Source organism: Pseudophryne corroboree, chromosome 8, assembly GCF_028390025.1.
Source record: "Pseudophryne corroboree isolate aPseCor3 chromosome 8, aPseCor3.hap2, whole genome shotgun sequence".
NCBI lineage: Eukaryota > Metazoa > Chordata > Amphibia > Anura > Myobatrachidae > Pseudophryne > Pseudophryne corroboree.
Window position 1 is genome coordinate 366,060,580 of NC_086451.1, and position 72,089 is coordinate 366,132,668.

The following is a 72,089-nucleotide window of genomic DNA, read 5'->3' on the forward strand; positions in this document are numbered from 1 at the left end:
TAACACCGTGGGTGTACCAGTCAGGGTATGTGTTCCCTCCTCTGCCTCTCATACCCAAGGTACTGAGATTGATAAGATGGAGAGGAGTAAGCACTATATTCGTGGTTCCGGATTGGCCAAGAAGGACTTGGTAACCGGAACTTCAAGAGATGCTCACGGAGGATCCGTGGCCTCTACCTCTAAGAAGGGACCTGCTCCAGCAAGGACCCTGTCTGTTCCAAGACTTACCGCGGCTGCGTTTGACGGCATGGCGGTTGAACGCCGGATCCTGAAGAAAAAAAAAGGCATTCCGGATGAAGTCATCCCTATCCTGATCAAAGCCAGGAAGGATGTAACTGCAAAAACATTATCACCGCAATTGGCGAAAATATGTTGCGTGGTGCGAGGCCAGTAAGGCCCGACGGAGGAAATTCAACTGGGTCGATTCCTACATTTCCTGCAAACAGGAGTGTCTATGGGCCTGAAATTGGGGTCCATTAAGGTTCAAATTTCGGCCCTGTCAATTTTCTTCCAAAAAGAACTAGCTTCAGTCCCTGAAGTTCAGACGTTTGTAAAAGGGGTACTGCATATACAGCCTCCTTTTGTGCCTCCAGTGGCACTTTGGGATCTCAATGTAGTTTTGGGTTCCAAAAGTCACATTGGTTTGAACCACTTAAATCTGTGGAGTTAAAATATCTCACATGGAAAGTGGTCATGCTGTTGGCCCTGGCCTGGGCCAGGCGCGTGTCAGAATTGGCGGCTTTATCCTGAAAAAGCCCTTATCTGATTTTCCATTCGGACAGGGCGGAATTGAGGACTCGTCCTCAGTTTCTCCCTAAGGTGGTTTCAGCGTCTCACCTGAACCAACCTATTGGTGGTGCCTGCGGCTACTAGGGACTTGGAGGCCTCCAAGTTGCTAGACGTTGTCAGTGCCCTGAAAATATGTTTCCAGGACGGCTGGAGTCAGGAAATCTGACTCGCTGTTTATCCTGTGTGCACCCAACAAGCTGGGTGCTCCTGCTTCTAAGCAGACTATTGCTCGTTGGATTGGTAGTACAATTCAGCTTGCACATTCTGTGGCAGGCCTGCCACAGCCAAAAATCTGTAAATGCCCACTCCACAAGGAAGGTGGGCTCATCTTGGGCGGCTGCCCGAGGGGTCTCGGCTTTACAACTTTGCCGAGCAGCTACTTGGTCAGGAGCAAATACGTTTGAAAATTCTACAAAATTGATATCCTTGCTGAGGAGGACCTGGAGTTCTCTCATTTGGTGCTGCAGAGTCATCCGCACTCTCCCGCCCGTTTGGGAGCTTTGGTATAATCCCCATGGTCCTTACGGAGTCCCCAGCATCCACTTAGGACGTTAGAGAAAATAAGAATTTACTTACCGATAATTCTATTTCTCATAGTCCGTAGTGGATGCTGGGCGCCCATCCCAAGTGCGGATTGTCTGCAATACTTGTACATAGTTATTGTTACAAAAATCGGGTTATTATTGTTGTGAGTCATCTTTCAGAGGCTCCTCTGTTATCATGCTGTTAACTGGGTTCAGATCACAGGTTGTACGGTGTGATTGGTGTGGCTGGTATGAGTCTTACCCGGGATTCAAAATCCTTCCTTATTGTGTACGCTCGTCCAGGCACGGTATCCTAACTGAGGCTTGGAGGAGGGTCATAGGGGGAGGAGCCAGTGCACACCAGATGGTCCTAAAGCTTTCTTTAGATGTGCCCAGTCTCCTGCGGAGCCGCTATTCCCCATGGTCCTTACGGAGTCCCCAGCATCCACTACGGACTATGAGAAATAGAATTATCGGTAAGTAAATTCTTATTATTTGTGATCATTATTATTTATTACCATGAATCTGATGAGACACAATTTTGTGACTCAGAAGACTTAAATAAGATAAATTCTAAAAAAGGGACTATGTCGTGTGGTTACACCCTCTAATATCATGTGACCACGCCCATTTTTCGGCATGGGCACCAAATGCCACTAAGAAAAAATCTACTTGCGGCACTGTGTCCAATTACTTTCTTCTACTAAATATAAAAAGTGCAATGTGTGTATATATTCGGGTTCAGTATGGATTACCGGCGGGTGGGATACCAGCTGTCAAAATCCCGACAGCGGCATTCCGCCCACCAAAATGCCAGCAGCGGGGCGAGCGCTAAGAGCCCTCATACGGGCTAATTCAGCTTGCCACGCTGCATGCTCGGTGGCTTGCAGCGCTCACCACAGGATCTGTTCCCACTCTATGGGTGTCGTGGACACCCACGAGTGGGAATAGCCCTGTTGCGCTGGGATTCCAGCTGGCGGCATTGCCGGCTGGCGAGATTCTGGCATCTGTATCCCCTTACTTTGTGTAAGATACATGTGCGGTGTTTTCTTACTGATGACTATGAGCACAACACTAGTAATAATGCTTTGGATATGACTGATAATCAGTTGAGAAATAAAGATTGATCGCCCAGAGGTTCAATATATCTTTTCTGCTTCTGTGTAACCAGCTCTATTTGATTTCATTTAGACACATAAACAAGAAAATTGAGTTTTTATCAGTCTGTTAACCTTTCCATCTTATACATGCTCTCTTGTGTTCCACTCACTGCTACAGTGATGGGGTCCGGTGACTGTGGTAGAGTATTAATAGGACCAGATATATTTCCTCCAATTCAGCTTTAGAAACTAAACATACTATACTGTATTGTACAAAACTAGTTGTGAACAAATAAAACATAAACAAAGTAGGGACTTTGGTCATACGGTATACCGTGAAAGGATATTTGTGAGCATTACAGTGTTTTTTTGTCATATTGAGCATATGTCACGTTTTATGTATAAAACCACCTACAGTACTATATATCTAAAATAAACACTTACTACTCCTTCCTTTTTTGGCTGAATAATTTGTTTCCAATGTAAGGCTTCTACATACAGTGCTATATAATAAAATACATAAAAGAAATCATTTAGGCATACCTGTATGCTCCCACAAACCATTTTTTATAATTTGCTATAAGGAAATAACTAATGTTTGTAAATTTAAACTTTATCTGCACTAATTAATTCAGCAACTGTAAATTGAATAAATCTACAGGGTGTAATTATTTTGGGTCATCCAGTACTTGTACACTTTTCTGGAGGCCATTTACCTTACTGGGAGATTTCCCTGTACACCAGTGACCTTATGACATTGCCTTATGTATTTTAGGTTTTTTCATAATATATTTTTCTTTTTCACCCAGAAAGGATGACTGTTGTATGTGACTACTCTTTAGGCCCGATTCTGGACTATTAGTGGGCAGCCCTGAAATTGTTCTAGTTCATTACTGGTGACTCCTCCCAGGAACTAGCCACTTACCTACATTTGCCGCAAATCAGTCCTTAGCTGATCCTTACCCCCACTCCCTGCAAATGGCAGTACATATGTACACCATTTGGTGTCAGGGACAGGTGGCTGCCTATTGCAACGATTGGGCCTCTAAAGTGCAGCTTGGGCAAGACATGCATTGCACCTACCTTGCACCAGGGGTTAAAGTAGCGGGGAACGAGGTGGAACTGAGTTCCACCTCCTGTAGTGGTAGGGGAAACTAGTTCCACCTTCTCCATTGCCCTGCACAGTAATTCCAACTGAAAAGCCCACCGCATAACCTATGTCAATCAATGATGCAGACGGTGCTAGTGTTACTGATGAGTTGCAGCTACCTCACCTTCCTAAGGTCCTGGTGAATACATGGTCTACCTCCATCTACAGCCCACCCCTCCTGGTACTCACACATGCTGTTTCTGTTGGACAGCATTCATCTCCTCCCCAGGTCCCAGTGGCTTCCTTTTCCGGCACAGCGTATGTGATGTCATGCTGTCACTGCTGCGGAAGTGAAGAAGAGCCACGAAGAGGAGCAGGCTCTGTGCATCTTGAAGACAAGGCGAGAGGGGGCTGAAAGGACAAGAGAGGTGGGGAAGCTGCTGAAGGGATACAGGACATGGAGCTGATGAAGGGACACAGGCGGTTAGCTGCTGGAGTGACAGGCAGAGATGTGTATAAGGGGCACTACTGTGGGAATTATGTGTATAAGCAGCACTACTGTGGGAATTATGTGTAAGGGTCACTACTATTGGGGACATTATGTCTAAGGGGCACTACTACGAGCAGCAAAAAAGTAATCGAGCAGCAAAAAAAGGAATAAAAATCATAAACCGATGTGGCTTAACAAAAAGATAAAGGAACTTATGGGCAAGAAAAGGCGAGCATTTAAAAAATACATATCTGACGGGGAAGCAGAGTCATTTCAGCACTATAAGGAATGTAACAAAATACGCAAAAAGGAAATAAGAGCAGCTAAAGTAGAAACTGAAAAACTAGTAGCAAAGGAAAGCAAAGCGAATCCCAAAAAATTCTTTAAATACATTAATAGCAAGAGATTAAAGAAGGAGAGTATAGGCCCTTTAAAAGACAAGTTGGGAGTCTTAAGCAAAAATGATAATGACATAGCGGACACACTAAATTAGTTTTTTTCAACAGTATTTACTAGAGAGGACCCAATTCAGGGACTAACACATAATCTCAATAATGAGAATATCCCACTGATAGGTACTTATTTAAGCGAGGAAGTAGTCTGTGACCGATTAAAACATTTAAAGATTAATAAGTCACCAGGTCCCGATGGTATTCACCCAAGGGTTCTAATGGAGCTTTACTCTGAACTTGCAAAACAGCTATTTTTGATCTTTAAGGATTCAGTAATATCAGGTATGGTTCCCAAAGACAGGCGTATAGCGGAAGTAGTGCCTATATTCAAAAAGGGAAGTAAAGCTGAACCAGGTAATTATAGACCAGTTAGTCTTACATCTATAGTGGGGAAAGTATTGGAAGGTATTCTAAGACATAGTATTCAGAAGTTCCTTGAAGTCAATAAGGTAATTAAAAGGAATCAACATGGGTTTATGAAGGACAGATCCTGTCAAACCAACTTACTTGGCTTTTATGAAACAGTAAGCGCAAACCTAGATCAGGGTAAAGAGGTGGATGTAATCTTTTTAGATTTTGCCAAAGCATTCGACACTGTACCACACATGAGACTTATCTACAAGCTACAAGAATCAGGGCTAGGAAGCACAATATGCACTTGGGTCAAAAACTGGTAAAATAATAGGGAGCAGCGCGTTGTGGTTAATGGATCTTTTTCAACTTGGACTGAAGTGCTAAGTGGTGTGCCGCAAGGCTCAGTATTAGAACCGCTATTGTTCAATATTTTCATTAACAACCTAACAGAAGGTCTAGAGAGCATGGTGTCAATTTTTGCAGATGATACCAAATTGTGTAAAGTTATAAATGCGGAGGGGGATGCTGAGTCGCTTCAGAACGACTTAGTTAAACTAGAAGCTTGGGCAGCGAAATGGAGAATGCGCTTCAATACAGACAAGTGTAAGGTAACTGTGGTAACAAGAACAAAAATAACACCTATCTACTAAATGGGGTAAAATCAGTGGATTCTGTACTGGAAAAGGACTTAGGTGTCCTCATAGATAGCAAACTAAGCAGTAGTACCCAAAGTAGGACTGCAGCAAAGAAGGCTAATAAGATATTAGCATGCATAAAACGAGGAATTGATGCTATGGACGAGAGTATTATACTCCCATTATATAAATCACTTGTGAGGCCACACCTTGAATACTGTGTACAATTCTGGGCACTTACTACAAAAAGGATATCCTGGAGCTAGAAAAGGTTCAAAGGCGGGCGACCAAACTAATTAAGGGTATGGAGACGCTGGAATACGAGGAAAGGCTTGCAAGACTAGGCATGTTTACACTGGAAAAGAGGAGATTAAGAGGGGACATGATCAACATTTACAAATATATAAGGGGACAATATACAGATCTTGCGCAGGACCTGTTTTTGGTTAGATCAACACAGAGAACTCGTGGACACTCGCTCAGGTTAGAGGAGAGGAGATTCCGCACAATACGGCATAAAGGCTTTTTTACGGTAAGGACGATACATGTTTGAAATTCCCGGCCTGAGGGAGTTGTAATGGCCGACTCAGTCAACACCTTTAAGAATGGGTTAGATAAATTCCTAATGGATAAGGATATCCAGGGTTACGGGGCATAGTCACGCACTATGGTTATTATAAAAAAGAGGGGTAAAACGTAACGGCAGTCATCAACTTCAGTCAAAATTTTATACAAAATAATCGTGCATAGGAGACCACAAATAGGTTGAACTCGATGGACAATTGTCTTTTTTCAACCTTAGATACTATGTTACTACAGAGAGCATTCTGTAGATAAGCACCACTACTACTATGGGCATTTTGTGTATGAGTGGCACTTCTCTTGTCATTATGTGTAAGGGGCACTACAACTGGACATTATGGGTAAGGGACATTACCACTGTGGGAATTGTGTATAAGGGGCACTACTGTGGGCATTGAATATAAGGCTCACTACTGTGTGGCATAACGTCTATAAAGAGTACCATTGTGTAGTGCAATGTGAATAAAGGGCATTGGTGAGTGATGTAAACATAATAAGGGGCATTACTATGTGGTGTAATATGAATCAGCGGCATTACATGCAGTGTAATGTGAATAAGATTGTGCTACTGTGTGGTGTAATTTGAACTGGAGGTACTATTGTGTGATCACGCTGCTTATTTGTGAGCTCAATGTCCCTTTCTAAAATATGGGAAGTAGGGAAAACACTAGCACTGACCCTGGCTCCGCTTAATGGGGGGGGGGGGGGGGTAGGTGGGGGGTAGGTGTGGGGGGGGGGGTAAATGAGTTCCACCACCTCTTCAGGACCACCTCAAGCCCTGCCCTGCACCACAGTAACTATGGGGTCCTTGCACTCATGGGCCCTACACATTGCGCGATCCGCCGCCGAGCTGCCCGATGGCGGATATGGCCGATGGGTGACCTGGCGGCGGGGAGGGGGGGGGGGCAGTGATGGGGGGAGTGAAGTTTCTTCACTCCCCCCGTCACCCGGCTCCATAGCAGTGCAGGCAAATATGAACAAGATCGTCCACGTTGGCCTGCATGCACAAGCGACGGGGCACGCATCGATGAACGAGTGGGGGGCCGAGCATCGTTCATCGCTGGTGCGTCCACACTGAAAGATATGAACGGTATCTCGTTCATTAATGAACGAGCTTGTTCATATCTTTCAGTATTATCGCCCAGTGTGTAGGGCCCATAAGACTCTGCTGAAGAAGGGTAATGAAAAGTCACCCCCTCCAAGGCTCCTGCACAGACACACACTAGTCACCTCTGCTCCGTGGCGAGTTCCATGCAGCACTGTGGGTTTGCTTGTTTTGTTATTTGAGGGGGGGTTGTAAATTCTTTATCAACATGCTGCCAAACTAACAAAGTCTGTCTTCCAGTATATAAAGGCAAATATCAGCACCTAGATGTGACAGTCCATACATCCTCATACACATGACTACTAAGAGTCATAAATCACGCTACCTGAGGAGTGTCTTCAACAAAAATGAGAAAGTTTACTTGATAGCATGAAAGGGGAAAGTGGGTACACATTGATGTGAGCTATACATTTTCCAGATAAACCCCCCCCCCCCCCACAAACACACACACACACATATTGGCGGTCATTCCGACCTGTTCGCACGCAGCGTTTTTTCGCTGCAGTGCGAACGGGTGCGGAATGCGCATGCACGGAGGGTGCAGTGCGCGTGCGTGACGTTGCCCGGTTATGTTGAGGCTACCGACGGAAGAGGTCGCAGCGGCGACCGATACGAAGATTGACAGGAAGGAGGCGTGGATGGGCGGATCCGGACCATTGGAGAGCATTTTCGGGGATTGGTGAGTAAAACGCAGGTGTGTCCAGGACAACGGAGGGCGGAGGTGTGACGTCAAAGCCAGGCCCATCATCGCTGGATCCATCGCACAGGGTAAGTATGTCCAGGGCTGCTCTACTTCTGCTTGAAATTTTTTTAGCTTAGCAGGACTGCACAAGCAATCGCAGCCCTGCTAAGCTAAAATACACTCCCCCATAGGCGTGGACTATTCATCGCAGAAGCAGCTAAAAGTTGCTGGCTGCGATCAACTCAGAATGACCACCTTTAACATTGTGTTTCCTATGGGAAGGGTAGAAGCAAATTTCCTATACAACAAATGTATTCATAGAAGCAGAAATTTCAGATTAATAAACAATGAACTTGTTACTTTTACTTACTATAATATTTAACTATAATGTAAGTGAAATGATAGCATAGCAACATTCTGGTGGAAAGTTTCTCTTGAAAGCATTTTTATTCTACTCTCTTTATTGCTTTAAAGAACAAAGCACTGGTATTGTAAACTTGACTTTCAGCTGGTAATAAATTATTCAAACAAGCTCAAAACTCTTATGGGACATATCTATTCACGCCAGTCAGCTCACACTGTCCAGTGTCCACTGGGTATGCTGGGTGCTCAGTGGTTCTTAAAGGGAACTTACAGTGAAACATGACTTTATTTATTATACTGTGCAAATAACATGTAGAGGAAAAATCATGTCAATAAAGACAAAATGCAAAGTGAGGGGGCTACACTGTGCAGTCTGTAGAACTTACAGATTGCTTTAAAATGGTCTTTCACCAGACAGAATCACTACTGTACGGTATGTGCTGATTCTTTCCTTGCTGATGCCAGAACAGCAGTGGCGTAAGTTTGTCCCAGTTGCCCGGATGTTACGTTCCTGATGCTCAGAACTGGAGAGATGTTTGTGTAGAGAGTCCAGAGCACCAGGACGTGACGCTGAAATAAGGGATGGTACGGGAATAGCCCCTAGCACCCTACCTCCGTTGTTTTACCCATGTGGTCAGTTCACGCCTGAGTGACTATGGTTTCTTGGGCCCACGGCAGCCGCGTTTGAAGGGCGGATTAGGTCTGCCCAACTCCGATGCCCCCAGGTCTTAGAGTGAGACAAGGCGTGAACCGAGACAGGATAATAACAAGGGGACCTCTAACTAAAGCAAACAGAAGCTAGGGGCTACTAACTACCCTAAAACTAAATATATGTGCGGCACGCCGCCAAAGGAAAAGAACAACAAAAGATACCACTGTGCACTCCCCCACACGGCACCGCCGAGTTCCGGGGAGGACAGTGAAAAGCGGAAACCTCCGCAAAAACCACCAATACAAAAGTAAAACAAGGACTAAGCGGCCTAGGCCGCAACATGCGGCAGAAGCCGCTACTCACGAAACCGGGAGAGAACCCCAACAAGCGAGAACCCCCAGATGACCGCAACAGGTTCACTTGGACAGGAAGGATTCCCAGGACCGGCTTCAGAACTCCAGAACTCAGGAGCACAGGGAGCAGGATCGACCAGATACAGCTGACCAGGAACAGACGTTGCAAGGCAGGAACAGCATACAGGAAGCTATCACCGGCGAGGCTGCAGTGTGCTGGCTCCCATAAAAAGACCCTGCTGGCCAATGACAGGAGGGCCAGCAAGACAAGCCCCACAGACCCTAATTACTAGTTGCCGTGCAGCTGCCCTGCTGCACGAGCAACTAATCAATCCTATCTGGCAACGGGGAACGCGGTCCGCCAATGGCGTCCCCGTTGCTATGGACCCAGCGGCTGAGGACGCCCGGCGTCCTAGCGTTGCCAGGGACCCGGCGGTTACAGTAGGCACGGCGTCCTGGCGTTGCTAGGCGCCGGGCGGGCAGGGAGGGAGGTGCGGCGGCCGTGAGCGTCGATCGGAAGCAGACCGAGCGGTGCCGCGGACCGCGGCACCTAACACCGGAGGCAAGAAAAATATCGGTGCCCCCCCTATATATATATATGTGTGTTGCAAAGGATGATACAGCGCCACTTGTGGGGTAAGATCTCAGTGGTAAATTAGTGTAAAAAAAATTGGTAAAAGGATATATAAACACAACCGCCTTGTTAGAGGTGTCTGCCACCCCTTAAGGGTGCAACACTAGTACAGTGCTGCCTAAGAGATATACAATGGGGGGATAAGGGTACCGGCGACTATCGTTGTGTAAACGTGCAAAAGGTTAATATTAAAAACGTATGATTCGTGAGCCAAAAAATATAAAATTGAACAGACAGTTTTAATAGCACATATAGATAAGATACATAAAAAGGTCATAAAATATCCAAAAACAAGTAAAAAGGTAAAAAGATAGAAAGGTAAGGACTTAGCTTTTAAAATAGGCAAGGGCCCTTTGAAGAAATCTGATGTGACGAAACACGTTGGGTTCCCTGCAGTGACCCCCTTGCCTATTTTAAAAGCTAAGTCCTTACCTTTCTATCTTTTTACCTTTTTACTTGTTTTTGGATATTTTATGACCTTTTTATGTATCTTATCTATATGTGCTATTAAAACTGTTCAATTTTATATTTTTTGGCTCACGAATCATACGTTTTTAATATTAACCTTTTGCACGTTTACACAACGATAGTCGCCGGTACCCTTATCCCCCCATTGTATATATATATATATATGTATATATATATATATATATATACTCCTCCAAAAATCACGGCACTGGAGACAATTTGTATAGAAGCAAAACTTGTATTAAGGAAGTTTTGCTTCTATACAAATTGTCTCCAGTGCCGTGATTTTTGGGGGAGTGCATGGGATTTCTCACTGTTGCACGGAGACTTGTTGTGGATATAGAGTTGGAGTGCCGGCTGTTATGGATTTTATATATATATATATATATATATATATATATATATAACAAGATATGGCGGCACTCACTCAGGACTTAACGAATGAAATTACGACTCCACAGACAAGCTGCTGATGTTAACGTTTCAGTTGTATTAACTTTCTTCAGAACAAGTGATACAATGAAAAAAGACATACCTTTATACCCTCACCTAAAACATGTGCACTCTGTTTCTGGCCACGGGGTCGGGTCGGGGATAGATGACGTCACTGCTTCACTCATGATGCTTGTGAACGCTCGCCCCGCTGGACACCCGGCTGCCATGGAAACACATAAACAAAACAAAAGTTGTACATATCCTGTACAACAAGAAGAAACCGACACCTGCATGTTCATGACATGTTACTGCTGTAGTTGCATTATTAAAAGCGCATATACGGGGTGTCATTTACAGCAAAGGACATAATACAGTAAATATTGCGTTCACAAGCATCACGAGTGAAGCAGTGACGTCATCTATCCCCGACCCGACCCCGTGGCCAGAAACAGAGTGCACATGTTTTAGGTGAGGGTATAAAGGTATGTCTTTTTGCATTGTATCACTTGTTCTGAAGAAAGTTAATACAACTGAAACGTTAACATCAGCAGCTTGTCTGTGGAGTCGTAATTTCATTCGTTAAGTCCTGAGTGAGTGCCGCCATATCTTGTTTGCTACATAGACCATTGGGTCACAGGAGGGCACCCGGGCATACTGGTGAGAGGGATTGAGTGCCGAGCCACAGTTCTTATATATATATATATATATATATATATATACACTGCTCAAAAAAATAAAGGGAACACTAAAATAACACATCCTAGATCTGAATGAATGAAATATTCTTATTAAATACTTTGTTCTTTACATAGTTGAATGTGCTGACAACAAAATCACACAAAAATTATCAATGGAAATCACTTTTATTAACCCATGGAGGTCTGGATTTGGAGTCACCCTCAAAATTAAAGTGGAAAAACACACTACAGGCTGATCCAACTTTGATGTAATGTCCTTAAAACAAGTCAAAATGAAGCTTAGTAGTGTGTGTGGCCTCCACGTGCCTGTATGACCTCCCTACAACCCACACAAGTGGCTCAGGTAGTGCAGCTCATCCAGGATGGCACATCAATGCGAGCTGTGGCAAGAAGGTTTGCTGTGTCTGTCAGCGTAGTGTCCAGAGCATGGAGGCGCTACCAGGAGACAGGCCAGTACATCAGGAGACATGGAGGAGGCCGTAGGAGGGCAACAACCCAGCAGCAGGACCGCTACCTCCACCTTTGTGCAAGGAGGAACAGGAGGAGCACTGCCAGAGCCCGGCAAAATGACCTCCAGCAAGCCACAAATGTGCATGTGTCTACTCAAACGATCAAAAACAGACTCCATGAGGGTGGTATGAGGGTCCGACGCCCACAGGTGGGGGTTGTGCTTACAGCCCAATACCGTGCAGGACGTTTGGCATTTGCCAGAGAACACCAAGATTGGCAAATTCGCCACTTGCGCCCTGTGCTCTTCACAGATGAAGGCAGGTTCTCACTGAGCACATGTGACAGACATGACAGAGTCTGGAGACGCCAAGGAGAACGTTCTGCTGCCTGCAACATCCTCCAGCATGACCGGTTTGGCAGTGGGTCAGTAATGGTGTGGGGTGGCATTTCTTTGGGGGGCCGCACAGCCCTCCATGTGCTCGCCAGAGGTAGCCTGACTGATATTAGGTACCGAGATGAGATCCTCAGACCCCTTGTGAGACCATATGCTGGAGCGGTTGGCCCTGGGTACCTCCTAATGCAAGACAATGCTAGACCTCATGTGGCTGGAGTGTGTCAGCAGTTCCTGCAAGACGAAGGCATTGATGCTATGGACTGGCCCGCCCATTCCCCAGACCTGAATCCAATTGAGCACATCTGGGACATCATGTCTCGCTCCATCCACCAACGCCACGTTGCACCACAGACTGTCCAGGAGTTGGTGGATGCTTTAGTCCAGGTCTGGGAGGAGATCCCTCAGGAGACCATCCGCCACCTCATCAGGAGCATGCCCAAACGTTGTAGGGAGGTCATACAGGCACGTGGAGGCCACACACACTACTGAGCCTCATTTTGACTTGTTTTAAGGACATTACATCAAAGTTGGATCAGCCTGTAGTGTGTTTTTCCACTTTAATTTTGAGTGTGACTCCAAATCCAGACCTCCATGGGTTAATAAATTTGATTTCCATTGATAATTTTTGTGTGATTTTGTTGTCAGCACATTCAACTATGTAAAGAACAAAGTATTTAATAAGAATATTTCATTCATTCAGATCTAAGATGTGTTATTTTAGTGTTCCCTTTATTTTTTTGAGCAGTGTATATATTTGCTCCTACATAACAAGCCTGCAGATTCTAACTACATGACGTTACTACAAAACCGTTGCAACTAGGCAGATCTATGTAGGGGTCCAGCCACACACTACATAGATCTGCTCAGTCACTCACAATGCTGATTATTTCTCTGACGATTAATTTGCAAGTGTCATACCCAGGATTAGAACCCACAACCTATGACACTGGAAGCATGCACCTTACTCATGGAGATATCTGCTACTGCATAGAAAGTATGAGAATTCTAACTATATGAAGTTACTTGTAATTGTCAGAGAAATAACTTCATATAGTTAGAATTCTCATGCTTCCTTTATAGGAGCAAATAGCTCCATCAGTAAGGTGTCTGCTTCGTGTGTATCTATAATAAAGAGGGTGTGATTTGTAAGGTGTAGTGACTAATGGGGAAGTCAGCTACGGAAGAGGTACCGGCTGCTGTCAATTAACTTAATTGATTAATGTAGCTGAACACATGGAACAGGAGGTGAGGTGCCCCCCTTCAAAGCAAGAGCCCGGTGGCAGCTGACTCCGTTGCCTCCCAGAGTTCTGCCTCTGCAGAACAGTCTTATCTATACCATCTGTCAGTGGGCAAAGGAAGTTAACACTTGTAAATCTTGACGCGAAGGGTCCGCTCACTACGTCCTTGATGGATGTTTACTGTAAGGGTTTACATTGTATGTCAGCACTTAGGGCCTTATTTAGATTGGAATGTAAAATTTGCGTATAGCAATCCGTCCGATTACCGAATGACTGCGCATGCACAGCATTCACATTTGCATTGCGCACGTGCGAGGAGAAATAGCGTCAGAAATTGCATACAGATCGTAATCGCAATGCAGCCGCTTTTTGACTGACAGGAAGCTGGCATTTCTCGGCAGAAACCTGACATTTTCTGTGTCTGAAAAAACACAGGCGTGCCCAGGCGTTTTTAAGGAGGGCCTCTAACGTCAGCGATGACCACTTCCAGCCTCTTGCATCGCTGAAATTGTGGACTACCTTGAATGGTGCAGATGGGAACAATCTTCGATCTTTTGGTAATTGCGTATGGTTTTACAATCAGAACACACATTGCGATGCATTAGCAATTTCTGTAATGGGCGTTTTTTATCTATTTCTGGGCGGTAACTATTTAAACGCAGCAACTGCTTTCTAGCAGAAACTGCAATCCATTCTGTATGAGGTCCTTAGTCTCTCCTTAGTCTCTCAGTAACCTACCACGTCACAGATTAGCTACATCACCCACATGGGTACATTCTCTCACATGGGTACAGTTCTCTCACATGGGTGCAGACCTATTAACTGCCACCACCTATTACGTGAGGGCAATAGGACACCAGAATGCAGTCACACAAATATACCCGCTGACACAATCTAGGCTGATAGTTAGCAATTTAAATACCAGCATTTAAAGGGTTAACACTCCTACCCTAGCATGTAAGGCCTTACTAGAGTCAATCTGTCAATGATTTAGTTTGGTCAAGCAATAAATCTCTTTCTAAAAGGTCTACAGACTCATTAGAGTAGCAAGGACAAAACTTATTACATTTTAGAAGTAATATAACAATGTCTCTGTTATTGTGCATGACTCATTAGCAATAATAACATCACATGTCTGAGTTACAAGGTTTAAAGGCCAGGCTGATTAGACTGCAGGTACATGTTGTTTACTTGGCTCTATAAGAGGGTCGGCATATGCCCAAGCCTGTCACTGTGTTATTGGAGAGTCACAGTGCTGTATGGCTGTACAGTACTTAGCCGAGGAGAGATTGATACCTTATCATATTGACTGCCATCTATCTTCCGTCACCTGTCCCCTGGTATCTTCAATAAAACCTACTCTAGTTTGAATTCAAATGTGGACTAATCTCCTTTCTCATATCCGCAATGCACCTACAAACATGTAAGCATCTGCGAATGCATACTGTGTCACAACAGCATTTTTCATTAACAAAAAAAACCCTTCTATGTAGTAATGTATCACTGTCCATGTGAGTTACATGTGGGTACATTGTAGGAGTCTTTCACATTTTAGAAAGGCCCCTCCAAAGAAGTTAACACTGTGCACGCAGTCCACGCACAGTGTCATATTCTGGAGCCGGACAAAGGCTGTGGGAGAGTTATCATAAGATCCCTCTGCCATGAGAATGCCTCCATAGTCATAAAGTGGTTAATGCAATCTGATGATGGTATAAACCAACAGGGCCAAACTCAGAAAAGCTCAGCTTTTCGATGTTTGGTACATAGGGGGTCAGATTCAGGGGCTGATTGGGATGGAAAATTAACCTAGGAAATTTATGGAAGCAGCATTAATGGGGGTGTGATCTGATGAGGGGGTGGGGTCTGTTGAGGGGGTGGGATCCCTCTTCATAGGGCCTGGTTGTACGCAATTGCGGCCTTCCTTATGTCTTCTGCTGCAGTTGTGTCTGAGTCCAGGTGTGTATTGGGAAGTAAAAGTGGCCCTGTCAAATTTTGTGGAAGTGGCCCGACATGGGCAGCACAAGAGGTATAACATACCATGTAGCCATGGCAGCATTACTGGGTGGCAGAGTTGCTGTACTGCAGAGATGGGATAACAGAATAAATGGGGACAATGCAGTGTACTGAGGGGGTAATTCAGACCTGATCGTTGGGCACCGATATTTGCAGCCCTGCAATAGATTGTCGCCGCCTACAGGGGCAGTATATTTTAGTTGTGCAAGTGTGCGTTCGCATGTGTAGCAGAGCTGCACAAACAGATTTTGTGCAGTCTCTGCGGAGCCCAGGACTTACTCAGCCGCTGCGATCACATCAGCCTGTCCAGGACCGGATTTGACATCAGGAACCCTCCCTGCAAACGCTTGGGCATGCTGCTCGGCCATCCCCAGTTCTGCGGTCCGACGCGCCTGCACATTGTGGTGCTTACGCATGCGCAGTTCAGATGTGATCACAGGCTGTGAGAAAATGCAGCCTAGTGATCAGGTATGAGTTAGGCCATGAGTGCGGTGGGCTGCCTGTCATATGGGTGGCGAAGCCACATGACAATACACAAAACAGGTCCCACAGACACATCAGGGATCTTCCTGGTGAGCCCTATGGCCATTCCACCCCTGGTCAGAATGTAGTAACGGGGACTGCAGATTTCTGTAAAACCTCCTACATTAGGCTGTTAGTACAGTATGCAGTAACAATTCATAAAATTAGGCCGAAACCGCTGTTATTACATCATGTTATGAAAAAAAAATGCTTGATAAATAAGCCCCATAGTCACACTAAATTAGTTTTGGCAGGGTGAAAGTTATTATTATGTATTATTATCCTTTATTTACATGGCTTCACAAGGGTTCCGCAGCACCCAATTACAGCGTACATATGCACATAATCAAAACAGGAAAACAGTGACTTACAGTTGAAGACAATTTAGGACAAGTACAGGGTAACTAAGCATAACTACATCAGCAGACAACACTAAGTATCAAGGTGGCCGAAAACTGCGTGATTTGAGCAGTTGTGGATTATTAAAGTAAGGAAAGGATAAGCATATGAGGGAAGTTAAATAAAAATCCAGCCTTGAAACTGATATTGTGGTTTTCAGATACAGGTTGAGTATCCCATATCCAAAAATATTCCGAAATACGTAATATTCCGAAATACGGACTTTTTTGAGTGAGAGTGAGATAGTAAAACCTTTGTTTTTTGATTACTCAATGTACACAAACTTTGTTTAATATACAAAGTTATTAAGAATATTGCATTAAATGACCTTCAGGCTGTCTGTATAAGGCATATATGAAACATAAATGAATTGTGTGAATGTAGACACACTTTGTTTAATGCACAAAGTTATAAAAAATATTGGCTAAAATTGCCTTCAGGCTGTGTGTATAAGGTGTATATGTAACATAAATGCATTCTGTGCTTAGATTTAGGTCCCATCACCATGATATCTCATTATAGTATGCAGTTATTCCAAAATACGGAAAAATCCCATATCCAAAATACATCTGGTCCCAAGCATTTTGGATAAGGGATACTCAACCTGTATTAATATGACATCCGCAGCATCTGAGTCAGTAGCGGTTCTTGCCACGGGCAAGCAGGCTTTTTGCCCAGGGGAACCACTATCTGAGGGCGCTGCTGCTGCCGTGGAAAGAGCCGCTACTGGTGCCGTGCGGTGCGCCTGACGTCATCGTGCACCGCACGCCATTGTGGGAGCGCAGTGGCGTAAGTTCGTCTCAGAGGCCCGGAGGCAAGAGAAATATTGGTGTGTGTGTCCCCCCCCCGAACCACTATAAATATATAGGGGTTTGGGGGCACCAATATTTTTCTTGTCGACTATATAGGACAGAAGGACTTTGCAAAGGGGGGGGGGAAGGGGGGGCAGATAGAGCAATGGAGGTCAGAACAGTGGGTGGGGGGAGGCAGAGTGGAGTGGGAGATGAGGCAGTATGGCGGTCATTCAGAGCCGGCCATAGGCATAGGCAAACTAGGCAATTGCCTAGGGCATTTGATATGCCTAGGGGCATCAGCAGCTTCTGCTGATTAAAATGATATGTGGCATGCCTATATTCTGTGTGTAGCATTTCATATGCAGATACAGCCACAGTCTCACACAGTATATAGGCATGCTGCATATCATTTTAATCAGTAGAAGCTGCTTGTGCATCCTAGCCACATAGCAATGCAAATAAGATGCATTTTCATTAGAAAAAGGTGCCAGACGTTAGCATTGAGGCAAGATTTATGAGGACACATCTGTATCCAAGCAGAGGCAGAGGTCACAGTGTTAGTGGCAGTGTGAGTGCTGTGTGCATGTGAGTGGGTTGGTTGTGCAGTAGTGTTCAGAATATGTGTAAGGAGCATTGTGTGTCATGTAAAAATGCATTAATAATGTGCAACATATGTGTAAGGGGCACTGGGGGTCATTCCGAGTTTTTCGTTCGTTATATTTTTCTCGCAACGGAGCAATTAGTCGCTAATGCGCATGCGCAATGTCCGCAGTGCGACTGCGCCAACTAAATTTGCTATGCAGTTAGGTTTTTTACTCACGGCATTACAAGGTTTTTTCTTCGTTCTGGTGATCGTAATGTGATTGACAGGAAGTGGGTGTTTCTGGGCGGAAACTGGCCGTTTTATGGGTGTGAGCGAAAAAAACGCTACCGTTTTTGGGAAAAACGCGGGAGTGGCTGGAGAAACGGAGGAGTGTCTGGCTGAACGCTGGGTGTGTTTGTGACGTCAAACCAGGAACGAAACTGACTGAACTGATCGCAGTTGCCGAGTAAGTGTGGAGCTACTCAGAAACTGCTAAGAAGTGTCTATTCGCAATTTTGCTAATCTTTCGTTCGCAATTTTGATAAGCTAAGATTCACTCCCAGTAGGCGGTGGCTTAGCGTGTGCAAAGCTGCTAAAAGCAGCTTGCGCGCGAACAACTCGGAATGAGGGCCCCTAAGCGTGTCCTTACGTGTATAAGGGCATTAATAATGTGCGGCATATGTGTAAAAGTGTACTACTGTATGTGTGTCATTATGTGTATAGGGACTCTAATAATGTGCAGCAAATGTGTAGGGGCACTATGTGTAAAAGGGCATTAATAAAGGTTGTCATAATGTGTAAGGCGCATTATGTTTATAAGGACATTAATAATGTGTCTCATATGTGTAAGGGGCATTACTGTGTGGAATTATGTGTATAAATGCAATACTAATGTGTGGCATTATGTGTATAAGGTGCTCTACTATGTGGCGTTGCGTATAGAAAGGGCACTACTGTCGTCTAATGTGAATAAAGAGCAATATGGTGTGGTGTAATGTGAATAAGGAGCAATTCAGTGTGATGTAATGTGAATAAGGGGCTCTACTGTGAGGAGTAACGTTTATAAGGTAAAATGATACTACTGTGGGATGTAATATGAATTATGGACACTATCACATGATCAAATGTGAATGAAGTTGCAGTACTGTGTGGCATAATTGGAATTGGGGTTACTATTGTGTGGCCATGCCCCTTGCCAGCAAAAACACACCCCTTTTTGGTCTGTGCGTCAAATGTGCAAACTGTTCCTATTTAAAATATAGGGGGTGCAAACACCAAAATAAGGACTGCTATGGGTGAGGGGTGATGGTGCTGGGAAAGAGGTGCAAGGTCAGAGGCAGAACCAGCGGTGGTGCTAGGGGGCACAAGCCAAAATCTTGCCTAGGGCATCATATTGGTTAGGGCCGGCTCTGCGGTCATTAGTGACTAGTGTGTATATATATATATGTGTATGTGTGTGTGTGTGTGTGTGTGTATGTGTGTGTGTGTGTGTGTGTGTGTGTATGTATGTATGTATATATATATATATATATATACACACACACACACACACACACACACACACACACATATACTGCAAAATACCTTTTTTATAGGCATGGTCTGTACTGAGGATTAGTGTCCAGAACAAAGTCACCTCGTTCCTAATCGTCGGCAGCAGAAGCAGTCCCAGATTAGTAGCAGTCATGGGCTGAGCAGACACACTCGGCACAGGGGAGAGCCTCAGCTCCGGGTGCCCGTTCAACATGTGGTACCAACTTTTGTAGTTATAACACGTGTGTGTCCAACAACCAGCAGCTCCTCTCTTAAATCCCACAGCCACTGCAGACACGCACATGTGCCGTGATTTCCCGGGGCTGAGCGCTGGAAGGGCTGAGCGCTGTAGGGGCCTCGTTACAGCCCGCTGCTGGCTGGTTTACAGGACTGAGTCAGTTTGAATCATTGCGGCCAGCACGGAAGTGGAGACGAGGTGCCCCCTTCAGGTCAGGAGCCCGGTGGGAGCAGACTCCGCTGCCTCCCAGATTTCTGCCTCTGTGGGAGCGGCCGCAGATGCTAGAGGTCATAATTGACCTCTAGTGACTGTGCAGTGTACGGTGCTATGGGAGAGACGTCATGACGTCTCTCCCATAGATCCGAGGAACATTGGCCGGAGACGGAGGACAGCAGCAGCGGTCGGGAAGCAGGAGCATGGCTGGTGAGTATTTTTTTTTTGTAAGCGCCGCTACTAGGGGCACATCTACAGGGGGGGCACATCTACTGTGGGCACAGCTACTGGGGGCACAACTACTGAGGGCACAGCTACTGGGGGCAAAACTACAGGGGGCACATCTACAGGGGGCACAACTACTGAGGGCACACCTACAGGGGGCAAATCTACTGGGGGCACAGCTACAGGGGGCAAAACTACAGGGGGTACATCTACAGGAGGCACAACTACAGGGGGCACAGCTACTGAGGGCAGAACTACAGGGGGACCAACTACTGAGGGCACAGCTACTGGGGGCACAACTACAGGGGGCACAACCGTGGCCACGCCCCTTCCCTATGACCTATGAAGCCACACCCTTATTTTTTGGCGCGCGTCTACGGCGCACACTAACCCACTTTTGTCTATGGGGGGGGGACGCGCCAGTGGAAACTTTTGCCCTCGGCGCCACAAGGTCTAGAACCGGCCCTGACCTGAGTCCTTTCTGCTTAGTTTGCTGGCAGACCTCTAAAAATATATTTATTACTAATGCATGTTTTAATATTGATTAATAGAACATCTTATAAGGAAAAACAGACAATAAGTTAATTTGAAAACTATGATGATGGTTGTTATTATTGTAATTGTTGGGTTCTAGTGCAACATTAAGAAGATACTGTATGAAATGTATTATTTATTTGTAGTCTGGAGATTTCAGTTGGCAACAAGAGATTTTATTTCAAATCAACCAAGTTTTAAAAAATAGTAGTGACTGTTCTCAGATCTTTTTCCCGTCTCTATGCTCTGTGCCGTGGCAGGGAGCCAGGACACTGTTAGGTTTTCTCTTAGTTCTTTTTTTTTTTTTTTATAACGTTGCAGCTCTGCAAAAGCCAAAACAGTTAAATCTTACGGCTGCAGAGAAGTTATATATTATACATTATTTTTCACATATTAGACATAAATTAAAGTTTGCAAAATATCTAATTATTAATATCAAAGTATTCATAAAAAATAATAAAACAAAATCAGTGTCGTTTAGTGCATTTCAGCACATCCAGTAAAGCACTATGGAAATAGAAAATATTGTGCATTTATTTACAGATGCCACCCTTCAAATCTAGGGATAAATAAGACATCATTTGCTAAACGAGACTCTATACTACTACACATCCCAGACTCACCTGATTTTTGGCATCTGGACCCAATAGTAATTTATTCACAGAAAACAGTTCATGCAAAGTTCAATTGTCTGCAGTTACAAGAGGCTTCGGGTTAAGGCTGGATCACAGCTGCTCACAAACCCATATCCCTGTGGACCTGTACGCTGAGCTGTCCAGATGCTGGTCTTCTGTGCTGCTAGAGATAGAGATTGCACTACCTTACAACACTGCCAGACACCAAAGGAAAACTACGTTTACAGATAAGGACAAATGTAAGACACAGACAGGCAATGTCATTCTAATCATGAGAGCTAATTAACACACATAAGCCTAAATGTAATAGATTCCGGTTTGCCGGTCTCGGTGTGATTCTGGCGATATAGCTGCTAGATTTAAAGCGGCAATTAGTTTTAAGGCAAAAACAATCTGTTTTTGACATTAAACTAATTATAGCTTTTAATCTAGTTGGTATATTACTGGAATCGTTACAGGACCATCCAATAGAAGACTATGGGTCTGATTCAGAGTTTGCATATTTTCACACATACATTCACAGCTGTGGTGGCAGTAGTATACATGTCTATGGGGTCTATTCAATGCATGTCGGATCCGACAATGCAGTATTCAATTTGCGGGCAAATCCTACTGGTTTTGCCCATTTTCAACTTTTTTTAAAGTCGGATTGACATTGTCAAAACCGTGACTAAAAACCTGTCAGATTTTGCCGCAAATCTGACAAAACATGTGGATCCGTGGCTAATCTGCCGATCCACATGTTTTCCGAAAAGTCAGAATAATGGCAGGACCATTGAATAGGTCAAATCATGATTCGACCTAAAAAAGTCGGAAACTGCAGTCTTTCCGACAAGACGGCAGTTACGACTTCAATTGAATAGACCCCTATGACATGAGGGCCATAATTGTCTCTATGGCACAGAAAGGGTTACTTTGACAGACGAGCGGGTTCGGTTTCTCTGAATCCGAACCCGCACGAACTTCATGTTTTTTTTCACGGGTCCGAGCGACTCGGATCTTCCCGCCTTGCTCGGTTAACCCGAGCGCGCCCGAACGTCATCATGACGCTGTCGGATTCTCGCGAGGCTCGGATTCTATCGCGAGACTCGGATTCTATATAAGGAGCCGCGCGTCGCCGCCATTTTCACACGTGCATTGAGATTGATAGGGAGAGGACGTGGCTGGCGTCCTCTCCGTTTAGAATAGATTAGAGAGACACTTGATTTACTAATTTTGGGTAGCATTAGGAGTACTCAGTACAGTGCAGAGTTTTGCTGATAGTGACCACCAGTTTTATTTATAATCCGTTCTCTGCCTGAAAAAAGCGATACACAGCACACAGTGACTCAGTCACATACCATATCTGTGTGCACTGCTCAGGCTCAGGCCAGTGTGCTGCATCATCTATTATCTATATATAATATTATATATATCTGATTATCTGTCTGACTGCTCAGCTCACACAGCTTATAATTGTGGGGGAGACTGGGGAGCACTACTGCAGTGCCAGTTATAGGTTATAGCAGGAGCCAGGAGTACATAATATATTATATAGTGAGTGACCACCAGACACACAGTGCAGTTTATTTAATATATCCGTTCTCTGCCTGAAAAAAGCGATACACACAGTGACTCAGTCAGTCACATACCATATCTGTGTGCACTGCTCAGGCTCAGGCCAGTGTGCTGCATCATCTATATATATTATATATCTGTCTGACTGCTCAGCTCACACAGCTTATAATTGTGGGGGAGACTGGGGAGCACTACTGCAGTGCCAGTTATAGGTTATAGCAGGAGCCAGGAGTACATAATATTATATTAAAACAGTGCACACTTTTGCTGCAGGAGTGCCACTGCCAGTGTGACTAGTGACCAGTGACCTGACCACCAGTATATATAATATTAGTAGTATACTATCTCTTTATCAACCAGTCTATATTAGCAGCAGACACAATACAGTGCGGTAGTTCACGGCTGTGGCTACCTCTGTGTCGGCACTCGGCAGCCCGTCCATAATTGTATATACCACCTAACCGTGGTTTTTTTTTCTTTCTTTATACATACATACTAGTTACGAGTATACTATCTCTTTATCAACCAGTCTATATTAGCAGCAGACACAGTACAGTGCGGTAGTTCACGGCTGTGGCTACCTCTGTGTCGGCACTCGGCAGCCCGTCCATAATTGTATATACCACCTAACCGTGGTTTTTTTTTCTTTCTTTATACATACATACTAGTTACGAGTATACTATCTCTTTATCAACCAGTCTATATATTAGCAGCAGACACAGTACAGTGCGGTAGTTCACGGCTGTGGCTACCTCTGTGTCGGCACTCGGCAGCCCGTCCATAATTGTATATACCACCTAACCGTGGTTTTTTTTTCTTTCTTTATACATACATACTAGTTACGAGTATACTATCTCTTTATCAACCAGTCTATATATTAGCAGCAGACACAGTACAGTGCGGTAGTTCACGGCTGTGGCTACCTCTGTGTCGGCACTCGGCAGCCCGTCCATAATTGTATATACCACCTAACCGTGGTTTTTTTTTCTTTCTTTATACATACATACTAGTTACGAGTATACTATCTCTTTATCAACCAGTCTATATATTAGCAGCAGACACAGTACAGTGCGGTAGTTCACGGCTGTGGCTACCTCTGTGTCGGCACTCGGCAGCCCGTCCATAATTGTATATACCACCTAACCGTGGTTTTTTTTTCTTTCTTTATACATACATACTAGTTACGAGTATACTATCTCTTTATCAACCAGTCTATATATTAGCAGCAGACACAGTACAGTGCGGTAGTTCACGGCTGTGGCTACCTCTGTGTCGGCACTCGGCAGCCCGTCCATAATTGTATATACCACCTAACCGTGGTTTTTTTTTCTTTCTTTATACATACATACTAGTTACGAGTATACTATCTCTTTATCAACCAGTCTATATATTAGCAGCAGACACAGTACAGTGCGGTAGTTCACGGCTGTGGCTACCTCTGTGTCGGCACTCGGCAGCCCGTCCATAATTGTATATACCACCTAACCGTGGTTTTTTTTTCTTTCTTTATACATACATACTAGTTACGAGTATACTATCTCTTTATCAACCAGTCTATATATTAGCAGCAGACACAGTACAGTGCGGTAGTTCACGGCTGTGGCTACCTCTGTGTCGGCACTCGGCAGCCCGTCCATAATTGTATATACCACCTAACCGTGGTTTTTTTTTCTTTCTTTATACATACATACTAGTTACGAGTATACTATCTCTTTATCAACCAGTCTATATATTAGCAGCAGACACAGTACAGTGCGGTAGTTCACGGCTGTGGCTACCTCTGTGTCGGCACTCGGCAGCCCGTCCATAATTGTATATACCACCTAACCGTAGTTTTTTTTTCTTTCTTTATACATACATACTAGTTACGAGTTTACTATCTCTTTATCAACCAGTCTATATTAGCAGCAGACACAGTACAGTGCGGTAGTTCACGGCTGTGGCTACCTCTGTGTCGGCACTCGGCAGCCCGTCCATAATTGTATATACCACCTAACCGTGGTTTTTTTTTCTTTCTTTATACATACATACTAGTTACGAGTATACTATCTCTTTATCAACCAGTCTATATATTAGCAGCAGACACAGTACAGTGCGGTAGTTCACGGCTGTGGCTACCTCTGTGTCGGCACTCGGCAGCCCGTCCATAATTGTATATACCACCTAACCGTGGTTTTTTTTTCTTTCTTTATACATACATACTAGTTACGAGTATACTATCTCTTTATCAACCAGTCTATATATTAGCAGCAGACACAGTACAGTGCGGTAGTTCACGGCTGTGGCTACCTCTGTGTCGGCACTCGGCAGCCCGTCCATAATTGTATATACCACCTAACCGTGGTTTTTTTTTCTTTCTTTATACATACATACTAGTTACGAGTATACTATCTCTTTATCAACCAGTCTATATATTAGCAGCAGACACAGTACAGTGCGGTAGTTCACGGCTGTGGCTACCTCTGTGTCGGCACTCGGCAGCCCGTCCATAATTGTATATACCACCTAACCGTGGTTTTTTTTTCTTTCTTTATACATACATACTAGTTACGAGTATACTATCTCTTTATCAACCAGTCTATATTAGCAGCAGACACAGTACAGTGCGGTAGTTCACGGCTGTGGCTACCTCTGTGTCGGCACTCGGCAGCCCGTCCATAATTGTATATACCACCTAACCGTGGTTTTTTTTTCTTTCTTTATACATACATACTAGTTACGAGTATACTATCTCTTTATCAACCAGTCTATATATTAGCAGCAGACACAGTACAGTGCGGTAGTTCACGGCTGTGGCTACCTCTGTGTCGGCACTCGGCAGCCCGTCCATAATTGTATACTAGTATCCAATCCATCCATCTCCATTGTTTACCTGAGGTGCCTTTTAGTTGTGCCTATTAAAATATGGAGAACAAAAATGTTGAGGTTCCAAAATTAGGGAAAGATCAAGATCCACTTCCACCTCGTGCTGAAGCTGCTGCCACTAGTCATGGCCGAGACGATGAAATGCCAGCAACGTCGTCTGCCAAGGCCGATGCCCAATGGCATAGTACAGAGCATGTCAAAACCAAAACACCAAATATCAGTAAAAAAAGGACTCCAAAACCTAAAATAAAATTGTCGGAGGAGAAGCGTAAACTTGCCAATATGCCATTTACCACACGGAGTGGCAAGGAACGGCTGAGGCCCTGGCCTATGTTCATGGCTAGTGGTTCAGCTTTACATGAGGATGGAAGCACTCAGCCTCTCGCTAGAAAACTGAAAAGACTCAAGCTGGCAAAAGCACCGCAAAGAACTGTGCGTTCTTTGAAATCCCAAATCCACAAGGAGAGTCCAATTGTGTCGGTTGCGATGCCTGACCTTCCCAACACTGGACGTGAAGAGCATGCGCCTTCCACCATTTGCACGCCCCCTGCAAGTGCTGGAAGGAGCACCCGCAGTCCAGTTCCTGATAGTCAGATTGAAGATGTCAGTGTTGAAGTACACCAGGATGAGGAGGATATGGGTGTTGCTGGCGCTGGGGAGGAAATTGACCAGGAGGATTCTGATGGTGAGGAGGTTTGTTTAAGTCAGGCACCCGGGGAGACACCTGTTGTCCGTGGGAGGAATATGGCCGTTGACATGCCAGGTGAAAATACCAAAAAAATCAGCTCTTCGGTGTGGAGGTATTTCACCAGAAATGCGGACAACAGGTGTCAAGCCGTGTGTTCCCTTTGTCAAGCTGTAATAAGTAGGGGTAAGGACGTTAACCACCTCGGAACATCCTCCCTTATACGTCACCTGCAGCGCATTCATAATAAGTCAGTGACAAGTTCAAAAACTTTGGGTGACAGCGGAAGCAGTCCACTGACCAGTAAATCCCTTCCTCTTGTAACCAAGCTCACGCAAACCACCCCACCAACTCCCTCAGTGTCAATTTCCTCCTTCCCCAGGAATGCCAATAGTCCTGCAGGCCATGTCACTGGCAATTCTGACGAGTCCTCTCCTGCCTGGGATTCCTCCGATGCATCCTTGCGTGTAACGCCTACTGCTGCTGGCGCTGCTGTTGTTGCCGCTGGGAGTCGATGGTCATCCCAGAGGGGAAGTCGTAAGCCCACTTGTACTACTTCCAGTAAGCAATTGACTGTTCAACAGTCCTTTGCGAGGAAGATGAAATATCACAGCAGTCATCCTACTGCAAAGCGGATAACTGAGTCCTTGACAACTATGTTGGTGTTAGACGTGCGTCCGGTATCCGCCGTTAGTTCACAGGGAACTAGACAATTTATTGAGGCAGTGTGCCCCCGTTACCAAATACCATCTAGGTTCCACTTCTCTAGGCAGGCGATACCGAGAATGTACACGGACGTCAGAAAAAGACTCACCAGTGTCCTAAAAAATGCAGTTGTACCCAATGTCCACTTAACCACGGACATGTGGACAAGTGGAGCAGGGCAGGGTCAGGACTATATGACTGTGACAGCCCACTGGGTAGATGTATGGACTCCCGCCGCAAGAACAGCAGCGGCGGCACCAGTAGCAGCATCTCGCAAACGCCAACTCTTTCCTAGGCAGGCTACGCTTTGTATCACCGCTTTCCAGAATACGCACACAGCTGAAAACCTCTTACGGCAACTGAGGAAGATCATCGCGGAATGGCTTACCCCAATTGGACTCTCCTGTGGATTTGTGGCATCGGACAACGCCAGCAATATTGTGTGTGCATTAAATATGGGCAAATTCCAGCACGTCCCATGTTTTGCACATACCTTGAATTTGGTGGTGCAGAATTTTTAAAAAAACGACAGGGGCGTGCAAGAGATGCTGTCGGTGGCCAGAAAAATTGCGGGACACTTTCGGCGTACAGGCACCACGTACAGAAGACTGGAGCACCACCAAAAACTACTGAACCTGCCCTGCCATCATCTGAAGCAAGAAGTGGTAACGAGGTGGAATTCAACCCTCTATATGCTTCAGAGGTTGGAGGAGCAGCAAAAGGCCATTCAAGCCTATACAATTGAGCACGATATAGTAGGTGGAATGCACCTGTCTCAAGTGCAGTGGAGAATGATTTCAACGTTGTGCAAGGTTCTGATGCCCTTTGAACTTGCCACACGTGAAGTCAGTTCAGACACTGCCAGCCTGAGTCAGGTCATTCCCCTCATCAGGCTTTTGCAGAAGAAGCTGGAGGCATTGAAGAAGGAGCTAAAAGGGAGCGATTCCGCTAGGCATGTGGGACTTGTGGATGCAGCCCTTAATTCGCTTAACAAGGATTCACGGGTGGTCAATCTGTTGAAATCAGAGCACTACATTTTGGCCACCGTGCTCGATCCTAGATTTAAAGCCTACCTTGGATCTCTCTTTCCGGCAGACACAGGTCTGCTGGGGTTGAAAGACCTGCTGGTGACAAAATTGTCAAGTCAAGCGGAACGCGACCTGTCAACATCTCCTCCTTCACATTCTCCCGCAACTGGGGGTGCGAGGAAAAGGCTCAGAATTCCGAGCCCACCCGCTGGCGGTGATGCAGGGCAGTCTGGAGCGACTGCTGATGCTGACATCTGGTCCGGACTGAAGGACCTGACAACGATTACGGACATGTCGTCTACTGTCACTGCATATGATTCTCTCAACATTGATAGAATGGTGGAGGATTATATGAGTGACCGCATCCAAGTAGGCACGTCACACAGTCCGTACTTATACTGGCAGGAAAAAGAGGCAATTTGGAGGCCCTTGCACAAACTGGCTTTATTCTACCTAAGTTGCCCTCCCACAAGTGTGTACTCCGAAAGAGTGTTTAGTGCCGCCGCTCACCTTGTCAGCAATCGGCGTACGAGGTTACATCCAGAAAATGTGGAGAAGATGATGTTCATTAAAATGAATTATAATCAATTCCTCCGCGGAGACATTGACCAGCAGCAATTGCCTCCACAAAGTACACAGGGAGCTGAGATGGTGGATTCCAGTGGGGACGAATTGATAATCTGTGAGGAGGGGGATGTACACGGTGATATATCGGAGGGTGAAGATGAGGTGGACATCTTGCCTCTGTAGAGCCAGTTTGTGCAAGGAGAGATTAATTGCTTCTTTTTTGGGGGGGGTCCAAACCAACCCGTCATATCAGTCACAGTCGTGTGGCAGACCCTGTCACTGAAATGATGGGTTGGTTAAAGTGTGCATGTCCTGTTTTGTTTATACAACATAAGGGTGGGTGGGAGGGCCCAAGGACAATTCCATCTTGCACCTCTTTTTTCTTTTCTTTTTCTTTGCATCATGTGCTGATTGGGGAGGGTTTTTTGGAAGGGACATCCTGCGTGACACTGCAGTGCCACTCCTAGATGGGCCCGGTGTTTGTGTCGGCCACTAGGGTCGCTAATCTTACTCACACAGTCAGCTACCTCATTGCGCCTCTTTTTTTCTTTGCGTCATGTGCTGTTTGGGGAGGGTTTTTTGGAAGGGACATCCTGCGTGACACTGCAGTGCCACTCCTAGATGGGCCCGGTGTTTGTGTCGGCCACTAGGGTCGCTAATCTTACTCACACAGCTACCTCATTGCGCCTCTTTTTTTCTTTGCGTCATGTGCTGTTTGGGGAGGGTTTTTTGGAAGGGACATCCTGCGTGACACTGCAGTGCCACTCCTAGATGGGCCCGGTGTTTGTGTCGGCCACTAGGGTCGCTAATCTTACTCACACAGCTACCTCATTGCGCCTCTTTTTTTCTTTGCGTCATGTGCTGTTTGGGGAGGGTTTTTTGGAAGGGACATCCTGCGTGACACTGCAGTGCCACTCCTAGATGGGCCCGGTGTTTGTGTCGGCCACTAGGGTCGCTAATCTTACTCACACAGCTACCTCATTGCGCCTCTTTTTTTCTTTGCGTCATGTGCTGTTTGGGGAGGGTTTTTTGGAAGGGACATCCTGCGTGACACTGCAGTGCCACTCCTAGATGGGCCCGGTGTTTGTGTCGGCCACTAGGGTCGCTAATCTTACTCACACAGCTACCTCATTGCGCCTCTTTTTTTCTTTGCGTCATGTGCTGTTTGGGGAGGGTTTTTTGGAAGGGACATCCTGCGTGACACTGCAGTGCCACTCCTAGATGGGCCCGGTGTTTGTGTCGGCCACTAGGGTCGCTAATCTTACTCACACAGCTACCTCATTGCGCCTCTTTTTTTCTTTGCGTCATGTGCTGTTTGGGGAGGGTTTTTTGGAAGGGACATCCTGCGTGACACTGCAGTGCCACTCCTAGATGGGCCCGGTGTTTGTGTCGGCCACTAGGGTCGCTTATCTTACTCACACAGCGACCTCGGTGCAAATTTTAGGACTAAAAATAATATTGTGAGGTGTGAGGTATTCAGAATAGACTGAAAATGAGTGTAAATTATGGTTTTTGAGGTTAATAATACTTTGGGATCAAAATGACCCCCAAATTCTATGATTTAAGCTGTTTTTTAGTGTTTTTTGAAAAAAACACCCGAATCCAAAACACACCCGAATCCGACAAAAAAAATTCGGTGAGGTTTTGCCAAAACGCGTTCGAACCCAAAACACGGCCGCGGAACCGAACCCAAAACCAAAACACAAAACCCGAAAAATTTCAGGCGCTCATCTCTAATATACAGTACTGCATTGGAAATACATCTTTCTCTTCTGTTCTTTTACATCACCTATAACCCTTATTTGAAGCTATTAAACAATAGTCTCACACGCCGTCCTGAAGGTACCCCAGGTGTCCAGGTTTTAAGTTTATCCATGCTTGGCCACAGGTGACTTCATCAGCACTTCAGTCAATTAGATTTAACCATCTGTGCTGAACCATGGATATCAACTAAGAAAACCCAACAATAGAAAGTTGGAAAGTAGACTCTTGTGTGGGAGCACTCTAATTCAGAGGATTGGGTGTGTATTAATCAATTCTGATAAAACATAACTTTATTAATTCATTATTAAAAGGTGATTGTAGGAGTGAATTGTACGTGAATAGTATAGCTACGCGAAAATATAACACTATGTTATGTATAATTCATGTGGTTTTCAATACCACAATAAGAACCGGAATTCAAATCTTTGGACTAGTGGATTTACTATGATCACAGTAACGCTATTGTGTAATATATAACCATCATTTGTTCTACAGCAATCCTATTCAGGATTATTTTGTCGTAGAGAATTAAATCATAAGTCATACAGAACCGAATGCCAAATGGTATTATTGGGGATCACTCTAGATCGGGCAGAAGAATTTTTTGCAGTACCAGGGTGTTCCAGGGTGGTCTCCCATCCGAGTACTGACCCGGCCCTCCACTGCTAGGCTTCCAAGATCAGACGAGATTGGGCATCTCCAGCAAGGTATGTCCGCAATTATTTAATCTGCCCGTTCAGTCAATCCAAATACCCGTATCGCCAAAATTATATATCCAAGGTGATCTGAATCAGTCGTATGTTCAGTATCTAGATTTATCTTATGCCCATGGAAATGAAATTATAGCAATATATTTATCATGGGCAATAATTATATGCATGGGCGTCCACTGTGCAATTTTAGCAAAATTACGATAAGGACAATTATCATATATAGATATTCCATGCAAGGGCGTCCCACTTGCATAGCCGGGATAAAGTCGTGATATATGATGAGGCGACAATTATAGCAATCCTGTTGCTGTCATAATTGTTGTATACTGGTTCGTGTATTCAACAAGAATTATAGTATATGTAGCCTCTAATAATTTATATCACACACACCGGTCCAAATTCTCACTATATGTGAGCCTCTAAAACCTGATCATACATTCGCAAAAAAATTCTTACAACGTGTCAGAGAGGCTATAGTGAGAGAGAGCAAATAAACAGCTAAGAATGTTCTTCGATACCCATAACAGATGGCAATGTACATGAAGATAATTAAATAGCAGTTTGCTGCAAAGTAGAAGCTAAACCACAGCTTGAAAATTCTTTGTACATTAATCTGCCATACTTAAAAGTATACCTAGTTCACTCCCAATACCTATTAGGTACCACACAACTCCAGCACCTCTTGGAGCAACCGGAATATATACATGCACTATAATATCCAGATAGCTATAGGACTTAACCTATCCGTAATAAGCACATAGAGACAGTGCGTGGAATTGCTCACATAATATCAATATCTTCAGCGGAAGTTTTTGTTAGATGTCTATGTATATACACATACACACAGGCAACATCTCAGTGTATTGATTTAAGGCAGATTAATAACCTAGTGTGGCTGCAATAAATATGCTGAAAAAAAGGGTTTTTAGGTATAAGGTACGAGTTCATACGATACCAATACCAATCCTGCTGTAGGAGCTGTCTGTGGCAAACTGCCGCTGGTAGGTCCTGTAAGTAAAAAAGGGCTCCGGAGGTGCAGTAGAAATGAAGCCGTGTACTGACTTCAGTATGGAGGGTGTGGAGAGGTTGTCAGCTGTTTCCTTAACGCTGCTCAGATCCACATGCAGCCGCTGCTCTCCAAGATCGTGCAGCGTGTAGTCGCAGTGAGTCTCCCGGCTCTCAACGGCTTGCCGCCGTTGCCCGGGTAACTGTCCTTGAGTTCCGGTTGTTGCGATCACGTGTGCGCACCACGTGACCGCAGAATAGAGTACTCTACTCTGTGTGTATGTGTATATACATAGACATCTAACAAAAACTTCCGCTGAAGATATTGATATTATGTGAGCAATTCCACGCACTGTCTCTATGTACTTATTACGGATAGGTTAAGTCCTATAGCTATCTGGATATTATAGTGCATGTATATATTCCGGTTGCTCCAAGAGGTGCTGGAGTTGTGTGGTACCCAATAGGTATTGGGAGTGAACTAGGTATACTTTTAAGTATGGCAGATTAATGTACAAAGAATTTTCAAGCTGTGGTTTAGCTTCAACTTTGCAGCAAACTGCTATTTAATTATCTTCATGTACATTGCCATCTGTTATGGGTATCGAAGAACATTCTTAGCTGTTTATTTGCTCTCTCTCACTATAGCCTCTCTGACACGTTGTAAGAATTTTTTTGCGAATGTATGATCAGGATTTAGAGGCTCACATATAGTGAGAATTTGGATCGGTGTGTGTGATATAAATTATTAGAGGCTACATATACTATAATTCTTGTTGAATACACGAACCAGTATACAACAATTATGACAGCAACAGGATTGCTATAATTGTCGCCTCATCATATATCACCACTTTATCCCAGCTATGCAAGTGGACGCCCTTGCATAGAATATCTATATATGATAATTGTCCTTATCGTAATTTTGCTAAAATTGCACAGTGGACGCCCATGCATATAATTATTGCACATGATAAATATATTGCTATAATTTCATTTCCATGGGCATAAGATAAATCTAGATACTGAACTTACGACTGATTCAGATCACCTTTGATATATAATTTTGGCGATACGGGTATTAGGATTGACTGAACGGACAGATTAAATAATTGCGGACATACCTTGCTGGAGATGCCCGATCTCGTCTGATCTTGGAAGCCAAGCAGTGGAGGGCCGGGTCAGTACTCGGATGGGAGACCACCCTGGAACACCCTGGTACTGCAAATAATTCTTCTGCCCGATCTAGAGTGATCCCCAATAATACCAATTGGCATTCGGTTCTGTATGACTTATGATTTAATTCTCTACGACAAAATAATCCTGAATAGGATTGCTGTAGAACAAATGATGGTCATATATTACACAATAGCGTTACTGTGATCATAGTAAATCCACTAGTCCAAAGATTTGAATTTCGGTTCTTATTGTGGTATTGAAAACCACATGAATTATACATAACATAGTGTTATATTTTCGCGTAGCTATACTATTCACGTACAATTCACTCCTACAATCACCTTTTAATAATGAATTAATAAAGTTATGTTTTATCAGAATTGATTAATACACACCCAATCCTCTGAATTAGAGTGCTCCCACACAAGAGTCTACTTTCCAACTTTCTATTGTTGGGTTTTCTTAGTTGATACTCCTATTGACTCTTGGGAGCACCACTGATAGCAACAAATATTTGCAAAAGGATTATCAATCCACATGCACAAGGTTGCTGTATCCATAACGCAATTTAGCGTCATAAATCAGTTTTTCAGAGGGCATTAGAAGTTTATTGTAGACTAGTGCGGTCCCAAAAAAAGCCTTTTTTCCTGATCCATGGATATACCTTAATCCTGGACTGCTGGGGTGCCGTGAGGACTGCGTTTGAGAACCTATTTATCAATCATTGGTATTGAGAACAGTAAGAGTCTGATGCAGAGTGGATTTACCTAGCATACTTTGCATGATATCGCTGTGCTCATGTACAGAAACCATAGGCCACATTGCGCTTCTGCAGAATTGCGTGATCATGCCACTTACACCTACCTGCACATTGTAAACGTAGGTTTACTTGGGTGGTCTTCAGTATGCCGAATGTCGGGATCCCGGCGCACAATATACCGGCGCCGGAATCCCGACACCCGGCATACCGACAGCTATTCTCCCTCGTGGGGGTCCACGACCCCCCTGGAGGGAGAATAAAATAGTGTGGCGCGCATAGCGCGCCACCGCGCCCGCAGTGCGGCAAGCGCAGTGAGCCCGCAAGGGGCTCCTTAGCGCTCGCCACGCTGTCGGTATGCCGGCAGACGGGCTCCCAGCGCCGGTATGCTGGTCGCCGGGAGCCCGAGCGCCAGCATACCGTACTACACCCGGTGTACTTACAGGACTAAAAGCACTACTTTAAAAAGACATTTAATACACTTTAAATGGAGCCGCTGCGGCCGCTGTACTAAATCCTTAGCCTACGTCCTTTTTACTCCATTAGCATACAGGCCCCGTACTGTGTACGTACTTTGCGTACAAACGCTGCGCCGGCCATACAAAGTACACTCAGTGCGTACACACCCAAAGATACACCATGAGCACTTAGCAGCTGCACGTGTGACTGTAATACACTTATAACCTTAGCAAGGAAAGGAGACACAACACCAGATTGTACTTAAAATGCCGGGTTCCGACACACCAACATGTAATTACCGAAAGGGGGTTACAATAACAATACAATACAATAGAATAATGGCTACAATCAATGGTACATATGTGTTTGGTTTCGCCTGCGCTTCCCAGTCTGGTCCTCAGTCATCAAGGTAGATGACCTTCAGAGTCTGTCTCTGACCGGGCATGCAGCTGGCTCTTTTATACAATAGTCCAAAACTTAACACAATGGATACTGTAATCTCTTTTTCCATTGGACACAGGGATGGTCATTTACAGTACAGGAGAGGTCATAGGTCGGTTTGAATAGGTGGGCGATGTCTGTTCCAGGTGCACTTGCAGGTGGTCTCCTCTGGGATCCCGCCGCATACCAAATGTACAGTAAATACAGTTTAGATTCTTATTCTGCTCTTGCACATAACTATTCGCAGGAACGTGCGATCTTCTGCAAACCAACACCGGAATATTGCCCTTAATATACCCTACAGCTGGATACCAAGCACCACCTTATAACCTAGTTCTGTCCCCTCCTATCCTGTAAAGGTGAATCCCTTTGTTCTGATACCATTTTAAACTATTGTAACTTGCTGGTGTGGTGCTGGGAGACTATGTGTACATTGTTCACTATTTGGATTAAATATATAATGTGTTTTTATGGCTTTCCCATGCGATCACAAACTCTACCGTAATTACCCATACCACGCGCTAATACGCAGTACCGCGGGAGTGACCATACGCAAATTGCGAATATGTGCATGCACGGCAGAATAAGTACGCGCACGGAGGCCATCTGTGTGTAGTTTGTACGTGATGTGTGTACTGCAATATTTTTCGACTTCGACAGTCCACCCTTTGGCAGTCACCCATAACTGCCACTAACTAATCAATAAACAGAAAAATATCTATACAATATATACAGAAGCTTGGATGATCGGAGGAGAGTTGTAGGTGGGAAAAGTATGACCTAGTGGGATAGTAAAAAGCATGTATGTATGAATCCATGTCTGAGGGGCATGTATCATCGTGCCGTATATGTTCTAAATAAGCTTCGAGGTATTGCGAAGTATACATTAAATCCTTCTCATCCCGTATTAAGGGTCTGTAAATGGGCCAACAAACACTACCGAGCTCTTTTCAGCTTCTTGTTCCAACAAATGGGGTGCACATTTAGTTGATGATACATGGAGGGGGAACATATGTGAGTGCTAGTATATGTGGATATCACCTGTCGACTATGTGTGCCATTAACTGGAGGTTGCAGAGATGAAGATAAGACACATATATAAAAATACATTCACATAAACATTTTGGGTAGGGCTGACGTCTTTTCCGGTTGGATGTATCTGGGCAGAGGGGGAGACAAGGAAAAATGGGTGAAACAGGCCATGAAATTCATTTGCAATCCTTATCATAACGCTTTCTCTATGGATGGATCAAAAATTAAATCTGCTGCTGTAACATTGCCCTCACTCCTTAGACTCATCAAATTTGTGCTGTGCTTGCGCCTCGTTAGAATTTGAACACACCTAAATATCAAACCAATAATTATGGTGACTCCCAGGATACAAAGGAGAAACTTCCCCACACTCATAATGACATTTTGAGCCCACTCTCCTAAACCTGAGAACCATTTGCGTGGGTTCAACCATGAGACCCAGCCGGTCAGTTCATTACCCAAAGTCGCTAAGGTAAGGTTGTGCTTCCTCCTGAACTCCCACTTCATCTGCAAGATCTCGTCCATCTTCTGATCGATGATCTCCGTGGGGTCGTCAGTGCTGTTTGTAATATACGTACAGCACTTCACACCATATTGAGTTGCCAGAGTAACACAGTAACCACCTGTCACGGCTGTGACGTAATTAAGGACCGTCCTGTGCTGAATCAGTTCCTTCTTGTAGGCTTGTAACTCCCTTCCCGTATACCTGAAGGTGTCATCATACATCTCAGTGATATTATCTATCAAGTTCGCTAGCACATGGATATACTTATAATTTATAGTTCCTCTGGCAGTACGGGTGATGTCTAATGCGAGAAGGAACTGAATCCCGGTGGATTCGTGGATCAAATCAGAGGCTGCGTGCTCTGCCCTATCTATGAGGTGTCTCTTGATGATGTGTTCATAGTGAGTATGAGTATAAGGAGCCTGAGCACTGCGGTGAACGTCTTTAATTTTATCATGGGTTATGGTCATGACCTCCGGTAGTACTCTCCCAATATAACACAATCCCTCAGAGCTTGGAGTAATCCACTTGTACGCTTTCCTCCCACATATGAAATAGGCATCATCTGGGAGAACATAGGGTACAAAATGTAACATCACCATATTGCAAACTTTCAAAGTAAAGAAACCAATCCCTAGTTCTCCCATCTGCTCAGTACAAGTATCAGGCTGGATGATATGGGCACAATACCCTGACGATACTTTTCTAACCCACATGGTCTTGTTTCCACGTCTATCCCTATACCGAAAATACCTCCCACTGTTGGCTATTTGGCGTACAAGTTCAGAGTCTATGGGTATCCTATCAGCTCTGTGTGAAAAGGTCATTGTCTGGTTATTCCACGTCACTTCCCAATTTCCTGGTTTTCTGTAATTGGAAATATTAAAACACAATAAGGACCTGTCTACATGATACTGGTGGGGCTTCAGGCTAGGGGGCCTAGATATATTGAATTTCTTGTCCACCGGTCTCCCACCCCAAAATTCAAGTACCTCATCTATTGCTAAAGGGTATGGTACTAAACCTGACTTACTCTGACCTTGAGGTACCTGTGAGCACACCCAGCATTCTGTCTTATTTAAGACCTTACCCACTAGTGAGTGGTAATCACTCAACGGATGGCGGTCCATGTCGATATTAAGGTTGGACTGGCATCTCTGGATGCACCCATCCTCTACTATATTCTCACAATTCCTACAAATACAATATTCATCAGACAATAACCCTTCACAATGCCTCCGAACTCCATGACTACCAGAGCGCTTACTGATACCAGCCTTTACTCGAGTGATGTGCTGCTCCTGAGATCCTACAACTTCGTAATCGCCATCAGAACCCATTCCAGATCCCCGCTCGACCTCTCTGGGACCCTCACCAAAACAAATTGCCCTGATCAAAAACAGAATACATTTCGTTTGGGGAAAGAAGGAAAATAAGGAGGAGAAAAGAAAGGAAAATGCAGGGGGGGGGGTGAAAAAAGAAAATGGTGCGACAACCGTCCTAGATCTTGTTGCTTCTCCGTGCTCAGGTGCCTTTCAACAGTCCTGCCTCTCAACTTTCCCGGAACAAACACTCTAGTGATACGAGGTTCTCTCCACCTTGCTCTTTGTCACGAGTCCTCTCCAGGTCAGCGACCTTCTTGCAGTGGAATGAGTGGACCCAAGTCTCTCTTTCGGCGACCTTTAGTGCTGTCGTGCTGGTTAACAAGACTTGGTATGGTCCTTCCCACCTGTCTATGAGGCAAGCTGAGCGTAAGAAATGTCTAATCATCACATAATCCCAATGCTCAATGTCATGACAATTACTATTCGGTAGGTCAGGAATCACCAGCTTTAAATTTCTTTGTTGATTTCTCAGCTGCTGGCTCATCCCAACCAAATTTCACAGTCACTTCATTATTGCATTTCTAATCATCCTGGGGGTCTATCATTACATGAGGTTGTCGACCAAAAAGAATTTCAAAGGGTGATAAGTTAAGTGGAGACCTGGGAGTGGTTCTGATGCTGTACAACACTAGTGGCAAAGCTTCTGGCCACAACAATCCAGTTTCAGCCATTAATTTGCTCAGCTTGTTCTTAATAGTGCTGTTCACTCTCTCTACCTTTGCACTCACCTGTGGCCGGTACGGAGTAGGCAGCTTGCTATTAATTCCCATCAGTTTGCACATGACCTGAAAGACTTCAACTGTAAAATGGGTACCCCTGTATCTTTCAATCATTCTAGGGATACCATATCTACACACAAATTCCTGCACAATTTTCTTTGCAGTGAACGTAGCAGTATTTGTGGCAGCAGGGAACGCTTCTACCCAGTTGGAAAATGCATCAATACAAACTAACACATATTTCAAATTCCTACAGGGTGGTAACTGTATGAAATCGATTTGTATTACCAGAAAAGGTCCGTCTGTAGGAGGGATATGGGATGGCTCTGCTGGTATTGTCTTGCCAATATTCTTCCTCAAGCAAGTAAAACATGTCATTGCTCTCTTACCTGCATGAGAAGAGAATCCTGGCGCACACCAGTAGGCTCTTACCAACTTGCACATACCCTCTTTGCCCAGATGAGTCAGATCGTGTGCCGCCTCAGCTAGACTTGGAAGATATGCTCTGGGGACCACTGGCTTACCGTGTCCACCTGTCCAAAGTCCTGAGGACTCCTGGCTATACCCCTTTGACCTCCAGACTGCCTTTTCCTGTAGGGAACACAAATTTTGCATTTCAATTAATTGTTGTGTGTTGATCGTGTTAAATGTCATCAGTGATGTGATGTTCGTCTGTATGGGGGTGCTTGCTGCTGATTTAGCAGCTTCGTCTGCCCGGCTGTTACCAAGTAAAATTGGGTCTTGGTTGTAAGTGTGTGCTTTGCACTTGATTACAGCCACTCTGTCTGGTTCCTGTATTGCTGTCAAAAGCCTTTTGATGTGGGACACATGCGCTACAGGTGTGCCAGCTGCCGTCATTAAATTTCTGAGGCGCCATAGGGCCCCAAAATCATGCACCACTCCAAAGGCATACCTAGAATCTGTGTATATATTAGCTGACTTACCCTTGGCCAATTCACACGCTCTGGTTAGGGCGACCAACTCAACAACTTGTGCGGAGTGTGGTGGGCCAAGGGGTTCAGCTTCTATGATACCTTCGTCATCTACAACTGCATATCCAGTGCAAAAGTCTCCCGATTCCGTCTGTCTGTGGCAACTACCGTCAGTGTAGGAGGTAAAGTCTACTCCTTCCAGTGGGTTGTCACTGATGTCAGGTCTCGCTGTAAATGTTTGAATCAGGTATTCCATACAATCATGCGTATCAGTATCTGCACTAAATCCTCCTTCACCATCATTCTCATCCTCCACCCTTTGTGCCTGTCCAGGCACACTTGGCAAGTAAGTAAGTTGCAGGATTTAGTGAGCTGCATCTCTTAATGGTGATGTTTACCGGGGCCATCAGTGATAATTCCCACTTTGCAAACCGAGCAGATGAGACATGTCTGGTTTGGGCGGAGTTTAGTAAGGCTGATACTGCATGAGGTGTATGAATAGTCAGGTCGTGTCCTAACACTACATCCTCGCTTTTACTTACCAGCAAAGCTATCGCTGCAACACTTCGCAAGCAAGTGGGGAGAGACCACGCTACGGTGTCCAACTGTGCACTGTAGTAGGCTTCCAGTCTGCTGGCATCACCATGTCTCTGTGTTAAGACACCTGCCGCGCACCCAGCACTTTCAGTACCGTACAATTCAAAGGGCTTCTCATAATCTGGCATACCTAATGCAGGTGCCTGTGATAGACACTGTTTGAGTCTCTCAAACGCCAGTTCGGACTCATCTGTGTGAGAGATTTGTTCTGGTTTGTTCGAAGAGACCATTTCTTGTAAAGGTAAAGCCAGTATAGAGAACCCTGGAATCCAGTTTTGACAGTACCCACACATTCCAAGGAAAGTGCGGATCTGTTGCTGAGTTTGTGGCAGAGTCATGTCGCGAATCGCCTGTATTCTATCAGCGGTGAGGTGTCTAAGTCCTTGAGTCAAGCAATGTCCCAAATATTTTACCCTGATCTGGCATAACTACAACTTATCCTTTGAAACCTTGTGTCCTGTATGGGAAAGATGAAACAGAAGCTGTTTCGTGTCTTTCAAGGACGATTCGAGTGAGTCAGAACACAACAATAAGTCATCAACATACTGTATTAGTACTGATCCATCCTCAGGTTGAAAGGATTGTAAACAGTCATGCAAGGCCTGAGAGAAAATACTCGGGCTGTCAATGAAACCTTGGGGAGACGAGTCCAGGTGTACTGTACTCCCCTGTATGTAAAAGTAAAAAGGTATTGGCTGACAGGGTGAAGAGGGACAGAAAAGAAATCAGAACAGAGGTCAATGACAGTGAAGAATTTTGCAGTAGAGGGAATTTGCATGAGGATGACAGCTGGATTGGGCACTACGGGGAATTGGCTTTCAACTATCTTGTTTATCCCCCTTAGATCCTGCACTAGCCTATAACCCCTCCACCCACTCTTTTTCACAGGGAAGATGGGACTATTGGCGGTGCTAGATGTCCTGACTAGGATGCCCTGCTGTAACAGCCACTCTATGACAGGGTACACTCCTAGCTCTACCTCTGGCTTCAGAGGATACTGAGGGATTTTTGGAGCTATCCTACCACTTTTACTTGTACTGTTACTGGAGCTACATTCGCCATCAATCCAGTGTCCTGACCATCTTTGGTACAAAGGGAACCCGGTATTTGCGAGATCATTTCCTCTACCTTTGATGGACACTTGTTTATAACAGTAGAATGCGACATTAGCCTTTGAGGGGTGTCTAGTATATCTTGTTCTTCTTGAGCATGGTTCTCAGGTATATCTAAAAAGACACCCTCAGGAGTACAGTATATGACACCGCATTTTACACAATAGATCTCTGCCGAGTAGATTAGTCGGAGCCGATGCAGCCAGCAGAAAAGAATATTTGGTTTGCAAGGGCCCTATCGTAATCTCTGCAGGTCTACTCAATGGGTATTGTTGCACCGTTCCTGTTACTCCCTTTGCCGAAATCATTTTTCCCATGGCCTTTACACCTGATGTGGAATTCAACACTGACCTGGCCGCCCCTGTATCTACAAGGAAAGGTAATGGTACACCAGCTACATCAACCGTGACCTCAGGTTCACTACCAAGGCTAGCAATCAACTTCACTGGCTGCAGACTACAGGTATGGCCCAACCCCTATTGTGTATTGGGACCCTCCCACAGCGCATTGGCAGCTACGATATGTGAGGGGGGTAGCTGTGAGTTTTCGGAGGCCTGCCAGTCTCTCCTTGGTGGGTACCTCCTTGTTTCCCCTCTATGTGGCTCGTAATTTCTCCCATGTTGTCCCTGATCCCAATTATGTGAATTGTATTGTGGTTCGTATTCTGGTCTAGGGGGTCTGTATACATTATGTGTCCTACTGCTCCTACAATCCTGGGCAAAATGTCCTTCCTTTTTACAAATGTAACATATTCTTGGTATTTTCCAAACAGCAGGGGTCTGGGGTTTTGGCTGATGGGGTTTTGTTGTAAGAGCCTGCATCCTTACTGTCATCAGCTTATCCCCCTGTGACTCCCTGTGCTTACTGATGTTCCTATCATGCTCGATAGCGGACTCTCTCAATGCAGCCACCGAGATACCTCTCCAGTTTGGTAGAGAAGTCTGCACTCTTATTTTCAGTGCTTCTTTTAACCTGTCCATTAATACTGAAACAGCTACCTCTCTATGATGTGCATTATCTTTAATATCCTCGATCACAGTGTATCTAGATATTTCCTGCAGTGCCCAATGGAAATATTCGGATGCCGTTTCACCTTCCTTTTGTCTTATGGAGAAGATTTTATTCCATTTGACAACAGTAGGGAAATATACTCCTAATTGCAGATTGATTTGCCGCACATTCTCCTGAGTGTACTCATCAGTGAGAGGTACCTCTGCGTCTAAGTTACAATCAGTTATGAACTTCGCGGGGTCAATATTGGAGGGTAAGCATACCTGTAGCACTGTTCACCAATCTTTATTTGTGGGCTCGCGTTACCTAACTCTTTAACAAACTTCTGGCATCCGACTAGATCTTTTCTGGGATCGGGAAATTCTGACATAATTGACCTTAACTCTGCTCGGGACCAAGAACAATGCATGGCAATGTTCCTGATGGGAGTTACTTCCTGAGCGTCAGTCTTCCCATTGGGGACTGCAATCACCCTGACAGGATTTAATTCAATTACGTCATTCTGGTTTGACTCTATAATGTGAGGAGCTATTGTTTCTGCATAGTGTATGGTACTGTACTTACCTGTGGACACGACCTCACTGATCCCTCCGCTAGGAGGCCTTGCTACAACTCTTGGTGGTTGGGCCGTGCCCACCTGGGTGTCCTGTATGGTGGCTGCTAGAGAGAGTGCCGATATCATGCTGGGCTCATCTTCCTACTCACAGTCCTGTGGAAAATTTAAAATGGGATACAGCTGGCAAGGGTTAGCGTTAGTACATTTATCAATCACTTTCCTATCCTGTACCAATGCACCATTGCTTGTAGCCACTTTCTCCCCATCAATATATGGTGGTGGTGGTGCGGTCGCCATTGTTTTCCCGCTAGGTTTGGAACCTGCTGTGCGAGCTAATTCCCTTTGCACATCCCCCTCTTGCTGCCATAGATTTAAGCAATCTGTATGTCTGATCCTTTGTTTTCTGGAATTTATCAGATATATCCTGATCCTTAAGTTCTGTAATACCTCTGGCTCAAAGCTGCCCACCCTAGGGAATGATACCCTATCGTTGTCAGTCATACGTATCTATTTGTCACAATAAACTTCAGCGTATGGACCATATTTTTCACACATGATAAACCTTGCTGACCCTTTTGGTCTTTCTTCTTCAGCCTGAACCCTGCACAAACGTCTCTCACTTGAGCAACTGGCTCCCATATTTGTGGGTCTTTTTAATAACTAAAAAAAATTCCCACGAACACCAAAATACTCAATGCAAGTAGACTGTGAAAGTTCTTTGAGCGCTTTCACCCACTCTCGCCCACGCTGGCCACTACTACGATACACTGTTGATAGTGGATCACGATGTACCCAACTTAGGGCTCCTATCAGACCCTACAGCACCGTGATTTCTCTCGTTGAAGGTTCTGTTGGAATATTTTCCTGAGAGAGGCAGCGAAAAATTCCTTTTCGGTATCTTTCAACTGGAATTTTTGTAGGGTGAAAAACAGAGAAATTAGATAACTATTGTTCACCCTTTACAGTGGACGCCCACCAGGGAGATTTCCCAACGTTATCAAAGAAAAACCCCTTTGTCTATACAATCACAACTGTATGCTTTTTCACAGCGCCTATGACACAATGGTATCATGTTGTGCCGTGTAGAACATACGGACATGCGATGCAATCTCACAGCCTATAGATACTAGTTATCTATATGCCCTAGGATTGCTGTAGACCACCCGAAACACCTAGAGATCACCTAGTTGTATGGGACACCTAGACCACTTCAGATCAACTAGACCACCTAGTTCTAATCACGCAAGGTAATGAACCCTATGCCACCTGGCCTCTACTAACCCAGTGTTACCACTCCAGAATATCACCTAGACCACCTAGTTCCCGGGTTCAGCTCCACTCACTCCACTTTCACTCACTCAAATACACCTTGTTTTTCTGTACAGAAATTTTTTTCACTCGTTCTGGTCGGCAGCTTTTCACCAGAGGCAATGCAGTTTAAACAAAATTCTTATACTAATCTGCTTTTGAAACCGGATAGTTATGTGCTATTGTAGCATGGCTACTATCCCACCTTTTAACTGAAACAAAATTATCATGTAATTTGTACTAAGCGTCCGCACTCTTACGCACTTTGCGTAAACACGCGACCGTGCGTGTCTGTTACGCTGCGTGCGCGGTCCTGTACTTTGTCCGATCCACGTGTACAAAACCGTGCGTCCGCAATAAAACAAATCCCACAACCTCTATAAATGTGAGCAATGCTAACTATAATCGCTCACAAGCACAACCGCTTGTTCTGTATAACCTTTAACAACTGGGCCAGACCTGCGTGTTGTGCTTTATATTTACTTCCTTAAACAGTTTTATTTCAAATTTAACTATATAGCAACAAATGTATCCGATTTCACACAGATCTAAACAAATCTAGCAATCTAAATCTTGCGGCAACAATGTGAGAGGGTATGCAAAGTATCGATGCCCTTCGTGTACGCTTTTGGTGCCAAAAAAAATTCACAGATTTTTAAATAGCTTTTTTCCTGTTTTACGGGTTCTATCAGCACCTCTGCAGACCAGACAGAGCAGACGCGATGTAACAGCACACAAATAAGGTTTGTAGAACATCCACCGACCAGGAAAAGGTTACGTAGGATAACTTTCCACTCTTTGCTGCTAGATTAAGTCTGCTATGACCTGTTAGGCTGTGAGCATGTGAAAACCAGATCTGAGCCCTCAATTGTAAACATCGGTTTACTTACAGGACTAAAAGCACTACTTTAAAAAGACATTTAATACACTTTAAATGGAGCCGCTGCGGCCGCTGTACTAAATCCTTAGCCTACGTACTTTTTACACCATTAGCGTACAGGCCCCGTACTGTGTACGTACTTTGCGTACAAACGCCGCGCTGGCCGTACAAAGTACACTCAGTGCGTACACACCCAAAGATACACCATGAGCACTTAGCAGCTGCACGTGTGACTGTAATACACTTATAACCTTAGCAAGGAAAGGAGACACAACACCAGATTGTACTTAAAATGCCGGGTTCCGACACACCAACATGTAATTACTGAAATGGGGTTACAATAACAATACAATACAATACAATACAATAATGGCTACAATCAATGGTACATACGTGTTTGGTTTCGCCTGCGCTTCCCAGTCTGGTCCTCAGTCATCAAGGTAGATGACCTTCAGAATCTGTCTCTGACCGGGCATGCAGCTGGCTCTTTTATACAATAGTCCAAAACTTAACATAATGGATACTGTATTCTCTTTGTCCATTGGACACAGGGATGGTCATTTACAGTACAGGAGAGGTCATAGGTCGGTTTGATTAGGTGGGCGATGTCTGTTCCAGGTGCACTTGCAGGTGGTCTCCTCTGGGTTCCCGCTGCATACCAAATGTACAGTAAATACAGTTTAGATTCTTATTCTGTTCTTGCACATAACTATTCGCAGGAACGTGTGACCTTCTGCAAACCAACACCGGAATATTGCCCTTAATGTATTCTACAGCTGGATATCAAATACCACCTTTTAACCTAGTTCTGTCCCCTCCTATCCTGTAAAGGTGAATCCCTTTGTTCTGATACCATTTTAAACTATTGTAACTTGCTGGTGTGGTGCAGGGAGACTATGTGTACATTGTGCACTATTTGGATTAAATATGTAATGTGTTTTTATGGCTTTCCCATGCGATCACAAACTCTACCGTAATTACCCATACCACATGCTAATACGCAGGACCGCGGGAGCGACCATACGCAAATTGCGAATATGTGCATGCACGGCAGAATAAGTACGCGCACGGAGGCCATCTGTGTGTAGTTTGTACGTAATGTGTGTACTGCAATATTTTTTTACTTCGACAACATAGAGAGGAGGGAAGGAACACTGCACAGAGTACAGAAAGGTGGCACACAATAATAAATGAAAATATACAGTAACACTTATTATATTATATAGTACTGTACATTATAGAGGGAAATTTATAACCTCCTTTGAGTATTAGGCTCTAATCACATAGGATAACTGTTTAGAGAATCCAATTTCACGGTAGTAATAACAAAGTTAAATTAATAGCTACACTGTAAACATTGTAGATGATAATAAGAACATTAGCATTAGGATCACATAGGGTAAATAAATAAGGCACTTTCATAATAAATATTCCAAAACCATAGGCCAACAGTGAAATTTAAAGCAAAGATTTATTGAAGTGATTCAAAATCTATATTCTCATTTAAGACCTCTGGATGGAGCTTGTGAAGGCGGAACATCCACAAGGCTTCATTTGCACACAATGTTCTGAAATGTTATGACACTTTCTCCCCCCTTTTTCTACTAGCAATTTGCTGTACTGCAAGTGAAGAAAGATCATGTTGGACCCCGTTATAACCAAAGCAAAATGTTTGGAGACATTATGCTGTTCAGAGTTTGTGATCTGATGCTCCAGAATCGGGTTTTTGAGTGGGCAATAGATGTTGAGAATTCAGTGCACGACTCCATATTTCTGTTCCTCCAGGGAGGCTTCAGCTACTGTTCTAAGATGGCATCCGACCTTACTGCCCATGTGTGGCGCCATCTGGTCACTGTGTGCGAGTGACACAGTGGTACACTGCTCTGTACCGCTTAGGTCTAGTGAGACCTGTCATATACCTGCTCTAAACATGTTTCTATTGACCCTGTTGGAGAAACTTCCCATGTGATGCATGAACATGATGTACAGTATAGCGCACTTTCATCATGATTGAAAAGTTAGGATGTACAGTATGCTATGTATGCATAAAGAATGCTGACATCTGGAGCACCAGCAAAAAAGATGGGCACCGCTAGTCTTGACAATTGTCAATTACACAATTAAATGAACTGCTTATGATGAGAACTTCTGAACATAGGAAAAAGCACCCCATGCTATAGATGTAGCCATGCTCATCCAGCCTGAGCCATGGCCGCATGGGCACACGTGCCGCACCTAGGAATGGTCGCCACTTATTACCTCGAGCCCCGTCTTAGTGCACTGCCCATGCATTCCTATGAGCACGCGTAATTAGACGCACACTTACATCCTAGTTGCGGGCACACTTGCCATGCCTGGCTTGCCGTGAATATGCCAAGCAGCAGGCTAGATAATCCTGGCTACATCTGTATGTCAGCCTTATCTCATTCCAATAAATCTGATACATTTTTTGATGGTTTAGGGTTTTTTTGTTCCTTGATGCACATTAATATACTGTACTCTGTGTATTTATGTGAGCTTTAGAGCTAAGATTCGCTCTCTTACAGAATATGCTGTCACTGCTGCCAAATACAGTAGATCTCAATCTGAGTAAAATGCTGTGAAATTACTGCTTGCTGACATGGGGATCTCTAATGCATGTCTGGTAATCCTTGGGTTAATCTGAAATGGCATACATGATTTTCTGACATATTTCTTTAACCTTTGGGTTAAACAGCTGTTTGTAGGAACAGTGCCCGAATCAATGATCCTGATGCCTGCAGTAAATCCAGAGTTGTTTACTCATCGGAGATTCCACTTTGAATGTACAGTACAGTTAGTAAATTATTTCAGCTCACTAGTCTGAATGCCCTCAGCGGTCTGTAGTGCTCACCGGTGTATGTTATATAGTAGAGAAAACAAGCAAACCTGAGTCTGTTTGTATTGTGGAAGTACAACCAAAAACTGAACACACTGAGGTTGATGTAGAGCCAGGGGCATAACAAGAAGTTTGTGGGCCCCATAGCAAAATCCTGAAAGGCACCCCTACCCCCCCTAGGGTTACCGCCTCATCCCTTTAATACTGGACACATATTAATTACACAGGTTCTGTGGCTGGCTGACTTCAAGACTACATTTCACCTGGTTTTAATCTGCCACAGAACCTGTGTAATTAATATGTGTTCACCACCACTACCTCCCATGCCGTTGGGATCCGGTCTGAAGATCGACAGTGTCTAGGTCGACAATGTTTAGGTCGACAACTATAGGTCGACAGTCACTAGGTCGACATGGATGGAAGGTCGACAGGGTTTCTAGGTCGACATGTGCTAGGTCGACAGGTCTAAGGTCGACATGAGTTTTTCATTTTTTATTATTTTTTAAATTCTTTCATACTTAACGATCCACGTGGACTACGATTTGAACGGTAAAGTGTGCCGAGCGAAGCGGTAGCGGAGCGAAGGCACCATGCCCGAAGCATGGCAAGTGAAGCGAGCCATGCGAGGGGACGCGGTGCACTAATTTGGGATCCCGGTCACTCTACGAAGAAAACGACACAAAAAAAAAATCCTCATGTCGACCTTTAGACCTGTCGACCTAGCACATGTCGAAACGACACAAAAAAAAATCATCATGTCAACCTGTCGACCTGTCGACCTAGCACATGTCGACCTAGAAACCCTGTCGACCTTCCATCCATGTCGACCTAGTGACTGTCGACCTATAGTGGTCGACCTAAACCTTGTCGACCTAGACACTGTCGATTTGATGAACCACACCCGTTGTCACTACAATGCACCTTAGGGGTGCAGGAGAGAGAGAGAGAGAAAAAAAGTGTAAGGAAGAGTAAGAGAGGTGCAAGTAGAGACAGAGAGGGGGTCAGTAGAGAGAGAAGGGGAGGAGCAAGAGAGGGAGGGAAGCACAATGGAGTGAGAGAAATAGAGATGGGAGCAAACGAGAGAGTAAGAGAGAGTGTCAGGGAGAGAGACAGTGTCAGGTAAAGAGAGAAACCATGTCAGGGAGAGAGACAGTGTCAGTGAAAGAGAAAAATGTTGCAGCATTCAACAGTAGTCCGTAATCATGTTAACGTTCCACTAGCAGTCACAAACTGGGGGTCCACACACAGGGTCAGTCTTACCCTGCAATTGGAGAGAATAGGGGCCATTCTGCATGCACATACTGCATACAGTGCAGAGCGGCTCCTTAGTCCCCTCATCAGAATCACCTGACACATCACCTCTGTGCCATTAATAAGGGAACTTGGGGGCCACAGCTCTGCCTGTACATGCATAGTGCAGAGCCAGAAGCACGCTGCCATGGGAGCCAGCTCAGGGCACATGGGTGAGGGGGGGGGGGGGGGGGAGGCAGGAAGGGTAGGTGCACTGTGCAGCATACAGGGGTGGTGCTGTCGCTGTGGCCATATTGGGGGGGAATGCAATGGGCCATTTTAATGGAGTGGGCCCCCACAACCTAGTTGCCCAGGGGCCCACACAAACCTTAATGGCCCTGCTAGTATCTGTGCTCCATCTACTTGATATCTTGATGAAATCTTTCCCCCTACTGTTAACTTAGAGCTCCAAGATTTTATGGAATTCTCTTCACTTCATGATGACTCATGGCACCAGGGGTTGAAGTGGACCAGAAGGGGGGCGTCAGTTGTAATTGGAGGTGGAACGCGTTCCGCCTCCGCCCGCCCATCTTATCCAGCCAAAGCACACAGCATCCCTTCAACAGAAGCGCAGGAGGCAGCAGCTGCAATTATGAAGGAGAAGGCAGCCTGCAAGGAGGGCTGGCTTCTCTCTGCTATGCGCCTCCTTGCAGGGCAGCGGCTGCCACCCATATTAACATGCCGGTGGTAATACAGTAACAAGCAGGATTGTGGGATTCTCTTACGCTGCTTGGCCTACCTCCTCCAGTATCTGGCCGCTCTGCTACAGTCTCCCTCCACTGGCAGCACTGTTGGGAATAAGCAGGTGCACTGGGTGCACAGTGATGTCACCATGCTGCCATGGACACATGTAGAGGAGATTGCTGACACCCTGAGAGGAGAAAACCCCATGCGGACACCAAATTGAGAAGAAGCTCTGCTGAGTCACTTAGAAGCTCTCCTAAGTCACTGAGTCACAGTGCCACAATGAGTGAGTAGTGTAGTACTGTATAACTATGAGTAGTGCACTGAGTAACTTTTGAGTTAGTAGTGGACTCAGACTCTAGAGTCCAGTCACTAAAGCAGCCAGCTGCCAGAGAGTGCAGTATGTATAAGCGGCACTGATACTGTGGGCATTTTTATGTGTAGTTTGCAGAGGGGCACAAATTGCAGCTGAACATAGGGAGAAACACACTACAAAGTGATCAAGCCGGTCTGGTTATTGCCAGTTGGAATTTTTTATGACATTTATATATGGTTAGTATTCTAAGAAGATAAAGCTGGCTTATTAAAGCACACTTGTGGATTCGACCACTTCTAAGATAACAAATCCTCGTTGAGAATATACCTAACTGATCAATTTGAACTATACCCCTGAGGAAGTCCCGTGAGGATAAACGTGTAGGGTCGTTCTCGGATCATTTTTGTAATTACCTGTACCTTCAAAAGTGATTTTCACCTAAAGAGCTCACTCCCGCAAGGGTGAGGTGATAGCTCGACATTGCATCCTTTTGAAATTGGACAGGTTAAAATGTTACTGTGTGAATTAATATTTATTATTTGTATTATGTTTTATAAAAATATATTTTAGCAACCTCTGTTTTTATACCAGGAATAAACTTTTGGGTATCTAATATGGTATCAGTTTCCTCATCATTTTATTATATTGTGTAACATTGAGTGATCATTTGCAAAATGGTATTCCACCAATGTGCGATACTGTAATATTAACATATTGGTGCACCTGAGGTACCTTTTCTTACCGATTATCTATTTGGCCTTTACTAGCAGGGGATCACCTGAAAGGTGCAGCTTAGATTTGACGCTAGTGCTGCCGAAATTTAATTTCCTTTTGTGATAGATATATATATATATATATATATATATATGTATATTAGAGATGAGCGGGTTCGGTTTCTCTGAAACCGAACCCGCACGAACTTCATGTTTTTTTTACGGGTCCGAGCAGACTCGGATCCTCCCGCCTTGCTCGGTTAACCCGAGCGCGCCCGAACGTCATCATGACGCTGTCGGATTCTCGCGAGACTCGGATTCTATATAAGGAGCCGCGCGTCGCCGCCATTTTCACACGTGCATTGAGATTGATAGGGAGAGGACGTGGCTGGCGTCCTCTCCATTAGAAATTAGATTAGAAGAGAGAGAGAGATTGTGCAGAGTCAGACAGAGTTTACCACAGTGACCAGTGCAGTTGTTGTTAGTTAACTTTTATTTATTTTAATATAATATATCCGTTCTCTGCTATATCCGTTCTCTGCCTGAAAAAAAACGATACACAGCAGCAGCCAGTCACACAGTGTGACTCAGTCTGTGTGCACTCAGCTCAGCCCAGTGTGCTGCACATCAATGTATAAAAGGCAAAGCTTATAATAATTGTGGGGGAGACTGGGGAGCACTGCAGGTTGTTATAGCAGGAGCCCCCAGGAGTACATAATATTATATTAATTTAAAATTAAACAGTGCACACTTTTGCTGCAGGAGTGCCACTGCCAGTGTGACTAGTGGTGACCAGTGCCTGACCACCAGTATAGTAGTATATTGTTGTATGTATTGTATACTATCTCTTTATCAACCAGTCTATATTAGCAGCAGACACAGTACAGTGCGGTAGTTCACGGCTGTGGCTACCTCTGTGTCGGCAGTCGGAACTCGGCAGGCAGTCCGTCCATCCATAATTGTATTACAATATATACCACCTAACCGTGGTATTTTTTTTTCTTTCTTTATACCGTCGTCATAGTGTCATACTAGTTGTTACGAGTATACTACTATCTCTTTATCAACCAGTGTACAGTGCGGTAGTTCACGGCTGTGGCTACCTCTGTGTCGGCAGTCGGCAGGCAGTCCGTCCATCCATAATTGTATTATTATTATAATATATACCACCTAACCGTGGTTTTTTTTTCATTCTTTATACCGTCATAGTGTCATACTAGTTGTTACGAGTATACTACTATCTCTTTATCAACCAGTGTACAGTGCGGTAGTTCACGGCTGTGGCTACCTCTGTGTCGGCAGTCGGCAGGCAGTCCGTCCATCCATAATTGTATTATTATTATAATATATACCACCTAACCGTGGTTTTTTTTTCATTCTTTATACCGTCGTCATAGTGTCATACTAGTTGTTACGAGTATACTACTATCTCTTTATCAACCAGTGTACAGTGCGGTAGTTCACGGCTGTGGCTACCTCTGTGTCGGCAGTCGGCAGGCAGTCCGTCCATCCATAATTGTATTATTATTATAATATATACCACCTAACTGTGGTATTTTTTTTTCTTTCTTTATACCGTCGTCATAGTGTCATACTAGTTGTTACGAGTATACTACTATCTCTTTATCAACCAGTGTACAGTGCGGTAGTTCACGGCTGTGGCTACCTCTGTGTCGGCAGTCGGCAGGCAGTCCGTCCATCCATAATTGTATTATTATTATAATATATACAACCTAACTGTGGTATTTTTTTTTCTTTCTTTATACCGTCGTCATAGTGTCATACTAGTTGTTACGAGTATACTACTATCTCTTTATCAACCAGTGTACAGTGCGGTAGTTCACGGCTGTGGCTACCTCTGTGTCGGCAGTCGGCAGGCAGTCCGTCCATCCATAATTGTATTATTATTATAATATATACCACCTAACCGTGTTTTTTTTTTTCATTCTTTATACCGTCGTCATAGTGTCATACTAGTTGTTACGAGTATACTACTATCTCTTTATCAACCAGTGTACAGTGCGGTAGTTCACGGCTGTGGCTACCTCTGTGTCGGCAGTCGGCAGGCAGTCCGTCCATCCATAATTGTATTATTATTATAATATATACCACCTAACTGTGGTATTTTTTTTTTCTTTCTTTATACCGTCGTCATAGTGTCATACTAGTTGTTACGAGTATACTACTATCTCTTTATCAACCAGTGTACAGTGCGGTAGTTCACGGCTGTGGCTACCTCTGTGTCGGCAGTCGGCAGGCAGTCCGTCCATCCATAATTGTATTATTATTATAATATATACCACCTAACCGTGGTTTTTTTTTCATTCTTTATACCGTCATAGTGTCATACTAGTTGTTACGAGTATACTACTATCTCTTTATCAACCAGTGTACAGTGCGGTAGTTCACGGCTGTGGCTACCTCTGTGTCGGCAGTCGGCAGGCAGTCCGTCCATCCATAATTGTATTATTATTATAATATATACCACCTAACCGTGGTTTTTTTTTCATTCTTTATACCGTCGTCATAGTGTCATACTAGTTGTTACGAGTATACTACTATCTCTTTATCAACCAGTGTACAGTGCGGTAGTTCACGGCTGTGGCTACCTCTGTGTCGGCAGTCGGCAGGCAGTCCGTCCATCCATAATTGTATTATTATTATAATATATACCACCTAACTGTGGTATTTTTTTTTCTTTCTTTATACCGTCGTCATAGTGTCATACTAGTTGTTACGAGTATACTACTATCTCTTTATCAACCAGTGTACAGTGCGGTAGTTCACGGCTGTGGCTACCTCTGTGTCGGCAGTCGGCAGGCAGTCCGTCCATCCATAATTGTATTATTATTATAATATATACCACCTAACTGTGGTATTTTTTTTTCTTTCTTTATACCGTCGTCATAGTGTCATACTAGTTGTTACGAGTATACTACTATCTCTTTATCAACCAGTGTACAGTGCGGTAGTTCACGGCTGTGGCTACCTCTGTGTCGGCAGTCGGCAGGCAGTCCGTCCATCCATAATTGTATTATTATTATAATATATACCACCTAACTGTGGTATTTTTTTTTCTTTCTTTATACCGTCGTCATAGTGTCATACTAGTTGTTACGAGTATACTACTATCTCTTTATCAACCAGTGTACAGTGCGGTAGTTCACGGCTGTGGCTACCTCTGTGTCGGCAGTCGGCAGGCAGTCCGTCCATCCATAATTGTATTATTATTATAATATATACCACCTAACCGTGGTTTTTTTATACCACCTAACCGTGGCAGTCCGTCCATAATTGTATACTAGTATCCAATCCATCCATCTCCATTGTTTACCTGAGGTGCCTTTTAGTTCTGCCTATAAAATATGGAGAACAAAAAAGTTGAGGTTCCAAAATTAGGGAAAGATCAAGATCCACTTCCACCTCGTGCTGAAGCTGCTGCCACTAGTCATGGCCGAGACGATGAAATGCCAGCAACGTCGTCTGCCAAGGCCGATGCCCAATGTCATAGTACAGAGCATGTCAAATCCAAAACACCAAATATCAGAAAAAAAAGGACTCCAAAACCTAAAATAAAATTGTCGGAGGAGAAGCGTAAACTTGCCAATATGCCATTTACCACACGGAGTGGCAAGGAACGGCTGAGGCCCTGGCCTATGTTCATGGCTAGTGGTTCAGCTTCACATGAGGATGGAAGCACTCAGCCTCTCGCTAGAAAACTGAAAAGACTCAAGCTGGCAAAAGCACCGCAAAGAACTGTGCGTTCTTTGAAATCCCAAATCCACAAGGAGAGTCCAATTGTGTCGTTTGCGATGCCTGACCTTCCCAACACTGGACGTGAAGAGCATGCGCCTTCCACTATTTGCATGCCCCCTGCAAGTGCTGGAAGGAGCACCCGCAGTCCAGTTCCTGATAGTCAGATTGAAGATGTCAGTGTTGAAGTACACCAGGATGAGGAGGATATGGGTGTTGCTGGCGCTGGGGAGGAAATTGACCAGGAGGATTCTGATGGTGAGGTGGTTTGTTTAAGTCAGGCACCCGGGGAGACACCTGTTGTCCGTGGGAGGAATATGGCCGTTGACATGCCAGGTGAAAATACCAAAAAAATCAGCTCTTCGGTGTGGAGGTATTTCACCAGAAATGCGGACAACAGGTGTCAAGCCGTGTGTTCCCTTTGTCAAGCTGTAATAAGTAGGGGTAAGGACGTTAACCACCTCGGAACATCCTCCCTTATACGTCACCTGCAGCGCATTCATAATAAGTCAGTGACAAGTTCAAAAACTTTGGGTGACAGCGGAAGCAGTCCACTGACCAGTAAATCCCTTCCTCTTGTAACCAAGCTCACGCAAACCACCCCACCAACTCCCTCAGTGTCAATTTCCTCCTTCCCCAGGAATGCCAATAGTCCTGCAGGCCATGTCACTGGCAAGTCTGACGAGTCCTCTCCTGCCTGGGATTCCTCCGATGCATCCTTGCGTGTAACGCCTACTGCTGCTGGCGCTGCTGTTGTTGCCGCTGGGAGTCGATGGTCATCCCAGAGGGGAAGTCGTAAGCCCACTTGTACTACTTCCAGTAAGCAATTGACTGTTCAACAGTCCTTTGCGAGGAAGATGAAATATCACAGCAGTCATCCTACTGCAAAGCGGATAACTGAGTCCTTGACAACTATGTTGGTGTTAGACGTGCGTCCGGTATCCGCCGTTAGTTCACAGGGAACTAGACAATTTATTGAGGCAGTGTGCCCCCGTTACCAAATACCATCTAGGTTCCACTTCTCTAGGCAGGCGATACCGAGAATGTACACGGACGTCAGAAAAAGACTCACCAGTGTCCTAAAAAATGCAGTTGTACCCAATGTCCACTTAACCACGGACATGTGGACAAGTGGAGCAGGGCAGGGTCAGGACTATATGACTGTGACAGCCCACTGGGTAGATGTATGGACTCCCGCCGCAAGAACAGCAGCGGCGGCACCAGTAGCAGCATCTCGCAAACGCCAACTCTTTCCTAGGCAGGCTACGCTTTGTATCACCGCTTTCCAGAATACGCACACAGCTGAAAACCTCTTACGGCAACTGAGGAAGATCATCGCGGAATGGCTTACCCCAATTGGACTCTCCTGTGGATTTGTGGCATCGGACAACGCCAGCAATATTGTGTGTGCATTAAATATGGGCAAATTCCAGCACGTCCCATGTTTTGCACATACCTTGAATTTGGTGGTGCAGAATTTTTTAAAAAACGACAGGGGCGTGCAAGAGATGCTGTCGGTGGCCAGAAAAATTGCGGGACACTTTCGGCGTACAGGCACCACGTACAGAAGACTGGAGCACCACCAAAAACTACTGAACCTGCCCTGCCATCATCTGAAGCAAGAAGTGGTAACGAGGTGGAATTCAACCCTCTATATGCTTCAGAGGTTGGAGGAGCAGCAAAAGGCCATTCAAGCCTATACAATTGAGCACGATATAGGAGATGGAATGCACCTGTCTCAAGTGCAGTGGAGAATGATTTCAACGTTGTGCAAGGTTCTGATGCCCTTTGAACTTGCCACACGTGAAGTCAGTTCAGACACTGCCAGCCTGAGTCAGGTCATTCCCCTCATCAGGCTTTTGCAGAAGAAGCTGGAGGCATTGAAGAAGGAGCTAACACGGAGCGATTCCGCTAGGCATGTGGGACTTGTGGATGCAGCCCTTAATTCGCTTAACAAGGATTCACGGGTGGTCAATCTGTTGAAATCAGAGCACTACATTTTGGCCACCGTGCTCGATCCTAGATTTAAAGCCTACCTTGGATCTCTCTTTCCGGCAGACACAGGTCTGCTGGGGTTGAAAGACCTGCTGGTGACAAAATTGTCAAGTCAAGCGGAACGCGACCTGTCAACATCTCCTCCTTCACATTCTCCCGCAACTGGGGGTGCGAGGAAAAGGCTCAGAATTCCGAGCCCACCCGCTGGCGGTGATGCAGGGCAGTCTGGAGCGACTGCTGATGCTGACATCTGGTCCGGACTGAAGGACCTGACAACGATTACGGACATGTCGTCTACTGTCACTGCATATGATTCTCTCAACATTGATAGAATGGTGGAGGATTATATGAGTGACCGCATCCAAGTAGGCACGTCACACAGTCCGTACTTATACTGGCAGGAAAAAGAGGCAATTTGGAGGCCCTTGCACAAACTGGCTTTATTCTACCTAAGTTGCCCTCCCACAAGTGTGTACTCCGAAAGAGTGTTTAGTGCCGCCGCTCACCTTGTCAGCAATCGGCGTACGAGGTTACATCCAGAAAATGTGGAGAAGATGATGTTCATTAAAATGAATTATAATCAATTCCTCCGCGGAGACATTGACCAGCAGCAATTGCCTCCACAAAGTACACAGGGAGCTGAGATGGTGGATTCCAGTGGGGACGAATTGATAATCTGTGAGGAGGGGGATGTACACGGTGATATATCGGAGGGTGAAGATGAGGTGGACATCTTGCCTCTGTAGAGCCAGTTTGTGCAAGGAGAGATTAATTGCTTCTTTTTTGGGGGGGGTCCAAACCAACCCGTCATATCAGTCACAGTCGTGTGGCAGACCCTGTCACTGAAATGATGGGTTGGTTAAAGTGTGCATGTCCTGTTTTGTTTATACAACATAAGGGTGGGTGGGAGGGCCCAAGGATAATTCCATCTTGCACCTCTTTTTTCTTTTCTTTTTCTTTGCATCATGTGCTGATTGGGGAGGGTTTTTTGGAAGGGACATCCTGCGTGACACTGCAGTGCCACTCCTAGATGGGCCCGGTGTTTGTGTCGGCCACTAGGGTCGCTTATCTTTCTCACACAGTCAGCTACCTCATTGCGCCTCTTTTTTTCTTTGCGTCATGTGCTGTTTGGGGAGGGTTTTTTGGAAGGGACATCCTGCGTGACACTGCAGTGCCACTCCTAGATGTGCCCGGTGTTTGTGTCGGCCACTAGGGTCGCTAATCTTACTCACACAGTCAGCTACCTCATTGCGCCTCTTTTTTTCTTTGCGTCATGTGCTGTTTGGGGAGGGTTTTTTGGAAGGGCCATCCTGCGTGACACTGCAGTGCCACTCCTAGATGGGCCCGGTGTTTGTGTCGGCCACTAGGGTCGCTAATCTTACTCACACAGCTACCTCATTGCGCCTCTTTTTTTCTTTGCGTCATGTGCTGTTTGGGGAGGGTTTTTTGGAAGGGACATCCTGCGTGACACTGCAGTGCCACTCCTAGATGGGCCCGGTGTTTGTGTCGGCCACTAGGGTCGCTTATCTTTCTCACACAGCTACCTCATTGCGCCTCTTTTTTTCTTTGCGTCATGTGCTGTTTGGGGAGGGTTTTTTGGAAGGGACATCCTGCGTGACACTGCAGTGCCACTCCTAGATGGGCCCGGTGTTTGTGTCGGCCACTAGGGTCGCTTATCTTACTCACACAGCGACCTCGGTGCAAATTTTAGGACTAAAAATAATATTGTGAGGTGTGATGTGTTCAGAATAGGCTGAAAATGAGTGTAAATTATGTTTTTTGAGGTTAATAATACTTTGGGATCAAAATTACCCCCAAATTCTATGATTTAAGCTGTTTTTTAGGGTTTTTTGAAAAAAACACCCGAATCCAAAACACACCCGAATCCGACAAAAAAAATTCGGTGAGGTTTTGCCAAAACGCGTTCGAACCCAAAACACGGCCGCGGAACCGAACCCAAAACCAAAACACAAAACCCGAAAAATTTCAGGCGCTCATCTCTAATGTATATATATATATTAGAGATGAGCGGGTTCGGTTCGTTGAGATCCGAACCCCCCCGAACTTCACCTATTTTACACGGTTCCGAGGCAGCCTCGAATCTTCCCGCCTTGCTCGGTTAACCTGAACGCGCCCGAACGTCATCATCCCGCTATCGGATTCTCGCGAGATTTGTATTCTATAAAAAGAGCCGCGCGTCGCCGCTATTTTCACTCGTGCATTGGAGATTGAACAGAGAGGACGTGGCTACGTTGTCTGTCTGAAAAACTCCATATCTGTGCTCAGTGTGCTGCAAATATCTGTGCTCAGTGTGCTGCAAATATCTGTGCTCAGTGTGCTGAAAATATCTACGTTCTCTGCCTGAAAACGCTCCATATCTGTGCTCAGTGTGCTGCAAATATCTGTGCTCAGTGTGCTGCAAATATCTGTGCTCAGTGTGCTGAAAATATCTACGTTCTCTGCCTGAAAACGCTCCATATCTGTGCTCAGTGTGCTGCAAATATCTGTGCTCAGTGTGCTGCAAATATCTGTGCTCAGTGTGCTTCATTTTGGTGACCAACAGTATATAGTTGTACAGTACAGTAGGCCATTGCTGTATCTTGCAGCTCTGTGTAACTGCAAGTATTCATTCCATATCTGTGCTGCATTATTGTGAGCAGTATATAGTAGGACAGTGCAGCATTTTGGTGACCAGCAGTATACATATATAGTACAGTACAGTAGGTCATTGTTGTATCTTGCAGCTCTGTGTCACTTCTGGTATCCTGATCAGTGTTCAATATCTGCTGCATTGTTGTGACCAGTATGTATACTGTACTGTGCGACGTGTGTTATACACCTGGTGATTAGTGATTATACATCCTGTAATCTGTACTGAACGATGTGTGAGATACACCTGCGGATTATACACCCTATATACTGTACTGTGCGACATGTGTTATACACCTAGTGATTACTGATTATACATCCTGTAATCTGTACTGAGCGATGTGTGAGATACACCTGGGGATTAAACACCCTATATACTGTACTGTGCGACGTGTGTTATACACCTGGTGATTACTGATTATACATCCTGTAATCTGTACTGAGCGATGTGTGAGATACACCTGGGGATTATACACCCTGTATACTGTACTGAGCGATGTGTGAGATACACCTGGTGATTATACACCCTATATTATTATTATTATTATTATTATTATTATTATTATCCTTTTTTTATATGGTGCCACAAGGGTTCCGCAGCACCAAATAACAGAGTACATAAATAATCAAACAGGAAAACAGCAAGTTACAGTTGATGACAGTATAGGACAAGTACAGGGTAAATAAACATAGTTGCATCAGCAGATGACACTGGAATAAGTATCAGGTGGCAGAAGACTGCTGGATGTGGTACAGTTGAAGATTATTAAAGTAAGACAAAGGATAAGCACATGAGGGAAGAGGGCCCTGCTCGTGAGAGTTTACAATCTAAAGGGGAGGGGTAGACAGACAGGGGTGACACAGATGGGGTACATAGAGAACGTGGAACAGAGGGTTAGGATGAGATTTGGCTGGGTTTGGTGAAGAAGTGGACCCCCAGAAGGCACAAGTCAGTACTTAGCATTGCAACATTTTACTGGGCTATGCAGGAGAAAATTAAAAATAGGGCAAAATAAAAATAAATTAAAAGAATCGATAACTTCTACCGCTTTCAAAAAGGTCAATGGAAGCTGAAATAATGGACAACTACCTCATGGAAGCCAGATACAGTATACCAAACAGTACTTAGCAGAGTTAGGAATGAGTGCTTATGAAATACAGTAACATTTTGTCATAATATTTCAGAAACTGCATGGCTGGTCTCTTGCACTCTTTTGTTCTAATACACCACCTGCTTTAGGATTTATATTCAAAAACATTATGTCTCCATAATCCCAAAAACGTCAGTCTTCTTGGAAAGTGGTTTGTTCCCTTGTAAGGGAAAGAGAACAAACGTTCTCAAAAAAACGGTTTCTCAATTTCTTTTCCTCTGGGAAGGGATTGTGGATTCCTCTTGGGTCGCTTTGCTAAGTCATCCAGTGACCTCGGTGCAAATTTTAGGACTAAAAATAGTATTGTGAGGTGTGAGGTGTTCAGAATAGACTGGAAATGAGTGGAAATTGTGGTTATTGAGGTTAATAATACTATAGGATCAAAATTACCCCCAAATTCTATGATTTAAGCTGTTTTTGAGGGGTTTTTGAAAAAAAACACCTGAATCCAAAACACACCCGAATCCGACAAAAAATTTTCAGGGAGGTTTTGCCAAAAACGCATCCGAATCCAAAACACGGCCGCGGACCCGAATCCAAAACCAAAACACAAAATCCAAAAAATTTCCGGTGCACATCTCTGATAGATATATATATATACTATATATATACTATATATATATATATATATATATAGTATATATATATATATATATATATATATATATTGTGGCAGGAGAGGTACTTTGCAACCTGTAAGCTACACAAAGGGTCCTGGGGGTAGGTCTGAAGTGTGGATGGATCAGGTTCCCATCCATTTGGCCCTGACCAGGTCTTATAGGCTTCTTAGCCCAAGAAGCTGTTTCATCAGCCAGCACCTGGGTGCTGGGTTTAAAGCAGAGTCTCTCCCATTAGTCAGGGCTCCTGAAGGCAGTTAGTGTCCAGGTGATAGGCCTGCTAGAGACAGTGGAATCCAGAGGGCTGGGCCACTAATGTCAGGATGCCGGGACCTGAACGGTTCCTTATTAAGTAAGAGGGAGTGAGGCAGGGCCTAACCTCCCTGGTAGTTTATACTAAAGACAGTGATCTTTGTTTTATGTATATCTTTGTTTATGAGCTACCTGATTAAAAGGAATTTGTTGTTTTTGCACAAGCCTGGAGTCAGTCGTTGGTGGAATTTTTGTAGCAGAGCACATTCTAGCAAGACTCATGTTACAAATGGCATTCAACGTGGGGCCCTTCTGAGAGTCGTGTAATCCGTGGCAGAGGACCCAACAGTGGCAAGGTAGCGGCACACATAACAGCAAACTCCAGACCAAGCTGAACTTGTGGGCATCAGTACCAGACCAAGGGTGTTGTGAGTAGTTGCTAAGCCCAACCCCCTGGGGTAAAAATAATGATATGTTTTGTTTAAATTGAATGTGTTTGATTTTGGTGCAAAGGCTTACATTGGCAGCAAAGAGATTAAACAGGGTGCATGGCCTGTTCTGTCTTATATGCTTTGCACCATTCATTGAAAGTAGTTGTGCTGATTTGCTCTAAGCTGTTTCAAGCAGCTGATAATTTATGACTGAATTTCTTTTCCAAGCTTATTTTTACCTGTGCCTGCAAAATCTGGTAATGGGAGTCTGGTGTCCCTGTTAATTAGCTCATTAAGACCAATCAAGCAAAGTTGAAACCTTTTATGAATGTGGTTCTATTTAAATAGAGAAACTTTGTGGCACTATGTGTCCCAGCAATCCCTGAGTTCTAGTTTTAAGAGCCTGAAGGGAGAAGTTGTTTATTTGCACTACCAGTGTAAGGTATTTGGGACCACTATGTACATGCTACATTTCAGTGCTTTGCTAAAAGCTTAATCTGTGCTAAAAAGAAAAAGGAATTTTTATTTCTCTAACGTCCTAAGTGGATGCTGGGGACTCCGTCAGGACCATGGGGATTAGCGGCTCCGCAGGAGACAGGGCACAAAAATAAAGCTTTAGGATCAGGTGGTGTGCACTGACTCCTCCCCCTATGACCCTCCTCCAAGCCTCAGTTAGGTTTTTGTGCCCGTCCGAGCAGGGTGCAATCTAGGTGGCTCTCCTAAAGAGCTGCCTAGAAAAAGTTTTTTAGGTTTTTTATTTTCAGTGAGTCCTGCTGGCAACAGGCTCACTGCTACGAGGGACTTAGGGGAGAGAAGTGAACTCACCTGCGTGCAGGATGGATTGGCTTCTTAGGCTACTGGACACCATTAGCTCCAGAGGGAGTCGGAACACAGGTCTCACCCTGGGGTTCGTCCCGGAGCCGTGCCGCCGACCCCCCTTGCAGATGCCGAAGTTGAAGAGGTCCAGAGGTCCGGAAACAGGCGGCAGAAGACTTTCAGTCTTCATAAGGTAGCGCACAGCACTGCAGCTGTGCGCCATTGTTGTCAGCACACTTCATACCAGCGGTCACTGAGGGTGCAGGGCGCTGGGGGGGGGGCGCCCTGGGCAGCAATGTATTATACCATTTTATGGCTAAAATACATCACATATAGCCCTTGAGGCTATATGGATGTATTTAACCCCTGCCAGATCTCACAAACTCCGGGAGAAGAGCCCGCCGTTTTAGGGGGCGGGGCCTATTCTCCTCAGCACACGGCGCCATTTTCCTGCTCAGCTCTGCTGTGAGGAAGGCTCCCAGGCTCTCCCCTGCACTGCACTACAGAAACAGGGTTAAAACAGAGAGGGGGGGCACTTATTTGGCGATATGATTACATATGTGAAAATGCTATAAGGGAAAACACTTTTATAAGGCGTTGTCCCTGTATAATTATAGCGTTTTTGGTGTGTGCTGGCAAACTCTCCCTCTGTCTCCCCAAAGGGCTAGTGGGGTCCTGTCCTCTATCAGAGCATTCCCTGTGTGTGTGCTGTGTGTCGGTACGTGTGTGTCGACATGTAGGAGGACGATGTTGGTGAGGAGGCGGAGCAAAATTGCCTGTATTGGTGATGTCACTCTCTAGGGAGTCGACACCGGAATGGATGGCTTATTTAGGAATTACGTGATAATGTCAACACGATGCAAGGTCGGTTGACGACATGAGACGGCCGGCAAACAAATTAGTACCTGTCCAGGCGTCTCAGACACCGTCGGGGGCTTGTAAAAACGCCCATTTACCTCAGTTGGTCGACACAGGCACAGACACGGACACTGACCTCAGTGTCGACGGTGAAGAAAAAAAAACGTATTTTCCTTTAGGGCCACACGTTACATGTTAAGGGCAATGAAGGAGGTGTTACATATTTCTGATACTACAAGTACCACAAATAAGGGTATTATGTAGGGTGGGAATAATCTACTTGTAGTTTTTCCTGAATCAGATAAATTAAAGTGTGTGATGATACGTGGGTTTCCTCCGATAGAAAATTATTGGAGGTATACCCTTTCCCGCCAGAAGTGAAACACACCTTAGGGTGGATAAGGCGCTCACACGCTTATAACAACAAGTGGCGTTACCGTCTCCAGATACGGCCGCCCTCAAGGAGCTAGCTGATAGGAAGCTGAAAAATATCCTAAGAAGTATATACACACATACTGGTGTTATACTACGACCAGCAATCGCCTCAGCCTGGATGTGCAGCGCTGGGGGGGCTTGGTCGGATTTCCTGACTGAAAATATTGATACCCTTGACAGGAACAATATTTTATTGACTATAGAGCATTTTAAGGATGCATTTCTATATATATGCGAGATGCGCAGAGGGATATTTGCATTCTGGCATCAAGAGTAGATGTGATGTCCATATCTGCCAGACGATGTTTATAGACACGACAGTGGTCAGGTGATGCAGATTCCAGACGGCACATGGAAGTATTGCCGTATAAAGGGGCGGTCCATCGGACCTGGTGGCCATGGCAACAGCTGGAAAATCCACTTTTGTTACCCCAAGTCACATCTCAGCAGAAAAGGACACAGTCTTTTCAGTCTCAGTCCTTTCGTACCCATAAAGGCAGGCGGGCAAAAGGCCAGTCATATCTGCCCAGGGTTAGAGGAAAGGGAAGAAGACTGCAGCAGGCAGCCCATTCCCAGGAACAGAAGTCCTCCACAGCTTCTGCCAAGTCCGCAGCATGACGCTGGGGCCATACAAGCGGACTCAGGTGCGGTGGGGGGTCATCTCAAGAGTTTCAGCACGCAGTGAGCTCACTCGCAAGTGGACTCCTGGATCCTACACGTAGTATCCCAGGTGTACATTGGAAATTCGAGACGTCTTCCCCTCACAAGTTCCTGAAGTCTGCTTTACCAACGTCTCCCTCCGACAGGGAGACAGTATTGGAAAAAAAAAAAAAATAATTCACAGGCTGTATTCCCAGCACGTGATAATCAAAGTACCCCTCCTACAACAAGGGAAGGGGTATTATTCCACACTATATTGTGGTACTGAAGCCAAACGGCTCGGTGAGATCTAAAAGATTTGAACAATTACATACAAGTGTTCAAATCAAGATGGAGTCACTCAGAGCAGTGATAGCGAACCAGGACGATATGGTGTCACTGGATATCAGGGACGCTTACCTACAAGTCCAAATTTTGCCCTTCTCACCAAGGGTATCTCAGGTTTGTGGTACAGAACTGTCACTATCAGTTCAGACGCTGCCGTTTGGATTGTCCACGGCACCCCGGGTCCTTACCAAGGTAATGGCCGAAATGATGATTCTTCCTAAAAGAAATATGGACGCTTTCCTGATAAGGGCAAGGTCCAGAGAACATTTGGCGGTCGGAGTAGCACTATCTCAAGTAGTTCTACGACAGCACGAGTGGATTCTAAATATTCCAAAATCGCAGTTTTTTCCGACGACACGTCTAATGTTCCTAGGGATGATTCTGGACACAGTCCAGAAAAGGATGTTTTCTCCCGGAGAAGAAAACCAGGGAGTTATCCGAGCTAGTCAGGAACCTCCTAAAACCAGGAAAAGTATCAGTGCATCATTGCACAAGGGTCCTGTGAAAAATGGTGGTTTCTTACAAAGCGATCCCATTCGGTAGATTTCACGCAAGAACTTTTCAGTGGGATCTGCTGGGAAAATGGTCCGGATCGCATCTTCAGATGCATCAGCGGATAACCCTGTCTCCAAGGACAAGGGTGTTTCTTCTGCGGTGGCTGCAGAGTGCTCATCTATGAAAGGGCCGCAGATTCGGCATTCAGGACTGGGTCCTGGTGACCACGGATGCCAGCCTGAGTGGCTGGGGAGCAGTCACACAAGGAAAAAATTTCCAGGGAGTGTGATCAAGTCTGGAGACTTCTCTCCACATAAATATACTGGAGCTAAGGGCAATTTACAAGGCTCTAAGCTTAGCAAGACCTCTGCTTCAAGGTCAGCCGGTATTGATCCAGTGGGACAACATCACGGCAGTCGCCCACGAAAACAGGGCGGCACAAGAAGCAGGAGGGAAATGGCAGAAACTGCAAGGATTCTTCGCTGGGCGAAAAATCATGTGATAACACTCTCAGCAGTGTTAATTCCGGGAGTGGAAAACTGGGAAGCAGACTTCCTCAGCAGGCATAACCTCCGCCCGGGAGAGTGGGGACTTCAGCGGGAAGTCTTCCACATGATTGTAAACCGTTGGGAAAAACCAAAGGTGGACATGATGGCGTCCCGCCTGAACAAAAAACTAGACAGTTATTGCGCCAGGTCAAGGGACCCTCAGGCGATAGCGGTGGACGCTCTGGTAACACTGTGGGTGTACCAGTCAGGGTATGTGTTCCCTCCTATGCATCTCATACCAAAAGTACTGAGAATCATAGGAAGGAGATGAGTAGGAACGATACTCGTGGTTCCGGATGGGTCAAGAAGGACTTGGTACCCGGAACTTCAAGAGATGCTCACGGAAGAACCGTGGCCTCTACCTTTAAGAAAGGACCTGCTCCAGCAGGGGCCTTGTCTGTTCCAAGACTTGCCGCGGCTGCGTTTGACGGCATGGCAGTTGAACGCCGGATCCTGAAAGGGCATTCCAGATGAAGTCATCCCTACCCTGGTCGAAGCCAGGAAGGATGTAACCGCAAAACATTTTCACCGCATTTGGCGAAAATATGTTGCGTGGTGTGAGGCCAAGAAGGTCCCTACAGAGGAATTCCAACTGGGTCGTTTCCTACATTTCCTGAAAACAGGACTGTCTATGGGCCTAAAATTAGGGTCCATTAAGGTTCAAATTTTGACCCTGTCGAATTTCTTCCAAAAAGAACTGGCTTCAGTGCCTGAAGTTCAGACGTTTGTAAAACGGGTACTGCATATACAGCCTCCTTTTGTGCCCCCAGTGGCACCTTGGGATCTCAATGTTGTTTTGAGTTTCCTAAAGTCACATTGGTTTGATCCACTCACCACTGTGGACTTAAAATATTTCACATGGAAGGTGAAGATTCTATTAGCTCTGGCTTCAGCCAGGCGTGTGTCAGAATGGGCGGCTTTATCATATAAAAGCCCTTACTTAATTTTTCATTCTGACAGGGCAGAATTGAGGACTCGTCCATCAATTTCTCCTTAAGGTGTTTTCTGTTTTTCACATGAACCAACCTATTGTGGTACCTGCGGCTACTAGGGACTTGGAGGACTCCAAGTTACTTGACGTTGTCAGGGCCCTGAAAATATATGTTTCCAGGACGACTGGAGTCAGAAAATCTGACTCGCTGTTTAGCCTGTATGCACCCAACAAGATGGGTGCTCCTGCTTCTAAGCAGACGATTGCTCGCTGGATTTGTAGTACAATTCAGCTTGCACATTCTGTGGCAGGCTTGCCAGGGCCAAAATCAGAAAAAGCCCATTCCACAAGGAAGTGGGCTCATCTTGGGCGACTGCCTGAGGGGTCTCAGCTTTACAACTTTGCTGAGCATTTACTTGGTCAGGGGCAAACACGTTTGCTAAATTCTACAAATTTGATACCCTGGCTGAGGAGGACATGGAGTCTCTCATTCGGTGCTGCAGGGTCATCCGCACTCTCCCGCCCGTTTGGGAGCTTTGGTATAATCCCCATGGTCCTGACGGAGTCCCCAGCATCCACTTAGGACGTTAGAGAAAATAAGAATTTACTTACCGATAATTCTATTTCTCGTAGTCCGTAGTGGATGCTGGGCGCCCATCCCAAGTGCGGATTGTCTGCAATACTTGTACATAGTTATTGTTACAAAAAAAATCGGGTTGTTATTGTGGTGAGCCGTCTGTTCAGAGGCTCCTACGTTGGTCATACTGTTAACTGGGTTCAGATCACAAGTTGTACGGTGTGATTGGTGTGGCTGGTATGAGTCTTACCCGGGATTCAATATCCTTACTTATTATGTACGCTCGTCCGGGCACAGTATCCTAACTGAGGCTTGGAGGAGGGTCATAGGGGGAGGAGCCAGTGCACACCACCTGATCCTAAAGCTTTATTTATGTGCCCTGTCTCCTGCGGAGCTGCTAATCCCCATGGTCCTGACGGAGTCCCCAGCATCCACTACGGACTACGAGTAATAGAATTATCGGTAAGTAAATTCTTATTTTTCCCTTTCACTTACAGTTTTCAAATGGGTAACAAAAAGAAAATTCATGCTAAAAAAACAAAAGGGGTGACAGCCCTAACACCTCAGGTCAGGAACTTATGTGACCCTATTAAAGCCCCACAGTTGGAGAGTGAAGTGGAGAGCCTTTTGGGCAGTAATCCAGATCTTGGGGAAGATTTTAGCATGGAACCTTTTTTTTTGTGTCACACGATAAGTGACCTTGAAAGCAATGTCCAATTAAAGGACCAGGAGCTAGAAGAGCTTAAGGAAAAAAGTGATTTCCTTCAAGAGCAGGTGAACACCTTAACGCAAAAGGTGGAGGAGAAGGAATCTCTTTTGTCTGATTCTCAGACCAAATTGGGAAGGAGTAGAGAAGAGATTGCCAAGCTCTCAGGCCAGGTGTCAGAGTTGCAGAAAACCTTGGCAAAGGCAAAACCCAGATCTGAAAACTTTGTAGTACATAGCCAAGGACTATTAGAGGAAATCTCCTGTGACCAGACACAATATGGAAGTCTGGTGCTGGCCAATAAGGCTCTGTCGCAAGACTTGGCGGAGCTTCAGAAGGAGGTTTCTAAGCTAAAATCATTGGCTAAGTCTAGTTTCAGTTCAGAGACAGGTATAGCTACACCATTTGCTGAAGACGTTATGCCGAATGTTGGGTCAGAGATATTATCAGCCGAAATGGAGATGCCATCTTTGGGGGAAATGATGCCAACGGTGGTGCAGGCTGTGGAAGAATGGTACCATACTGTATTGGAACCCGGCTATACTGGATTCCCTGTTCCAGCCAGCAGGAACAGGAAAGTTGAGCCAGAGCTGCCAGTGCCTAAGGCCCGGACGGCTGCCTGCTATGCCACTAGTAAGGCCATCTGCCTGGAAAGTGGAAATGAGGGCCGTTCCTCAGAGGTAGAGCATTTACAGGCACTAATGTCCATTCAGTTGGTGTTGCCATTCCAGAGCATGGAGGAAGCTGCAGCCATTATTACGCAGCGCACAGAAAATCCACGGGAATTTTTCAAGCAGCAAGAGAGAGCCACATCAGATGGCAGTGTTTTTTTTTTAAACCCAAGGCGGCAGTGAGAAGTTCCTCCGAAGCAACACCACCTCATTCTTTGGAAAAAGAATGTTGTAGTAGCTTGGGTGAAGAGTGGAACAAAGCCCTGAGTTCAGTAGAACCTGTTCAAGATGGAGCATGGCAGCTACAGGGGCTCACAGAAGATGTGTTTATGGAGACACGAGATGAGGATGTGGGATGCCCGGCTGCTCAGTTGACAGGGAGTGAGGAAGAAGTGGTAATGGAGCTGGGAGAGGTTTACTTGATGTCAAGTGATCATCCACCTCCAAAACAAGAATCCTCTAATCTGCTGGATCTGTGGCAGAATGATGAACCCCAGGAATCTACCTGGACAGATGGCAATTTGATGACTACTCAAGAGCCCATCCTAGAGCAGGAAGTCTTATCTGAGCTGGAGATTGCTTCTGTTGAGGTCTTGGAAACCCAGGATCTGGACAACCAGTGCACATGTGAGACTTTCTCTGACGAATCACAGACAAAGACTGTACCTTCGGAGGTGTCTCGCCCACGTGAGTTAGTCATGGCTAAGTTAGTGGCAATACAGGAGACTACTTCCGTAGTCAGCCGGGAACCTGCTTCTGAAGGAGTTCCACTCGTGTATGTGGATGATAAGGTGCAAGATTTCAATCTTGGGGTTGTTGCACCCCGGCATGATCCACCACGGGAGGCTCAAGATCCAATTGCTGAACTGGGACAGTTCATAAAGGACACACTAAGTAAGGAGCAAGAACCTGTCTCAGAGGAATCGGTGCAGAGTCCCATTTCTGAGGTTGCTCTACCCAGGGAGAGTTCTCTATATGAGACACGAGAGCTGGAAAATTTAAGGGGAGAGTTCCAAAAGCTGGCCCTAAGTAATAGCCAGATAAAAGAAGTAGTGAAGGAGATTCCTGAACTATGGAGTCGAATAAGAGACCTGGACAAGAGAATCAAAATGGGTTATGTGCCGGTCATAGAGCAGCAGGAGTCGGTGACTAGGGTCAAAGATGGGAGATCGGAGGACGAAGCAGTCACGTTAATGAAGGAAATGTTATCAAAGCAGGAAAAACTGAAGGAAGCACTAAAAGTTCGACAAATTAAAGGACTTTCTGAGACTCAGGACTAGTGCCTCACTCTGAGGGAAAGGGTGGGGGCAAAGTTGGACCATGACCTCAGAACAATTAAAGTCAGGGCAGAGACTAGGTGTTACCGGTGCCAAGAGCTTGGCCATAAAAGGTGGAATTGTCCATATAGGCCAAGACCAGCGAGGGCCGGGGTGACTACTAAGCCCAGAGTGAACTTAAAAACCTTCCCCAGTCCAGAGTTGGTTAAGATCAGGGGTCACAAACACCCAGACAAGAATGAAGCGACTTCCTCAGTAGCCAGTGAATCCGAGCCCGATAAGGGAAACATCCCTAAAGGTGGAAAGGTGAAGAGAAGGGGAAGTTTAGTGGGCAACAGGAAGTTGTCCATTAAAATGACCACTTTGGCCACTATGCCAAAGTGGAGGGAAAGGGAAGGTGGCACAGTGGAGTCGGTGCCACCAATCTTTAATGGAAATAGATTCCAAGGCAAGTTAAAAGGGCCCCGGGCATGTACTTGGGAGAGGAACTTGGGACCCAGGTGTATGGGTCCAAGTTATGTCCCAAAGATTTGTCAGCCCAAAATAATTGGCAAATGTGAAACCTTGCCTTTGTCACATGCCGCTTTTCTGAGCCATGAAAAGCTTAGGTAAAGGGTATGTGGCAGGAGAGGAACTTTGCCACCTGTAAGCTATACACAGGGTCCTGGGGGTAGGTCTGAAGTGTGGATGGACCAGGTTCCCATCCATATGGCCCTGACCATGTCTTATATGCTTCTTAGCCCAAGAAGCTGTTTCATCAGCCAGCACCTGGGTGCTGGGTTTAAAGCAGAGTCTCTCCCATGAGTCGGGGCTCCTGAAGGCAGTTAGTGTCCAGGTGATAGGCCTGCTAGGGACAGTGGGATCCAGAGGGCTGGGCCACTAATGTCAGGATGCCGGGACCTGAATGGTTCCTTATTAAGTAAGAGGGAATGAGGCAGGGCCTAACCTTCCTGGTAGTTTATACTAAAGACAGTGATCTTTGTTTTATGTATATCTTTGTTTTTGAGCTACCTGAATAAAAGGTGTTTGTTGCGTTTGCACAAGCCTGGAGTCAGTCGTTGGTGGAATTTTTGTAGCAGAGCACATTCTAGCAAGACTCATGTTACAATATATATATATATATATATATATATATGTAATGTTAGACACAAATGATTTCACAATAATAACTATGTGTTTCACATATATTTTATTCTGTTCATGTATTGCCATAAATAAGAATGATTAATCAAAATATATCATGACAGAATTGCATTGATTTGTTGTAACTGCAGTGCATTCCTTATTTTTCACTTATAATAAGTTAAGCAATTTGGCCCATTTTTTTATTACCTCATTTCAATCAATAATCTTCCTTTACCTACATTTAAAAATTATTATTTTGCAAATAGAATATTGTTTGCCCGTGAAATTAATTTTCTTGGTGTTCTTATAGTGTTTAAGATATAATAAAAGTATTTGAGATTTTTTTAAAGGGTCAATATTGTACCTGCTATTACATTAATATCTCCTTAATTGATGATAAATTACATATCTGTATACCAGCAAATTGTGAAATGTTGTAACCCCTTTGCCAAATCTGAGTTCTACGCAGACTCTCTGGGTGTGAAGGGTCAAAATCAGTTTTCAGTCGCATACTCATTAAAGTTTGGAGATCAAAGCTGTTTGTTCTCTATGAAGGAGTTGCCACTGTACTCATAAATGAAGTAGGTATTTGCGTCAGAACAAAATATGGGTTTTGGTTTTGGAGCTGTATATCCTTCGTGTTTAGGATCTGTATTTGTTTTGCCCCATCTGCCCTTGTGGGTTTGGTTTTAGTTTTGGATCTGCATTTTTTTAGAAAAAAAAAATCATAAAAATAGCTAAAATCACCGAATTTTGGCATGTTTTTTTATTCTTACAATATTATTAACCACAATGACTTAATTTCCAGTCAATTTTGACCACCTCACAGCTCAAACTATTGTTTACATCCATTTCATGCCAAAGGCTACAGCAAACTGGCTGGTTACTAACCGACAGAGCAGCGGCACAAACATATGGCAGTTTATAACACATCTATGAAATATTGCCACACAGCAGTGCAGAAATGAAAAGTGGTGGAAGATGGAATTGTCATTGGGTCCTCCCTCCTATTAAAT

The 72,089-nt window shown here is 44.9% G+C and overlaps 2 pseudogenes; one reads left to right on the plus strand and one right to left on the minus strand.

Annotated features, from left to right (window-relative positions):
• Positions 1–30,949: 30,949 nt before the first annotated feature.
• LOC134950115 (5S ribosomal RNA) lies at positions 30,950–31,069 on the minus strand (annotated as a pseudogene).
• Positions 31,070–33,176: 2,107 nt separating this feature from the next.
• LOC134952788 (5S ribosomal RNA) lies at positions 33,177–33,296 on the plus strand (annotated as a pseudogene).
• The last annotated feature ends 38,793 nt before the right edge of the window (positions 33,297–72,089 follow it).